Source organism: Mesoplodon bidens, assembly GCF_964165515.1.
Source record: "Mesoplodon bidens genome assembly, chromosome: 3".
Lineage (NCBI taxonomy): Eukaryota > Metazoa > Chordata > Mammalia > Artiodactyla > Ziphiidae > Mesoplodon > Mesoplodon bidens.
This window is the reverse complement of record NC_138178.1, coordinates 104454703-104515650: the sequence shown is the minus strand read 5'-3', so window position 1 is coordinate 104515650 and position 60948 is coordinate 104454703. Positions and strand designations below refer to the sequence as shown.

At 52.1% G+C, this 60948-nt stretch overlaps 2 protein-coding genes across 10 annotated transcripts in view; one reads left to right on the top strand and one right to left on the bottom strand.

The window, feature by feature from the left end:
• The first annotated feature begins 500 nt into the window (after nt 1–500).
• ZFHX2 (zinc finger homeobox 2) lies at nt 501–28672 on the top strand. Of its 9 annotated transcripts, XM_081227672.1 has the most exons (12): nt 11821–12122; nt 13260–13413; nt 14026–14151; nt 15609–17704; nt 17892–18409; nt 18964–19204; nt 20545–20619; nt 21046–21104; nt 22593–22793; nt 23200–23326; nt 23501–26989; nt 27250–28672. In XM_081227672.1, the coding sequence occupies exons 4-12, from the start codon at nt 15658–15660 to the stop codon at nt 28227–28229; spliced, it is 7737 nt and encodes a 2578-aa protein (XP_081083798.1). In that variant the 5' UTR covers nt 11821–12122; nt 13260–13413; nt 14026–14151; nt 15609–15657; the 3' UTR covers nt 28230–28672. The 9 variants fall into 9 exon arrangements, with proteins under 9 accessions (XP_081083800.1, XP_081083798.1, XP_081083799.1 ...); XM_081227673.1 differs by lacking the exon at nt 14026–14151 and having other exon boundaries at nt 13260–13587; XM_081227668.1 differs by lacking the exon at nt 13260–13413 and having other exon boundaries at nt 11821–12395.
• Nucleotides 28673–60730: 32058 nt separating this feature from the next.
• The window catches only part of NGDN (neuroguidin), a gene marked incomplete at its 3' end in the record, with an annotated part of 7836 nt that continues 7618 nt past the window's right edge, over nt 60731–60948 (bottom strand). The window contains exon 11 of the mRNA XM_081227665.1: nt 60731–60897. Coding sequence (XP_081083791.1) covers nt 60878–60897 — 20 coding nt within the window. The remainder of the gene's footprint in view (nt 60898–60948) is intronic.

Sequence of the window (60948 nt, the reverse complement as noted above, 5' to 3'; positions counted from 1 at the left end):
CAAGACTAATTGCTGTGGAAGATAAGGTTCTAGTGCCCAATTGGAAGGGACAGGAACTAATAAAGCAAGAAGAAGGGAGTGAAAAAAGAGAGATAGGCCTAGAGTGGCTCCGGGAAGCTGGCAGAAGCCAAGACTTGCTCTAGAGCTGATTTAAAACAAAATTACAAAACACGTGTGCGATTTCTGCAGGCAGAAGGAAGAGGAGGAGAAGACAGCTCCGTCTGCCCTCTTTGCAGGCACCGGCTTGGACCTGGCGCCACAGTCAAGCAGGTGGCCGGGACCGCCGTCCGCCTGTCCTCGAGCCTCGGGTCCCGCCCACAGTCCAGCCAAGCAGACGGGCCCAAGATCTAGAACCGGGGGGCCGGGGCGGGGGCGGACGGACTACAACTCCCGACATACTCCGCGGCGGGCGGGCCGCTGCACCTGCTCAGTGGGGCCGCCCCGGGCGCCTGGGTATTGATTATTCCATTGTGTGGGACGCCTCGGCTCCAGCCAGTGAATGAGGCGGAGGAGTGAGGGCGAGGAGGAGGAGGAGGAGGAGGGCGAGGAGGAGGAGGAGGAGGGCGAGGAGGAGGAGGAGGAGGCAGGGAGCGAGCGAGTGCCCAGGGTGAATCAATGGAAACCCCCTCACGAAGCCGGGAAAACACTTCAGCCGCAGCCAAATAGCATTGATTATTTTCCTTCACTTCCCTCACCGCCGTGAATTTATTTATTTATTTTTTCCATCTCCGTCCCCGACGCCCCGGAGTGAGCGCTGGAGGGAGGGAGGAGGAGGGGAAAAAAAGGAATCAACACATCGGAGAAGTCCCTTCCAAGAGCCACCCCCTCCCCTCCCCGCCTCGCGCTGCTGGGCGGCCGCGGTTCGACTCCCGTCCCTGCTTCCAGCTGAGGTGTAAGTGCATCGATTTCCGATGCTGCTGGGTTGGTTTTTTTTCTCCTCTCCCTCTCTCTTCTTCCCTTCCTTGCTCTTTGGAAGCTTGAGACGGAGGGGAGAGGAGGCGCTCGGAGACTGCCGCTGGAGGGCACGGAGAGGGACGGGAAGGGACTGGGGGAGGGGACCCGGACGGACAGACGGACACACCGAGAGCCTGAGGAGAAGGAGGGACAGGGGTATGGGAGGGAAGGAGAGGGCCTGCGAGCGGGAATGGGGCGAAGAGAGAGATGCCGGGGTGGAGGTAGAGACCGGGAAGGGAAAGGTTTCGAGGCTGGACCAGCAGCCAGCCGGACAGATGGAGGGTAACGAGAGCCTAGACGGGCCGCGCCGAGCTGTGCAGGGAGCGGGGGTCCCGGAGGGAGGGGGAGGCCGGGGGAGTGCGGGGGCTCGGAGCTGTCAGTCTGGAGGCGCCTGGGTCTCGGTGGCCCCCCGCCGGCCGCAGGATGGGGGAGGAAAGGCGGCTAGCAGGCAGGCAGATGGATGGGCAAGCGCGCTGCGGGGTGGGAGGGTGGGAGAGGACGTGGATACCCTTAATCTTCGATCTTAGGTTTTGCCAGAAGTTGAGTTGTTTGTTGGTTTGGGGGGTTGGGTTTTGTTTGTTTTGTTTTGTTTTGGAAAAGGTGTGAGTAGTAGGTGAGGGGAGGCCTCTACTCCTATTCAAGGTGAAGTGTGTCTCTCCTGGCCCCCAGCTCTCCATCTGCTCTTGTCTGTCCCTCTCTCTGAATAGCCCTATCAACGACCACGCGTTTTGCTGCTCCTGTTGCCCCGCTGATCTCTGTCCATGTGTCCCTACCTCTGGATTTTGCCATTCTACACCTCATTCATTCTCCCCATCCATCCATTTCCGAGTCTGTCTGTGTGTCACTATCTCCGGATGTGACCTCCTACCCGGGTGATCCTTTTCCCTGTGTGTCCCTGTCACTGTGTGTTACTCCTTGGCTGCCTGACTGTTCTACCCATCTAGGACTCCATGCCCTTTCCTTCAGGGTCTGAACGGATATCTCTGGCCTTTTCAGGCCGCTTTGGAGTGTTTGCTTATCAGTCATGACTGATGATTGTGGCAGTCACTGGTCAGAGGCCTGGAAGAGTGGAGGGATGGAGCAAATGTGTCTCCCCCAAGGATTCGAGTGCCCTTTCAGCATGGCCAGAATGGCCTCCTCTTCCATCTTCACCCAGGGAGCTTTGGAACTTCCTAGCATTGTTGACTGTCCCCTTTGCCATGCGCCTGTGTCCCCCATCAGGACCTCACCTCTGGTCTCCTGTGTGTCATCTGCCTCTCCAGGAGCTTCCCACCACAAACCTCTTCCTCTCTGACTTGGTTTTCCTCCCTTCCCTCACTTTACCATTATATATCATTTCATTTCCCCATTTTGTTTCACCCCCTTTCTTCCCCATCCCTACCTCCCATGATCTCCTTTGCCTCTTCTTCACCCTTGTTCCCATAATCTGCACTCTTCCTACCTTTTGTTCTTGGTCACCCTAAGTTTCTTGTATTCCTTACCTTCTCACCCAGCATTTTAACTGCAGCAGCGAATGTACCAGAGAGCAAAGGGGCTGGGAGAGTTGGGAAGTATGGTTTGTGAAAGCACATAAACAGGCCAAGAAATCAACTTACTGGACTTCCAGGGGCATATAACCCCTTCATCAGTCAGGGCCATTATGTTCATTCACTGTCAACTTTGATTTTGTAAAGGGACATTCTCTGGGATTCTAAGCTCCACCCTGCTTGGTTGCCCCTTATCTTTCAGTTCATTCTAGACATCTGTGGCTTTTTCTCTACTTTCTAATTCATCTTTTTCCTGGGTCCTCATTCTTATCATATTTGGATTCAGCATGATTCTTTACGAGGCAGTTTTCATTAGTGTGACAGAAGCTATTGGTATCTTATACAAGGGGCCAGGTTCATTCAGCCTAAAGAATGGGAAAGGTGGATAAAGAGTCTGGAGAGTTTACCTTGTTTTAAGCCCATTATTGTTTTTCCAGACTTCAGGAGCTTGAAGGGTAAAAGGAGGAGGAAGATATGGGCAGAAAATGGAAAATTTCAGAGGTGAATAGAGTGACAGAAAGGAAGGGGCGGCCGGGTGCAATAAATGCATGGGGTAGAGAAATGTATGACGTGAGGAACGCGCAAAGGAAGGGATGAAAATACATGTGGAATGGGGGGCAGGGGAGGAACCAAGGGGTGATTAATGAAAAATTGGGAGAATGAAATAAAACATGAATTAGTAGTGATACAGAAGGAGAGAGGGAGAGAAAGGATAGATTATTTCTCAAGAGGAAGGCCACCAGAAAAAGCAATATGAACGGAATAAATACAGTGGTAAAATGGGGGAAAGGAGGAATGCAAGAATAAGATGAGGTGCAAAAAGAGTATGGTACAAAGAAGGGAAATGGAAGGCAAAGGGAGGAGTGCTGAAGCAGATCAGAGCTGCACAGAGCTTGGTAGGGGGAAAGAGGAGAGATGAGATATCAAAGGAAACAAATGCCTCTGGTGTGAGAAGGACACAGCATGATGGATGCAAAGAGAGCACAGCAGGAGGGGCGATTTGGAAAAAAGGCAGAGCAGAAATACCACTGGGCGAAGCCCCAAAAGAGAGAGATGCCAAAGGAGAGGAGAGAAAGTGCAGAGATACCTGGTGAAGAGAAGGAGAGATCTGGCTCATTCCATTGGCCGCATCCCTCACTGCCCCACTGGAGGCCTTTGCTTTTCAACCCCAAGCCAGGGCAACATGAGCAAAGAGATGAAAAAGTAGAATTCCCATTTACTTTAGCTGATAGGAACTGGAATCTTTCTAGACCCCTGAGCACCAAAGACCTCCAGCCTCTGATGTCATAAACTGCTGGTGTTGCCTTGGCAACCTGACAGGGGTCCTCCCTCCATGATGTCAGAGCAGCTGGTGTTACCTTAAGACCCATAGAGGAACAACTTGCTGCTTTGCTGGGGAGCTGCACACATACGGGGCCGGGGCCAGAGTCAAATCTGTAGGATTCCTGCGTCTGGTAGCTTGACCTTGCTGCCCTGGAGCTGTTCTTAGCTCCAAATGAAGTCTTGTTTGTGAGCACCTGAGGTTCACTAGAGCCTGCAGGAGCAAGAGAAAGGGACCTCGGGAGACAGGGGCATTGAGGACGGGATAGCAGGACTGAAAAGCAGGAAAGAAGGAAGAGAGCTGGAAATGGCATTTACAGGATGTGAAAGGAGAAGGGCTCTGTGAGCAGGGAGGGGAGTCCCTGAAAATGTAAGATGAACCTTGCTTTGGGTTTAGGAATGGAGACGGAAGCTGGAAATGCAGATTAGAGGGGATAGGAGCTGTGTGAGAGCTGTGTGAAGCAGGGATACAGAATAGGGAAGGATTCTGAAATGCCAGAGGGCATGGTGTTACTTGGCTGTGGAGGGAGGGGAAAAAAAGGGGGGACTCTGAGAGAAGCTGTCGGGTGAGAGATCCAGGGTTAGTCCTGATGGCCATATGAGCAGGGGCTGCATCTGTCTAGTTTCCCATCGTTTTCCAGGACCTAGCACAATGTCTGTCACACAGAGGATGCTTAATATCTATTGACCGAGAGGTCAAATTAATAGGGAGAGGTTAAGGAAAAGACTTGCCCACCTTCCTTTCACCCCGCCCCTCAGGCCTAAGTCTGCATAAATGGGCAAGCTGGGAAAGCAGACACTGAAGGAAAAGGCTGGAGGGGAGCAACTGTGAGATCTGAGGCAGAGAGAGAGGAGAGACTGGGTTAGGGGCCCACTTGGAAGCATCCAGGGCTGACTCTAGGGGCTGATCTGGGGAGGCTTTGAAGAGATAATGGGAGGAAAACATGAATGAACAGTCTTAGGAGCCCAGAAGGAAGATACGGAGGAGGCTAGAGAAAGGAGGTGGTTTCCAGAAAAGGTTGAGAGTTGTTTCTAAAGACAGAGTCGGAGATTTTGAATTGGAAGTAACATCCTTACCCCACCCCATTCCCAATCGTGAAACCACAATTGAATCTGCCATATATAAATACATAAGTACATGTACACACACACACACACACACACACACACACGTGCGCACGCACATGCTGATCACAAAGAGTTCATAAATCAATTCCAGGCCCGTCCTAAACACCCTGTCCAAATCCAGACAATTACAAGGAAGTCAGCATTGGCCAAGTGGGCCAAAAGGCAGAAAGAGGCACAGACTTGGATGTACGAAACCCTGTGAGGGATGGCCTTGACATCTGACCACGCAATGCGTTGTTGGAGTCGAGAGACATAAAGTAAAAGAGGGAGAGGCAGGAGATGCAGAGCTCATCACAGCTCTGAGGTCTGAAGGGTGGGGAGTCTAAACATGGAAGCCATAGAGGAGAAAGATGCTCCCAATCAGGAATTATAACTTAACCTGTTCCTGTGGCAAATGGATCAAAGGAATCTAGGAAAGAAGCTCTGGATGAGAGGAAGTGAGCTGGGAGCCCTGGGGGAGAGTCTAGCTATAATAAGAAAGGCCAGGGCAGCTGGAGAAGGGGCCAGTGGGCGGGGGCCTGCAGGGAGGACAGTGGCGGCTGGATGCACTGTCAGCCGCTGCCATGGACTTGGGCAGCTCATATTTTGCAGCAGGCGACAGGCTGTCGACACGGCGGTCCTTTACCTCACTGTTAGAAACTCATTTCATTGATTTTTCCATCTTTCTTCTCTGGCTTCTCAGTCATCCCACCCCTCACTTTTCTAGAGCCCCTTGCCTCTCTGTGGAAAGCCCCAGGGGACTGCCTGCCCACCCGTCCTCCCCCCCCCCCCAGGCTGGTGAGACAGGGTGAAGGATTTAGAGGTGCCTTTCAGCACCCTGAGGTAATCCCATTGGCTGTCAGTATCCCCCTCTTATAAGCACTTGTGCAGACCAGGGCCTGTGTGTCCAGTTGTCTAGGGTGCCCAGTTAAGGGGTAACAGGGCTGAGATCCACCTGCTCTCCTGTCACCAAGCTGTACCACTGCCGTGCAGGCTGTACACACCTGGAAGAAGACACATTTTCCTAATCCCTCCCAAGACAGCTCAGCACCCCTCAAAATCTCTCTTTCAAAGTCAAATGAGAGAACAGGAGCTGCCTCTGTATTTGGGCAGGAATATGGTATTACACTGAAGCCAGGGTTCCAGCCTTGGAATCACAGCAGGGCCACCCAGTGGAACAGTGTTGGCACAGGGGCCTGTGAAATTAGAGGGCCATAAGTAGCAAGCACTCTCTGTGGAGAGAAGAGGGCATTCATATGCTGTCTGGTCCTCTGTGGCATTTTGATGTGCAGAGTAGGTGGGGCAGGGGTGGGTGAAGAAACGTTTACTTCACGTGTGGACATTTCCCCGGTGCCTCCTCCAGTTACAGCCAACTACCCTCAGCCTCTCCCTTTGGGGCTGGCAATGGGCTAAAGGTCAAGTCAATTGCCAATCATTTGGCTTCTCAGTGAAGGAGGGCAGAGGGTGGGACAGGAGTGTTAGGTTGTGTTTCCCTGAGGAACTGATGGGGTAAACGCCATTTCCATCCTCAGATTTTTCACTCCTTGTTTTGTTGGTGATGCACCCCTACCCCACCCCAGCCCTCAGTCTCAAGCCCAAGGCCCTCTGGCCCATCCTCTTTTTTCTCTGGTCTTGGCAAGTTGTTTCTCTGGGGCCCAGTGTGTCTTGAGTCTCCGGTGTCTGAGTCTAGATTCTGCTGCTTGCTTTGACTCGTGTGCCTGTCACGCCCCCCACCCCCCCATCACAGTGGTCTTCCTTTCTATCCAGCCATTTCCACGCTCTGTACCACTTTTCCTGCTTGGACCACAAACTCATTCCTCCCGTCCCCAGCTTCATCAGGCTATGTGGTTTTCAAAACCTAGAGATAAATCCCGGTGCTTTAGGGGAAGGAGTGTGCTTGAGGTTAGGAAGAGGGAAGACCAAGATACTGGTTCAGGATGGACGGGGCAGGGAGGAGTGGGAAAAGCGGAAGCAGGCTGAATAGGACGAGAAAGAGGGAGTCAAAGGTAAAAACCATGTGACTTGGAGCCGGGAGAGAGGTGGAGGGAAGGCCACGGTTTAAATGAAAAAGGAAGGAAGGCGGTAGGCTGAGGCTGCGAGGGCTAAGAAAAGGAAGAGAAAAAACCCCGGAGCCTGACCCCCTGCAGAGAAATGACGGCCGCGAGGAGGAGGGAGGCCGAGCGGTTGTGGAAGAGGCTTAAGGCGGAAAAGGCAGGCGGCCGGCCCAGCCTCCGCGTCAGTCCTGAGTTCAAGCCGTGCCGGCTTTGACCCTTGTGGGAGGAACTGAAGTGGCAAATTAACGACGATAATGAAGTCACTGCACCTTGTTTGTCTTTGCTGGTTTCCCCTTGAGATTTGTCCTTTGGCCAGACGGGGCACCGTGGGGGAGGGGAGGGCCAGCAGCAGGGAAGGGCGGGGGAGGGGCGCGGAGAAGAGGGCGCGGAGGACAGACGGACCCGGGGAAGAAAGAGGGAGGGGGATGAGGAAAGGAGAGAGGAAGCCAGGAATGGAGGAGAGGAGGCACGGGGGACGAGGGAAGAGGAGGGCAGGGGAGAGAGGCGCGGAAAGACGGGAAGGGAAGAGAACAATGGGGAACGGGAGAGGGAAGCCTGGAAGGAGGAGCAGAGGACCGGGAGGGAGAGGAGCGGTGGCACGGGGAAATGGCGAGCCGGAGGGAAAGGACGTGGCCGGGGTGCGGGAGCTGCAGCTGGCGGGGCCGGGGGCGGGGCCTCATCTCCATCTCTAATGGCTGTGAAATGAGGTTAGCTCCATTAGAGGCGGTGAGAGTGTAACGAGATCACACTCATTAGGGCTGGGCCATCCCAGTAATTACCACCACCCCAAACACGCCCGCGCCAGCCGGGCCACCGAGCACAAACAGGCACGCCAGGCACGTGGCAGCACACCTGCACAGGACACCCCGCCGCTGAACGGGAAGCCCAGGGCCCACGCGGGTGTCACCGAGAGCCTCGGGGAGACCCTTCACTAACCCCGAAGAGGTGCCGGGACAGGGCTATGCCCAGGCCCTCAGCCACACACACAATAATAAGCAATAAACATACACGTACACCCGAACTCGGGGAATAAGACACATGGATGAGTAATTATCGTTTCCATTTATTGATCACACACAAAGTGCCAGTCTCAGTAGTGATCGTCTCAACGGGCACAACTCCAGGAGGAACTATTCCCCATTCTATTTATGAAGCAACAAGCTTTAAGCAACCCACCCGAGGACATTTACATCATAGGGAATAGAGCTAGAGTATGATTCCAGGTGTCTGACCTTAAAGGCTGTTTTAAAATAATACCATACCGTTTTTTCTGAAGTTCATATGCTATTAAGAATACACATAGGTAGACTTCCAACTTTCAGAGAGGTTATCAGAAATCTGATACCCACCACACCCCCACCCCCAGCAGAGAGAGAGAGACACACACACACACACACACACACAGAATGGCCAGGGCCCGTGCATAGACTGCAAGGCGAATAGCGCCCCCTGGAGTCACACAGAGCAGTGGCCTGTTCTGGCCCATCTTACACTAACAGCTGGGAGAAGGCCATCTAACACTTTGAAGCTCAAAGGAGAGCATGACAGCACATATGCTCAAAGCAACACACGTAAGAGCAGAACAACACACTCAGACTCAGGGGTCTCATTCAGAGTGCTTGCCAGAGCTCAGAAGCTTACAAATTACCTCGAGAGCAGGGCACTGGGGTCAGGCTACCTGAGGCCAATCTCGACTCTATTTTCCAAGTGTTAGACCTTAACTACATAAGCCATCTAAGTCCGTTTCCATGTTTGTAAAATGGGAATGAGTGGCTGTATCTATTTTATCAGATTGTAGTGGAGGATTAGGTGATGTGATGCTTCCAGAGGGCTCAGCACAGGGCCTGACACAAGGTAAACGTTTAAAGATACTATTATTATTAGTTGTTGTTGTTATTGTTTTAGTAGTATTTAAACAGAGTCATTACTATCACAAGGGTTCATGCAGAATCAGAGAACCAGAAGGATTTATTTATATACGCAGCCACTTACAATGGCATCCTTCCAAGTAATTCTAGAAGAATTGCATGTAATTCTTTTCAAGTTCAGGGAGATCAAAGGTCTTCCGCAGAGGTCCCCCATGCCAGGATCAGATAGGATCCTGAATCTAAATTCAAGGGCACAGCTCCCTGTCCCCTCGCTCTGGAGTGCTCATACAGAAGAAGGGTTCAGAGCTGGCTTTGCGCGGTTATCTAAGCCTGGGTCTCTCCAGTGCACCTACAAGATCACACAGCTCCACACTGCTGTCCTAACACTTGTGGCATCACCGAGGGAGATGCACTGGCAAGAGGCTCCACTCCTGTCCACAACATCCTCTCCTCCAGCAGCAGACATGCTGCAGCACATCTCAACAAAGCCACGCAAATGTGGATGGATGTTCCTCTCTGGTTGCGGTTTTAATCCACAGCTTCCCTTTTAGCCCTGTCTACTCCCTCCCACCCCCATCTTCTTCCTCTCAGCCTCTCCTTTCTCCTCACACCCCACCCAGTTCCCTCCCGCCCACCTTAAGCATCTTGCATGCCCATTTTAAGCATCTTGCTTGCTCCATCCCTCTCACTGGGGACAGGCCACCTGCCCAATCTGCTGCCAAAACTGGGAGCCCTCAACGAGATTCAGGATTCTCCAAGATTCAAGATTCGGTATTTACATGTACAGATCGAGATCCAGCTCCCCGCTCCTTCCCTCCTCTCCCTGCCTTCTTCCTCCGTCCTCTTCTGCCTTGGCTGTCTTTCTTTACCCTCTATGATACTCCTTTTCCTGCCTGTCTCATTTCCTGCCATTCTTATTTTCTCTCTTTTGGACAAAACTTCTCTTGCACAACGTAAACACTCCCTAAGTATTCGGATGCCAGGGAGATGTCTAGGAGAGATAGGTAGAATTAAAATGGAGGAACAGGAGTACCTTTTTTTGTTTTCTTTTTAAATATAGAAGGTAAGCTTTAGAGACAGAGAAAGTGATAGTTTTAATGCAAGGAGAGGCCATAATAGTTTTGATGCAAGTGTGAGCCTGGGCAAAGCTTCCAGTCTCTGGTTTGGGATAATGGGATGTCTCTAGATGCAGCAATTGAGAGGGCCTGGTGAGAAATGAAGTCTGCTGCTAGGCAGACTAGATTTAAATCCTGCCCACCAAAGAATCTGCCCTCAGTCAAAAAGGGCAGAGATGAGAGGATGAGTCCAGGTAAAGAAGGGGCAAGACAGAAGGAAAGCGTCAGCCTAGCTGCACACACCTTGCCCCCCTCGGGGTGGCGAGGGCGGAGAGCCAGAGAGAAGGAAAGAAACTGACCTGACCTGATAGACACCAGTATGGGCACTTTTCACATGTTACCTGTACTAGTCCTCACAACAGCTGGGTAAGGACAGCGGTGGCAGCTGTGTGATCTTGTAGGTGTACTGGAGAGACCCGGGCTTAGATAACAGCACAAAGCCAGCTGTAAACCCTTCTCCTGTAAGAGCACTTGGGAGTGAGGGCCAGGGAGTTTCCAGATGAGAAAACAGAGTGGATAAGTAACTTACCAAGGCTGCACAGCTGGTGAGTGTCGGGGAGCCAGGACTGAACCTGGATCTAAGTGAATCCATAGCCCATGTTCTTCCACTGCCTTAGAAAAGGAATCTCACCTGGTTAGAGTTTATTTGCTGTTGGTACCAACTGATCCCCCTAATGTGGGCACACACACTCCATCTTTCCTGCTTCTCTTCCCCTCCCCTCTGTGGCTGCCTCTTAAAAGCAACAGGTTGAAACCAAAAGGAGAGAAAGGCAGGGCAAAGTTAGTGCGGAAGAGGGCAGGCTGGAGGCAGGGATTTCAGAGAGAAGAAAGAAAAGGTCCCTAAAATGGGCTCCAAGGAAAGAGGATAGATGGAACAATTGGAAAAGTGAAAGGCAAAAATGCCTGGAGGGCTCGGACTTGGAAATCACTGTATGCAAATTGTAAGCAAATGTGCCAGTGCCCTCTGGCCGACTTTGCTGGGGAAGACTTTGCCCTGTCGTTGGGTTTGAAGAAAAGAAAGGAGAGGGGGTTTTGTTTTTTGTTTTAAGGAGGGGAGCTGGGAGGAGAAAGCCAGTCTGTTCCTGCGGGCCTGTTCTCTCCTCGGTGATGTTCCCTCCATAACCACTAGGGGGAAGTCGTGTCACCTTTCCACTCCAGCTCTGCCAGAGGTGGGAGGGGGCTCCAGCCCAGGGGAGTCCTGGTCTTGCTGGGGCTCCAGCCCCAGAGGAAGTGCCCCTGGCCAGCTTTGCCTCTAGCTCTACAGGCCCCACGGCCTGGCGCCTCCTCGGTGAGGAGGACATACTTCCTTTCCTCAGGCCTTACTTCTTTGGTCGTTCCTTTGCCCTTGTCCCTTTGGCTCCTGTAATTCTCGGGTTCTGAAGTCTCAGAATGTTGTCTTTTGTGGTCTCAGAGCCCGCCTTTGCAGCTTTCCACTTCACATCCAAGCCTTTCTGTCCCTCTCATAACATCTTTCTTTGTAGCTCTCTGGGTCCTACTGTCTGTCCTGAAGCCTCCTGGTTCCCTGGCATCTTCCGGTTCTAAGTACGGTACATTTCAAGAAGTAGGAATTCTTGTCCAGCTACTTACAGGGTGCCTTTCTGCCCACCTCCCATGGAAGAATATCTCAGTTCAGGGACTGTGTTGATGGGGCAACAAGTCCCTAGCTGAGCTTCGAAAGAAGTAGCACTGCCATCCTTTCCTTCTCTCCTTGAGGAATAACGAGGGACCTGGGTCTGGACAGAGGAAGAGGGCAATACCCCCCACCCCCAAATCTCTTCTGTTTCCCCATAGCTTTCTCTCCATTTTCCCTTTCTCCTCACGCTGTGAGGGAAGGAAGCATTAGGGAGGGAGATGGAATGAAGGGGCAGCAAGGGAGCTCTGGAGGCTGAGGGCCATTTTGGAGCTAGATGATTCATCTTAGGGGATGACTACACCCTCAGAACTCTCCACCCTCCCCTGGCTCCAGGCCTGCCTCCTCCCATCCCCCTCGGTGGCAGCAGCCTTGTAATTTAAAGCTCTTTCTGTCGCCGCTAATGTGATCCTCTCGGTTTTATTGACTCTCTCTGCCGTCTGTGGCGCCCCTTCACATCAATCTCCGCTCTGATCACACCGCCACCACTGCCTGCTCTCTCCCCTAACCCCTCTGCTCGCGGGCCCCCGGCCCTCGCCTCTACCCAGGTCCTTCCTTTTGACTATCCCCCCACCTCCACCCTACACCCGATCCGCCCTCTTCCTCCTTCCCTCCTCCACACGCAGGAATGCCAGGGCCTTTAAGGGCTCGCCTTCTCCCTTTCCCCACGTCTAAGGTGTACCCTGAGAGAGAGGAGATGCCCTTAAGGAAAGCCTGGAACCACAGGAGGAATGACAGTGGTCTGAGGGAGAATAAGACTCTGGGCCTGGTCGTGGTGCGTGGGGACCTGTCTCCAGAAAGAGATGAAAACTGAGGTCAAGGTAGGAAGGGCAGAGAAAGGGACACAGATTCAGAGAGGGACAGAAGAAAAGACTGAGGCAGAGGAAAAGGGAAGGAGGGGGGGAAAGTGAAAAAATAATTGCTGCAGTTCAAGGTTTGTAATAAATAGTGGGTGATGGGAGAAGCACAGAGAAGAAGGGGGGAGGGGAGTTGGTGGCAGTGGGGGGAGCGGGAAGAGAGGCACTGAGGCAGAGATAAATTTGCAATTGAAATTCTTTCCTGTAGAGGGGGAGGGGGAGGGGAGAGGGAAAGAGATTTGCAATTTTAAACAGCTTCAGACCTCCCCTCCCTCCGCTGATCCAGGTCTCACCCACTAGCTAGCCCAAAGCTAAGCTCCTTTGGTTTCTAGCTAGGATTCAGCTGTCTTTTTTCCAGTCCTGGGAAGTAAAAGCTTTGGAGAGAGGATCTGAGGCTTAGGTCTTCCTAGCCCTCCTCTGCAGTTTGATCTAGAGTTGTGATTCGGGAGCCAGAGAGAAGCTGCTGACGGATGTGAGGTGGGCCAGCACGGGGAGAGCACCCACCAGGTTCAGCCCTCAGTGTCAGGGCCCAGGAGGGGCCGCTCTTGCCCGGTCTCAGTTCTTCCTACCAGGTGAGCCTCCATTATGGGGGTGACAGTGGAATGTCAGGCCCTCACACTCCAGCACGTGTTATCTCCCCACTTCCCCCGGCACCCCAAGGATTCCATAGGAAGAATACCTTTATCCCACAACTTCAGGGCTTCTGCTTTCTGATTACGTAAGATAACTGCCCCCCCACCCCCACCCCCGGTCCAATTCCTTTACTTCCCTGTTAGTTCTCCACCCGACCCCAGCCCCGGCCCAGGTGCTGATTTGCATTTTCATTAGTATGCAGAGCCAGCCCCTCGCGGAGCGCCTTAATGGCTCCTCCTTCGACTTCACGCCTGGCTGGTCCCCCAGGAGGAGGAGGGAAGTGGGAATGGGGGCCTCCAGGCTGAGTGCGGCCAGACCAAGGACCCATTCCAAATCAGGGAATCTGAAGGTGAGGGTTAGAGGCTGCCCAAGGCGGGAGAGGCCACACCACTCCCTGGCGGCACTCTGGCCTGAGCGCTAAAGGTTTAATCCTTTGATATCTGCTGATGATTGAGAACTGAAGAGGAGTCAGGCCACCTGGGACACTGGGAGAAGCATGGGATGGTGAGGCATGGGGGAATTGGTGAGTTTGAGGGGGGACCAAGGTAAAAAAGGGGGTGGGGCTCGGTAATCCTAGTCAGCTGGAGGCAGCTCAGGAATCCTGACTTCTAGACTTTGGGAGGCTCATTTTGCCAGTACTGTGTCTGCGCGGCAGCCCGGGTAGATGGAGGAGCCCAGGCCACAGCTTTGGGGTCTAGCTCTGTGCCCGCCCGTCCTTTCCTAGTCTCACCACCTTGGAGCTGTGTGACAGCAGCTTATTCAGCCTCTCTTTCTTGGGTGCCTCACCCATAAAATAAGGTTGTCGTGAGATTAAATGAGATAATTGATTAAAGCATTTAACACAGTGCCAGGACCATGCTATATGTACCTTAATATTATTACTGTTACTTTTTTTTTTAATCCCTGGGGAGGAGGAGGGGGCAGCTCATCTCATACAAGCCATTGTCTTTCAATTGGCCAGAAGCTCTCCCACCTGTGACAAGAGATGGAATGCATCTGAGAGTAGCATGGTGTCTGCAGGCCAGAGGAAAGTCACTGTAGCCTCTCTGGCAAGAGGACCTTGACTTTGGGAAACTAACTCTTCAGGGTATGGAAAATCTGAGGGTCTTTCCTGGAGCTGATTTATTCAACAGACATGTATGTGTATGTGGCAGGCATCTTTCTCGGTACCAATGATAGGGCAACCAATAAAGCAGAGTTCCTGCACTCGTGGAACTTAGTTTCTAGAAGGGAGAAATAAGGAAACCAGGAAATATCAGGTAGTGATTAATCTCTGAAGAAAATACGCCTCCCCCCATCCCCCATCCCCCCCCCCCGGCTGGTTGTGTTAGCTTCTGTAGAGAGGCGAGGCCTGTTGGAAGAGGTGTTATTTAAGCAGACACCGAATGACAAGGAGCCACTGGGCAGAAGTCTGGGGGAAGAGCACTGCAGGCAGAGTAAACAGCTCGGCTGCTAAGGTGGGAATGAAACTGTGTCTGAGGAACCAAGAAGGCCAGTGGGCTGGAGTTAGCCAGCCAGGTGGGGTGGAGAGTATTAAAGATGTGTCAGAAGTAGGCAGGTGCCAGATCAAACAGGCCTTTTTTGTAGATCAGGGAGCAGAGTTTGGATCTTATTCACAGCGCAGTGAACTCACTGATGGGGTTCTCAGCAGAATGTAGCATGGTTTACATTTTGAAAGGTGATTATGATGCCTGAAATTTGCTTTAAAACAATACAGGAAAAGGGGAAGTGGGTGAGGATATAGCTGAAACAAGATTGGCCATGAGTTAACAGCAAGGTCCTACTGTATAGTACAGGGAACTATACTCAATATCCCGTGATACACCATAATGGAAAAGAATATAAAGAAGAATGTCTCTGTGTGTGTAACTGAGTCACTTTGCTGTGAGCAGAGATTGCCACAACATGGTAAATCAACTGCACTTCAATTAAAAAAAAAAAAAGATTGGCCCTGAGTTTGGAGACTGTTGAAGCTGGGTGATGAGTACAAACAGGTTCCTTATATTGTTTGGTCTATCTTTATGTATGTTTGGCATTTCTCATAATTGAGAATTAAATAAAAGATCATTCTGAGTGGAAGGAAGGGCAGTAGTGGAAGTGGAGGCCAACGTGGAGTCTGTTGCACTAGTTCAGGAAAGCGACAGTAATGGCTTGGGCCAGGGTGGTGCTGACGGGGATGAGGATGAATGGAAGGCTGAGACGCTCGCTTGAGAGACTGCTGTCGAATTGCCTGCCTGTGGGTGAGGGCGAGAGGAAACTTTGGGTTTCTAGCCTAAGCAACCAGATAAATGGTGGTACCAATTTTTGAGATCGGGAAGATGGGAAGAAACAAGTTCAGGGCAGAAATAAGGAGTTCTGATTCTGGACATGTTCACTTTGAAGTCTGTTAGACGCTAAGGTAATGAAGCTTCAAGCTGGCAAATGGGTGCTTGAATCCGGCGCTCAGGGAGGAGGGTGGGGCCGGAGGATCCGGAGAATCAACTGCCTGACTGGGTGTCTCCGCTGCCACCTCACAGCTCCGCTCTCTCCGTGTCTCCCCCACAGGGTCCTGGCTGTCACGCTGAAATGAACCCCCAGCTGTCCTCCGTCTGCCATGGCCACCCTTAACTCGTCCTCTACCGCTGGCACCACCCCCTCCCCTGGGCACAATGCCCCGTCCCCGCCTCCGGACACCTCCTCCCCCCGCACCCCCTGTGATCCTGTCACCAAAGATCCCCCTGCGGCCCCCTCCGCCTCTGAGAGCATGAGGTCCTCAGAGCCCGGGGGGCAGCCCCTGGAGCCAGGCTGTGGCCTCGTCCCACCAAAGGAGATAGGGGAGCCCCAAGAGGAGCTTGGCTGTGGTGGCTCCCCGCCAAAGGGCCTGGGGGCGGAAGAGGACAAGAAGCAGGGGGAGGGAGGAGGAGGGCTCCCTCCTGTGGACCTGAGCGACCACTTAGTCTTCACAGCTGGCGGTGAGGCCTGCCTAGTGGCCAAGCTGTCCCTGCCAGGTGGCAGCGAACTCCCGTTACCAAAGGGCTTCCCCTGGGGTGAGGCAGGCATCAAGGAAGAGCCCAGCCTGCCCCTCCTTGCCCACCCGCCCCCTGTACGCCTCACTGCCCTTCACATCCAACATGGCTTTGACCCAATCCAAGGCTTTAGCTCTTCTGACCAAATTCTGTCCCACGATACCTCAGCGCCATCTCCGGCCACCTGTGAGGGAAGGGATGGAGCCTTCTGGAGCTACCAGCTGGCTCCAAACCCACCTGGAGATCCCAAAGATGGCCCCATGGGGAGCAGGGGAGGAGACCCCAGGGCACTCTTCTGGCTCTGCCTCCCGTGCCGCCTGGGTTTCGGCAGGCCCCAGGCCTTTGTGGGTCACACACAGTCTCACGGGGTGAAGCTAACCGCTGCTCAACACCAGGGCCTGCCAGGCAACCCAGCCGTGCTCCGGGAGGGGGACGAGGGCTGCGTGGCCCTTCTGAGCTTCCTGGAACCACAACTGCCTGCTCACGCCCCTTTAGAAATACCCCTTGACAACAGCAGCACCGTGAACATGGAGGCCCACGCAGCTCAGACCGAGGATGGCTCCGCTGCGGCCGAAGCCCAGGCCCCTGTCCTGCCCGTGGAAGAAGGCATGGCCCTCAGCCCACCCTCCCCGCTGACAACCCCGGCCGCCTGGAACCCCAGCCCAAGCCAAGCCAAAGAATCGCCGACGCTGGCAGGCGAGGCAGGGCCAGGTTGGTTCCCTGAGGGGCAAGAGGAGGAGGGAGGGCTCTGCCCCTCGCTCAACCAAAGCTCACCCACCTCCAAGGACGGGGGCGTCCTCCCTGCCCCAGTGGGCTCCCCCGAAGACCCCGGTGACCCGCCCCAGCCCTATCGTCCAGCCGACGACTACACCCCGGCCCCTGCGGCCTTCCAGGGCCTCAGCCTGTCCAGCCACATGGCTCTGCTACACTCGCGCAACTCCTGCAAGACGCTCAAGTGTCCCAAGTGCAATTGGCACTATAAGTACCAGCAGACCCTGGACGTGCACATGCGGGAGAAGCACCCTGAGAGCAACAGTCACTGCAGCTACTGCAGCGCTGGGGGCGCCCACCCCCGCCTCGCCCGGGGGGAGAGCTACAACTGTGGCTACAAGCCCTACCGCTGCGACGTCTGCAACTACTCCACCACCACCAAGGGCAACCTCAGCATCCACATGCAGTCTGACAAGCACCTGGCCAACCTGCAGGGCTTCCAGGCGGGGCCGGTGGGGCAGGGGAGTCCCACAGAGGCAGCGCTCCCTCCCCCCGCGGGGGACAAGGAGCCCAAGACCAAAGCGTCCTGGCAGTGCAAGGTGTGCAGCTACGAGACCAACATCTCCCGCAATCTGCGCATCCACATGACCTCCGAGAAGCACATGCAGAACGTCCTCATGCTGCACCAGGGGCTGCCGCTGGGGCTGCCGCCGGGGCTGGTAGGGCCAGGCCCCCCTCCCCCAGCAGGGGCTGCCCCTGCCACCTCCCCTGACCTCTTCCAGTACTTCGGATCGCAGGCCCTAGGGCAGCCTCAGGCTCCCTTGCCTGGCCCCGGGCTGAGGCCAGACAAGCCCCTGGAAGCCCAGCTGCTTCTCAATGGCTTCCACCACCTCGGAGCACCTGCCCGCAAGTTCCCCACAGCTGGTAAGCTCCCTGGGTGTTCTCTTTTCCCTTTCTTGGGGCCAAACTCGGTTCCCTGCTTTCTCCCCAGGGCCAGCCCTGCCGCTTAAATAACGCCAGCTCCCTCAGCATCCACCCCTCCCATTCCCACACAGCAAGCTGACCCTGCCCTGTTCCTTCCTGGGGCCACTAACCTGTCTCTGTCCCCTAGCCCCAGGCAGCCCCTCCCCGGATGCCCACCTGCCTCAAAGTCAGCTTCTGGGCCCCTTGTCCGACGGGCTGCCTGCCTCGCCGCCCCCAGATGACAGCCCATCCCTGAAGGTGTTCCGATGCCTCGTGTGCCAGGCCTTCAGCACAGACAGCCTGGAGCTGCTGCTCTACCACTGCAGCGTGGGCCGGAGCCTCCCAGAGGCCGAGTGGAAGGAGGTAGCTGGTGACACCCACCGCTGCAAGCTCTGCTGCTATGGCACCCAGCTCAAGGCCAACTTCCAACTCCACCTCAAGACCGACAAACATGCTCAGAAGTACCAGCTGGCGGCCCACCTGAGGGAGGGGGGTGGGGCCATGGGCACCCCCTCCCCAGTGCCCCTGGGAGATGGGGCTCCTTATGGGTCTGTCCCCACCCTGCACCTGCGCTGCAACATCTGTGACTTTGAGTCCAACAGCAAGGAGAAGATGCAGCTGCACGCCCGGGGTGCGGCCCATGAAGAGAACAGCCAGATCTATAAGGTGAGAGCGGGGCAGGAAGGGTCTGGGATTTGAAGGGCACAGCACAGAGCCTGAGGGAGAGAGGAGAAGGGGACGGGGCTGGAGCAAGGAGATGCAGAGTGGGAAAGTGATGCGAAAACCCAGGGGGGCGGGATTGGAGAAAAAAGGCCAGGGCACCAGGGGAAAAACTATTTGGAGACAGACGTGGAGAAAGACCAAAGGATGGTGGACTCTGACCAAGTGACTCCGGTACTTTATTCAACTTTTCTGGCGTTTGGGATTAGCGGGAGGGTCTGTGTCTGCTCAGTCCATCTTGTCCCCAGAAGTTCAAGAGGATGGAATCAGATTCCATTCATATACTAGGAGGGAGTCCAGGATTGGTAGTAGGAAGAGGAGACGGGGGAGAAAAGGCAGTCACACTCAGGTGGTCAAAGGAAGGAAGAGGAGGGCCCAAGAGGGAGGAAGGGGTGTCAGGGTGCTGCTGGTCAGGCCCCCCAGGGAGGCAAAGGGGCCCCCGGGACCTGGGGGCGTCCGTCTGTCCTTCTGCGCCTGAGCAGCCTCCTTCCCGTTTCCAGTTTCTGCTGGAGATGGAGGGGGCGGCAGCGGGGACGGAGCTGGGGCTGTTCCGCTGCCTGCTGTGCGCCTGGGAGACGCCCTCCCGCCTGGCTGTGCTGCAGCACCTGCGCGCCCCTGCCCACCGCGATGCCCAGGCCCAGCGGCGCCTGCAGCTGCTACAGAGTGGCCCCGCAGCCGACGAGGGGCTCTCAGCTCTTCAGAGCATCCTGAGCTTCAGCCACGGGCAGCTCCGGCCTCCGGGTGAGGAAGAGGGGACTGGAGAAGAAGAGCTGGGCGGGGAGGGCAGCCAGGGCGGGAGCTGGGGGCCCAGGAGAAAGTGGCACGGGGACGAGAAATGGGTCCATGCACAGTCCAGAGCAAGCGGAAAGGCGCTGGGAAGGCTGCTGAAACTGGCTTTTAGGAACACTGGGGCAGCCGAGGGAAGTGGGGAACAAGAGGCTGTTGGAGGAGGAGGCAGAGAAGAGCAGGGATTTTGCTGGGTGGAGAGGTAGAGCAGGAAGGGAGGTGAGAAGGAACCACCCAGTGATTCCGAGGGGTGACTGGTGTGCTGGCAAAGCTTGGGGCGGGCGGGCTGCGGATGGGGCGTGTGTGGGGTGTGGCAGCAGCTGGTCAGGAAGGAGAGGGAGAAAAACAGAGAAAGAATAGAATCAGCTTTGGGCTGAGCCAGGACTTGTCAGAAGGAGGTGGGAGCTGGGGGCATGGCCCGAAGGTAGCAGGATGGAAAGCCCTTGACGAGCTCCCCAGCCTCTTCCTGTCTCCTAGGAGGTCTTCAGTCCGAAGGCTGGGCTTAGGGTCCCCCTTAGGCAGCTGAGGTTGTACGAGAGAGACTGGGAAGAGCCCGCCAGGCACCATTGATCCAGAGGGTGCAGAAGAGCCTGGAAGGGGCTGTGAGAGCTGGGCACAGGCGTCCGGGCTTTGCAGAGGCCGGCGGTGGGCAAGGGTGAGGGCAGGGGCAGCAGGAACCAGGAACAGGCAGCGTTGACTGGTGCTAATTGAATTGCCGATACACTGGCTGGAGTTAAGTGCCGGAGGGGCCCAGATCAATAGCTAACGATCCTGGAGCAAGACTGAATGGAGTTAAGGAACTTTAACACTTTAATTAGGCCGCCACCGAAAATAAATTCCTACACATCTGTCAATTCTTGCTTGAGTGGTAATCTCCTCTCCCAGCTACACCTGCCGCCTCCTGCTCACTGCAGCTGCTTCCTTTCAACCTCACCTTCCCTCTTCGGCGCCCCTCACTCTACATTTCTGGGCTCCCTTCTTCCAGGATCAGTCAAGACAGGGAGCTGAGTTTGGTCCTGCTTCTGTCGCCCACTGCTGGACCTGTTCCCTCATCCTTTATGACGGGGCTAGACTCGCAGAGATGATTTCTTAGGCTCTACCAGTTCCAACACTGTAATTTCCCCCCTCATCCTCTGTATTTCTTTTCGGCGGCTTTTTGTCCTCTCCTGCCTATTGATTCATCTATCCATCTTCTCCCTTTATCGCCTGGCTGCTTGTCCTGCTTCTTCTGCCCTATGTCCCCCCTCCTCTGATGCCTCATCCTTTTAAATTGACTCTCCCTTCATCCTACACAGGGAAGCCTCCTGTCACCCCCTTAGCTGAGCCACCCACCCCTGAGGAAGAACCCCAGAATAAGACAGAACAATTGGGTGAGTTGCTCATCTGGTCCATTTCTTTCTCCATCCCTTGCCCTCCTCAGCCCCCAGTCCTAATATTATACATTCTGAGGTGCTCATGGGACCTTGCGGTAATCCAGACACCCAGCAAGGCCTCCTGTGCAGAAGGAGCTGAAGTGATCAAAAGAAAGGGCTCATCAGAGGGAAGGGAGGTGGAGCCACAGAATGCTGGGTCCTTTTGCCCTCTGGCCATCCCGCTAACCCGGGCTCAGCCCTGCCAAGCTCCACTCCCTGTACTGAGCGCAGTTCTGTGCTTCCCTGCCCTTTCTCCCTTTCCCCAGAGCCCACCCCTACCTTGGAAGCCCTCTGCTACAAATCAGGTCATCTTAAGGGCCGGGGGTCTGTGAAAGGAAGAAGGAGGGGCTGTCAGAGTCTCTTAATCTCTCCTTTCATCTTCAGCTTCTGAAGAGACAGAGAACAAGACTGGCCCTCCTGGAGACAGTGTCGACCAGACCACGGTCAGAACCGGGGTAACTGGGAAGATTGGGGTGGGAGGGCGTCTAATTTTACTGAGATCTGCTCACATCCTAAAGGCTGAACTTCTAATTAGTAGATCTTTACAGACAAGAGATTTCACACCAAAGGCAGATCTAATTTTGTCATGCTTGTGACTTACGTCACTCCAAATACATTTCAGAAATTGCACCTAGGTCCAGTTACCGGATGTGAGCACCAGGGCCCTGAGGGCTGGAGCACAGAGGGAGACAAAACGAAAAGAGAAAAAGGCAAAAATAAAACACTAGCTGCTGCCCAGCTCTTTATTCCTGTTGGGAGCAGAAAGATGTGAAGTTCATCTTCTACAGAGAACCCTGAGCCTGGGTGGAACTGCCCTGGCACCTCCTTCCTCAGGCTAGAGGAACTGACCCAGATGATCCACGCAGACAGCAAGCTCTGCAAGTCTCCGAGTGGCTGACCTAGGCAGGGCCCAAGAGTAGCTTAGCTCTGTGGCCTGAAAGGGTTCATTCTGAGGGGATTCCCAGCCTTTGGTTTTGAGGTGCCACCCTGTGCCTCCCAGCTCTCCAAACTGGACTGCAATATGCCGTGTGTATTACGACTGCAAACTGCTGCAGTGACGGCTTATGTCCTCAGCTCCCCTGCCTCCTAACTCCTGTTCCAGCTATCTGCTCCCAGGGCTAGGTGCGTTAAGATGAGTGTCCGGATACCTTTCCTTTAGGGCCATCCCCTCCCTGACATGCGGGCCTGGACCAGTGGCACAGGTGACAGGAGAGGAAGTGCAGGCTGACAGAAATGCAGGCTGCAGGTCAGGCAGTCAGGTGACAGGCGGAAGTAGAGGGGCCTTCACGCCCCACCCCAGGCTCCCCAGCCCCACCCTCTGGAGGTATGGGCGGGAATGCGCCAACAGCGCCAGGCCAGAATTTTCCAGGGCCACTGGGGGAGCTGTGGTGTTTGTTTACATTAAAAAGGAAAGGGGAGAAAAAGGCAGGCAAAGAAAGTGGGAGCGGAGGGAGAAAGAGCCGGCTTCTGAGCAGACAGGTAGGGAGCGCCCTGCTTAGTCCAGTGACCTTGGAGAGGCAGAGTGGCAGGGATTCAGGAGCCTCTGGGTCCAGGAAGTGCCAGAAGCAAGGGGAGCTCTTTCACGGAGGAGATACAGGCAGGGTGGGGGCAGGTAAGAAAAGAAAACTAAATCAGAGGAGGTAGGTACAGGGCCGTCCTGTCGGCTGGAGAGGCTGGAGAACGGAGTAGGGCAGCAGCAGAGACAAGGGAAGAGAGAGGCCAGGATGGAGGGAGAGGGCGGGACAGAGAAGGCGGGCCAGCCAGGGCAGCCCAGCCTAGGCCTTTGTCCCGGTCCAAGTGAAGGGAGGGAGGAGCCAGCTTTCAGGACTGGGACTCCTCCTCCAGCAGGGGTAGGACCAGGCTGTGTCCAGGTAAGTGATGGTGAGTCCCACCCCTCCCTGACACCTCCCCCTACCGCCTGTGTGCCCCAGGTGTTCTGCTGTCCATACTGCAGTTTCCTGAGCCCAAAGTCTGAGCAGGTGAGGGCGCATGCACTCTCCCAGCACGCAGTGCAGCCCAAGTACCGGTGCCCTCTGTGCCAGGAGCAGCTGGTGGGCCGGCCTGCCCTGCACTTCCACCTCAGCCACCTGCACAACGTGGTGCCCGAGTGCGTTGAGAGGCTCCTGCTCGCGGTGAGTACAGGCTGGGGGCCCAGGCAGGAGGGGAGGCAGAGGCCGCGGTGTCCGGGCAGCTGTGTGTGCTGAGGGGAGCGGCTCTGCGTGGATTTGAAGGTGGGAGTTTAGAGCTGGAGGGAACCTCAGAGCCGAACCTGTCCAGAGCCTCTACTCGCTGGGGAGGAAGCGCCCTTGGGTCCTGAGAGGAGCTGTTCCACAGCAGGCACGGCTGCCAGACAGGACAGGCAGCAGCCCAGGCCCTCCCCTCCGTGGGGAAGGCAGAAGTTAGGTGGGAGGTTTGTCCACAGAGGAGTCTGGAGCTGGGCTGGGCACAGACACAGGTGCAGAGCTGGGGGGTCTGGGGTAGTGGGACGGTGGTGGGAAGGACGGTGGTGGGAAGTCACTGGGATCTCTTCCATCGCAGGCCACAACTGTAGAGATGACCTTGACGACCAAAGTGCTGCCTGGGCCCGCTCTAAGCCCTCTGGGGGACAGCCCAGAGCCCCCCGCTCCCGGGCCAGAGCCTGTGCCCAGCAGAGACCAAGCAGCAGGTAAGGAAGGGAGGGCAGACCTCCCAAGGTGGCAGGAAAGGGAACCTGGATTCCTCGGACCAAGAAGGTCTGAAGACAACTGAGGCAAGGATGAGTTGCCCTAGATATTGAGTGGGTGGGGTCTGACTTAAGACAAGGTTCCCTTCTCACTGCGCCCCCTTCTCTCTCCCCTAGAAGGCCCTCACCTGACCCCGGAAGCCAGTCCCGATCCTCTTCCTGAGCCTCCCCTGCCCTCAGCCGAGGCCCCAGACAAGCCCATGGGAAGCCCTGACCAGCCTCCTTCTCCAGCCCCGTCTCCAGCCCCTCGGCCCGATGCCCAAGCTGATGAGGTAGCTCCTCCACCCACCACGGCTGAGGAGGAAGAGGGGGCTGGCGGGGAGCCCCGCCTGGCAGAGCCAGCTCCAGCTGACTCTCGCCACCCTCTGACCTATCGGAAGACCACCAACTTTGCCCTGGACAAGTTTCTCGACCCTGCCCGGCCCTACAAGTGCACTGTGTGTAAGGAGTCCTTCACGCAGAAGAACATCCTCCTGGTCCATTATAACTCGGTCTCCCACCTGCACAAGATGAAGAAGGCTGCCATTGACCCCTCCGGGCCTGCCCGCGGGGAAGCCGGTGCCGCGCCCACCGCTGCCACTGCCACAGACAAGCCCTTTAAGTGCACAGTCTGCCGCGTCTCGTACAACCAGAGCTCCACCCTGGAGATCCACATGCGCTCCGTCCTGCACCAGACTCGCTCGAGGGGAGCCAAGACGGACGTCAAGGCTGAGGGGCCAGAGCGTGGCCCGGAAGAGCCCAAGGAAGGCGAGACTGAGGGGGAGGTGGGCACTGAGAAGAAGGGCCCTGACCCTGGTGGCTTCGTGTCTGGTGGATTGCCCTTCCTGTCCCCTCCCCCACCTCCCCTGGACCTGCACCGATTCCCAGCCCCACTCTTCGCCCCACCAGTCCTGCCCTCCTTCCCTCTGGTGCCCGAGTCCCTGCTTAAGCTCCAGCAGCAGCAGCTGCTCCTGCCCTTCTACCTCCATGACCTCAAGATAGGGCCCAAACTGGCACTGGCTGGGCCCGCGCCCCTGCTGTCCCTGCCGGCCGCCACCCCTCCTCCCCCGCCCCCTAAGGCTGAGCTGGCTGAGCGAGAGTGGGAGCGGCCACCCGCGGCAGAAGAGGGGAATGAGATGGCGCCCAGCTCACCCCCCCAGCCAACACCCAACGAGGCAGCCCGCACTGCAGCCAAAGCCCTTCTAGAAAACTTCGGCTTTGAGCTGGTGATCCAGTACAATGAAGGGAAGCAGGCTGTGCCCCCTCCCCCAACCCCACCCCCACCCGAGGCCCTGGGGGGTGGGGACAAGCTGGCCTGCGGGGCCTGTGGGAAACTCTTCTCCAACATGCTCATCCTCAAGACACACGAGGAGCACGTGCACCGCCGCTTTCTGCCCTTTGAGGCCCTGAGCCGATATGCCGCTCAGTTTCGAAAGAGCTATGATAGCCTCTACCCACCCCCGGCAGGGTCCCCCAAACCTCCCGATGGGCCTCTGGATTCACCTGCTCCCCACCTGGGCCCACCTTTCCTGGTCCCAGAGCCTGAGGCAGGGGGGGCCCACCCCCCTGAGGAGCGAGGCCGGGCAGGAGGACGCTGGCCCCCAGAGGAGGAAGAAAGCTCCAGAGGGAATCTTCCTCCCCTAGTGCCTGCAGGCCGCCGCTTCTCCAGAACCAAGTTCACAGAGTTCCAGACCCAAGCCCTGCAGTCTTTCTTTGAGACCAGTGCCTACCCCAAGGACGGAGAGGTGGAGCGGCTCGCAAGTCTCTTGGGCCTGGCTAGCCGTGTGGTGGTGGTGTGGTTCCAGAACGCCCGCCAGAAGGCTCGCAAAAGCGCTGGCGACAGCGGGCCTGTGCCCAGCGGGGGAGGCACTGGGGGAGCCTCCGGCTGCCGGCGCTGCCGCGCCACCTTCTCCTGTGTGTTTGACTTGGTGCGGCACCTCAAGAAATGCTATGACGACCAGCATCTGGAAGAGGAGGAAGAGGCAGAGAGAGGGGAAGAGGAGGAAGAGGCAGAGGAGGAAGACGCAGAGGAGGAACAGGGCCCGGAACCCCCAGCGGGGCCTGAGGGCCCATCACCAGAACCTCCAGACAGGGAAGAGCTGGGCCAAGCAGAGGCCACAAAGCCAGGAGGCAAAGAGCCTGAAGGGAGGGGCCCTCCCCCGCCCTCCCCCGTCCACACCTGTGACCAGTGCACCATGTCTTTCCCCAGCCAGGACCTCCTGACCAGTCACCGCCGGCTCCACTTCCTGCCACCTGTGCAGCCCAGCACTGCCCCCCACCTCCTAGAGCTGCCCTTGCTGGTGTTTGGGGAGCGAAACCCTCCGGTGCCAGGCACTCCACCAGTGCCAGGGCCACCCCTCAAACGGAAGCACGAGGACGGTAGCCTGTCACCCACGGGCAGCGAAGCAGGGGTGGGTGGGGAGGGTGAGCCCCCCAGGGATAAGCGCCTGCGCACCACCATCCTGCCCGAGCAGCTGGAGATCCTGTACCGCTGGTACATGCAGGACTCCAACCCGACGCGCAAGATGCTTGACTGCATCTCCGAGGAGGTGGGGCTCAAGAAGCGAGTGGTGCAGGTCTGGTTCCAGAACACCAGGGCCCGGGAGAGGAAGGGCCAGTTCCGAAGCACCCCCGGGGCAGTGCCCAGTCCGGCAGTCAAGGTCCCCGTCACACCCAGCCCCGCACCCTTCCCCAAGTTCAACCACTTGCTGGGCAAGGTGGACGATGGGGCTGCGAGGGAGGCCCCAAAGAGGGAAACACCCGCTTTTCCCTACCCCACGGTCACCCCTGCTGCTGGGCCTCTGCCTTTCCTGCCACCTGGGAAAGAGGCCCCCACTCTGACACCAGAGCCACCTCTACCTCTCCCACCTCCCCCTCCACCCAATGAGGATGAGGGCCCAGAGGAACCGTCTAAAGCTTCTCCAGAGAGTGAGGCTTGCAGTCCATCTGCAGGGGATTTAAGTGATTCGTCAGCTTCCAGCCTGGCTGAACCAGAGTCCCCTGGGGCTGGAGGGACCAATGGGGGCCCAGGAGGTGGGGCTGGGGGCCCAGACGGAATGGGGCAGCGGCGCTACAGGACCCAGATGAGCAGTCTGCAGCTAAAGATCATGAAAGCCTGCTACGAAGCCTACCGTACCCCTACCATGCAGGAGTGCGAGGTGCTGGGGGAGGAGATTGGGCTGCCCAAGAGAGTCATCCAGGTCTGGTTCCAGAATGCTCGTGCCAAGGAGAAGAAGGCCAAGCTGCAGGGGGCAGCAGCCGGTGGGGCTGGGGGCAGCAATGAGGGCCCCTTGGGAGCCCAGCGCACCGACTGCCCCTACTGTGATGTCAAGTATGACTTCTACGTCTCCTGCCGAGGCCACCTCTTTTCCCGCCAGCACCTGGCCAAGCTCAAGGAGACAGTCCGAGCCCAGCTGAAGAGTGAAAGCAAGTGCTACGACTTGGCCCCAGCACCCGAGGCACCCCCAGCTCCCAAGGCTCCCCCAGCTCCCAAGGCTCCACCTGCCACCACACCTGCCTCTGTGCCCCTCGGGGCTGCCCCGGATCTGCCTCGCCTGGCCCCGGTCCTCTTGTCCGGCCCAGCTCTGGCCCAGCCCCCGCTGGGCAGCTTAGCTCCTTTCAGCGCAGGTGAGTGAGAGGTTGGGAGAAGCTGGACTTCAGAGGGCATCTCCCTCTACTGAGGTGCCCTTCCTTTTCCTTCTTGACTCCTCCCATCTCCAGTCTCCTCCCTGGCTTCCCTGTGTTTCCAGCTGGTCGGGTAGAGAAGGGAGGAGAGGGAGCATGGAGGCCAGGCGGTGGGGACGCATGAGTATGTGGCTGGAGGTGGCCTCCAGCAGGACGGATGGCAGCGCCAAGAGGCGGCTAACCAGCACTCTCCATCTTCCCAGGCCCTGCAGCCTCCTCAGGCCTCCTTGGCCTCGCCACCTCGGTCCTGCCTGCTACCACAGTGGTCCCGACTGCTGGCCCAGGCTGCCCCTTACCTCAGAGACCTATGCCCGACCACACCAACACCTCCACAGTAGGCACCACTGACCCCGCCCCAGGCCCGCCTACTGAACCCTCTGGGGACAAGGTCTCCGGTGAGCGAAAGCCAGCTGCAGCCCCCGCCAACTCCTCCACCGATGCCCTCAAGAACCTCAAAGCATTGAAGGCCACTGTCCCAGCCCTGTTGGGGGGCCAGTTCCTGCCCTTCCCGTTGCCCTCTGCAGCGGGGGCCACGCCGCCAGCTGTCTTTGGCCCCCAGTTACAGGGGGCCTACTTCCAACAGCTCTATGGCATGAAGAAGGGACTGTTTCCCATAAACCCCGTGATACCTCAGACCCTCATCGGACTGCTCCCCAACGCCCTCCTCCAGCCACCGCCCCAGGCCCCCGAGCCCATAGCCACAGCGCCTCCGAAGCCGCCTGAACTGCCCGCTCCAGGGGAGGGGGAGGCCGGGGAGGCCGATGAGCTGCTGACAGGCAGCACTGGCATCTCCACCGTGGACGTGACCCACCGCTACCTTTGCCGCCAGTGCAAGATGGCATTTGACGGGGAGGCCCTGGCCACTGCTCACCAGAGATCCTTCTGCTTCTTTGGGCAGGGCTCCGGGGGTTCCATGCCCCCCCCACTGCGGGTGCCCATCTGCACCTACCACTGCCTGGCATGTGAGGTGCTGCTGAGTGGGCGAGAAGCCCTGGCCTCGCACCTGCGCTCCTCGGCCCACAGGCGCAAGGCGGCCCCGCCCCCAGGGGGCCCACCTGGCGCCGCCACCAACGCTGCCACTGCCGCCACGGCTGCTGTGGCTTTTGCCAAAGAGGAAGCAAGATTACCTCACACGGACTCCAACCCAAAAACTACTACTACCTCTACACTTCTAGCTTTATAAACAGATAAACCAAGACGCGGGGGCAAGGAGGGCCTCGGGGCTCCTTCTCTTACCCCAAGGGGTGTCTGGTAATCCCTCACCCCACCCTTGGCCCTGCCCACCCCCCTGGGAATCTCTCAGTTCCCACCCTCAGTGGGCTTCACACGCCCCACCTCCAGCAGAGTCCTGCCTCCTCCTCCACTCCCAGACACACCAATCCTTCACAGATCCTTGCCCCTTGGGTCTTCATGGGCAACACATCCATCTTGCCATCTCGATTATTCATTCACATCCGCCCTGCCCACCAGACAAAATCTATCCTTGGTTTCATCTTCCTACAGCCTCTTTCCTACTGAATTCCCAGTCACCCCTCCAACTCCTATAAACACACAAATATGTTATCCCACGCTGTTCCACTGACTGAGAAAACACCAAAAAAAAAAAAAAGAAGAAAGAAAGAAGAAGAAGAAGAAAGGAAAAAGAAAACCCAAGACAAGGAAGGGGGAAGGAAAATAAACTTTGCTACTCCCCCTTCTCCTTCCTACACCCCTCGTCTAGAGCACCATACTGCTCACAAACTCTTTCCAAATACTCAGTTGGCTCCCAAGGTTGGAGCCTGGGATGGGCAGGGAGCCCACGAAACTCTAACCAAACTGGAGGTCAGCGGGGAGAAGTGCTCCCAGCTCACTCTCCACACCCCTCCCTCCTCACCTGACAGGGGAGCCCCTGTGGCCTGAACTCTAGGGGAAGCCGCGGCCAGGAACCCCTCTGCCAGCCCCGACCCTGCACCCTGGAAACTGCAGTAACTTATTCTCAAAGGCTTTAAACACAGAGATCCTCTCAGCAGCCGTAGGCCTGTCCCTTGTCCCAGCCCTGCCACGTGGCGGTCCAGCCTCCGGGACCGGCGCTGCCCACCAACGGCAAATCCAAAGTTCTTTAAAAAAAAAAAAACAAACTGAAACACACAACCAAAAAAAAAAAACAAAAACAAAAAAACACGAGTGCGACAGAGAGCACGCACACACGTGCGGGAGAGAGAGATGGAGAGACCAGAGGAATGAACTAATGAAAAACAAACTTGGAAAACACAGGAAAAAAAAAAAAGAAAAGAAAAAAGCCTGAAAACTCTCCCATCAAACAAGTGGTTTTTTTCCTGTTTGTGTCGCTCCCCACCCCACCCCATTTTAAGGGTTCAGGGGTCTTTGAACCACCTTGTCTCTGGAAAATCAAATGGCTTTAAGTCCTTGCTTGGGTTCAGTGGTCCACAAGACTAACGCGAGTGCAGCCCTGCCCTGGCTGTGCCCAGCCTCAGAAGCAGGAGCTGGTAATGGGGAGAAGAGCCTGGAGGCTGGGGAGAGAACCCCATCCTTGCCCCCTGACTTGAGTATTTATCAGGACAGGTAACAAACATCCCCTCATTCTCAGCTGTGAGTTACAAAAGTCAGTGTCACTGAAAGTAGCTTGGCCGTCTCAGGAGGAAAGGGGTGGACTAGCCCGGGCAGTCTGGTTTCTGAATCTTGGGTATGCTTCCCTTTCATGTAGCTGCCATCATCTCCTCCCATTCACTTCTTTCACAAACCTCTCCTCCCATTCCCTTCCTGGTGCCCCCTTCAGATTTCTGGCACTTCTTGAACCTTTTTGCCTTTGTGGGGACCCTTATTCCCCGTCTGTGTTCTTCCCACACCACCCCATCCTCTCCCCCTGCTTCCTCCGGCCTGGCCCATCTCCTCCAGGAAGCAGCAGCTGCTGGAGGTACCCCCCGCCCAACACACACACACAAAGGAGTCAGGGCCTCCCTATGAAGCTCATGGGGTCTCGAGCTGATGACAGCTGAGGGGATGGGTGGGCAAGGAGATGACTGAAGCACAAGGTGAACCTTTGATAGAGTGAGATCACCAAGGGAACCAACGGATGAGGAATGCGCTAGAAGAGGGTTCCCCACCTCTAACCTCATTGTCTCTGTAAGCATCAAGTAACTGTGGCAACTCCAAAGCCCAGCCACAGTGGCACTGGGTGGAGACGCAGCTGTTTTAACAAAGAAAAGCCTGCAAAAATTTCCCAGTCCTCCAGGTAGTTTCTCCTACGACCCTTGCCCCTAAGACCTCCCCTTTCTAGGTAGTCTCCTTCCAAACTCTCCCTTCAGGCTGCTTCTACTACCAGTATCCATTTCATACACGCACACACACAAATTCAGCCAGCCCTGGGATTTAGGTTTCCTGGCCTGTCACTCTGTTCCTTGAGCATGTTAAAACTGAAGCAGTGGCTTATGTGCAGAAAAGATACGAGGAGAGGGAAAACTTAGCTCAGTTCCTAATCCCCATATGCTCTGTGAATCTCACTTCTGGTCCCATTCATTTCTAAAATGAAAAGCTCCTAACCTAGCACATCAGGGGTGGGGTGGATTAGTTATTCTGATGATGCCAAAAATGCCAGTTACAAATGCAAGCAAGAAAAGTGAAACTGCCCAACCGTGGGCTTGCTGTTGCTGCTCCCACCTTTCCCCAACTTCAGCATCTCTCGTGCACCCCTCCCTCCCTCCCTCTCTATCCTTTTCTCTCTCCTGTTGAAATTCTGTGTATAAAACTATTTTCTTAGCAGCATGTGTATGAGGAAAGAAGCTTTTTCACTCTGTGCTTTCTGGGAATGTGATATGTGTATAAAGGTTGAAAACAAACAAAGAAAAATTAGAAAAAAAAAACAGGAGAAAAAGAGGAAACGTTTTAAAGAAAACTTTGGTAAACACCTTGCATGGGATGATTAGAGGTGTGGTTTCATGCATTTTAGGGATTTACAGCCAGGGTAGGTTGGCTTTAGTTTGAACTATGAATATTTTCACCAGGAGTTAATAATCTCTTATACCCAGATTCCCTGGCGTGGAGAATCCCATGTACATTCACAGTCGTGGACTGGAGCTGACTGAGTAGCTGTCCTTACCAGGAACCCTATAACCTGGGGGACAGAAGAGCCTGGCCAACTGCGGACCTAGGTCAGTCAACGTGCTTCTGGAGGGTGTGCCATTCCATGTTCCCAGTGGCCGGAGCATTCCTCCCTAACCCCTTCCTGAGACCACAATCATCAGCAGCACTTCTGCTCTGGAGGTTCAGTGAGTGGGTGGCTCCTGTGGACAGAGGCTGAGTCGGCACAGCCCCGCGCAGAATGCTAGAGGTGAATGCCAAGTCGCCCACGTTAAAATGTGTTGCTTCTGTGAAGCAGTAAACCAACTCGAGCACGTGGCACATCCATACCTATCTTGTGGTACCCTCCCCTCCCTGCCAGCTCTAAAGTGAGCCTGAATCAAGGGCTCATAAGACTGGTCTTCCATGGCCCGGGGCAAAGGCTTAGGGTTTCTGACATACCCAGGTCCTAAAGCATCCAAATTCTGGTCCACCCTACTTACTGTCAGGGTCAGTACCAGGAGAAGGAGGTGGAAATGATCTTGGCTGTCTTTGCTCTAAACCAGAGCCTGTATGGGGATGGCTTAAGGTACCCAGTTCTCAACTAGGAACAAAAATCAAAGTCTGTGGGATAAAATGAGAAAATCTGAAGCCGTAGTGGCCAAATGGGGCAGAGTCTGCAATAGGATCACAGAAAGAGACCTGTTCTTCCCCCCAACCCTCTAGCCCCTGGAGTAGACACATTTGCTCCTCTAATCATTCATCCCTGTATACATATTCACATCTGAAATACAGAGCTCTGTGTATATGACTGCACCAACGAAGCAAGCAAGCACAGTGTCAGAAACAGCAGCAGAACCATGTATAGAGAGAGCTACACGGATACACACAAATGCCAGCCCTGGAGTAGACACATTTGCTCCTCTAATCATTCATCCCTGTATACATATTCACATCTGAAATACAGAGCTCTGTGTATATGACTGCACCAACGAAGCAAGCAAGCACAGTGTCAGAAACAGCAGCAGAACCATGTATAGAGAGAGCTACACGGATACACACAAATGCCAGAAAGAATGGGCCCCACGGGCATATAGGCACAAGGGCCGTGCCCCAGAGTCATCAACTACACCCCCGTTAAATAGAAACACACTCCAATACATAGTAATTTTCTTCACACAACAGGAAGTAGGAAAAACTTATAAACAGAGAAATGTAACCAGTGTCAAGAAGGGTGACCAAATGTTGACCATTAATCCATAGGAAAGGACCTTAAATTCCTCTGGTGTGGAGACACCATGTACATTCACAGTCGTGGACTGGAGCTGACTGAGTAGCTGTCCTTACCAGGAACCCTGTAATCTGGGGGACAGAAGAGCCTGGCTAGGGAGCGGAGGGAGGTAGAAGAGAAACCAGGAAGAAACTCTGGGGAAAACTTATATGAAACCCAGGGATAAACTGTGCTGGGACCCTGTGTTACATGAAGGGCCAGGTATCGGGGAGCAACTAATGAGAAACCTGTAAGCCCTGAGGATGTCATTCCCAGTGAATTGAGTAAGGAAGAAATGTCCCAATTCCAACGAAGTTCTGGCTACAATAAGAAAGGCTACAGGCCCAGCTTCAGGGGTTTACAGCATTACAGCGTGGATACAATTGTGAAAAGAAGAGATGAAAAAAAAGCCAGAGAGGATGTTCGTAGAAGACCTAGGCCAGGACTCGTTAAATCTGGGGAAAGACGGGAAGTGACCGATCCCCAGGGAAAGCCTCCCGGGGAAAGACATAAACTCCCAGAAGAACATAAAATTCAGCAAGGACCCACCCCATCATTCTCCTTCATATAGAGAATCCCCACAGCCTTCAGACAAAGGAGAGACAAGAGGTCAATGGCATTATTCCCTGCCAGTAGTCTGAGCCTCATGTTTCTTGCAGCTCCCAGTCATGGAGAGGTGTCTGGCTAGAGGCTAGTGGGGAAGCAGGTTGATTACAGGTGGACCAGAAAGACAGTGATGGGGGAAAGGTGACCAGGATTGACTCATACTCCTCCACAGCCATACACACACTCTTAAACAAATAGTGGCTAAAAGGCTGGAACAAGTCATCAGCAGGAGCTCAGCACTGCCCCACCCACATCCATAGTCCCTCCCTGATATCCCAACCTGCAGCATGTCTTCTCAACAGGCCTGGCCTCCGCTGTGCTGGCTCCTGGAGAGCCCCGCCAAGTGCTCAAACAGCAGCACCAGCAGCAACTCGCTAAGCATCAGCAGCGGGCCAGGCCCTGGACTCTGCCGACCCCTGCTTCCACTCCCCAGGACCCTGACCTGCCTCCAGAGAGAAATGTAACTAGGACCCATCCCGTACCGAGCCGCAGAATCCACACCCATCTGACTGGACCGCAGAGAGCAATCTCCCGACAATGCTCCTAACCTAGGGGTTCTCAGTGGTCTGGTTTCAGAAACAGGGCAGCCATCCATCAGAACCTGGTGGCCGAAAGTGTCCCATAAGGGATTCTTCTGTGATAACTCCTGCCAGTGAGAAGCATAGTTCTAACAAGTTAAATCTGCCTGATTTGACCTCACAATCTCTCCTTTTCCTCCTGCTGCCCCCACCTAAAAACACACATCCCCACACCGCCCCCCAACACATATATCCCATGCATGACCGCATAAAGACATGAATATGCTTGGGGAGGATGAAGAAAGATGTAAAAGGCGTGGGAAATCCAGACCTGATTAACTGTCCTACAAGGTGACTGCCATCTCTTCGAACAGTGTTTCTCAAAGTTTTGTCCACCTGCATCAATGGTCACCTGAGAACTTGTTCAAAATGCACATTCCTGGACCACACCTCAGACCAATAGAATCAGAAACTCTTGAAGTGATTCAGTGCTTTCTGGAGTCTGAGAAGCACTTATTTAGATTGCTCAGCCCTGTCTACATCTGTGACCTGCCTCCAACTCTCCAGCACCCAAGGCCTAACCCTGCTACGGCTGGGGCTGCCACAGGGGACTAGCATCACCCCCAGATTATACTCTTCATTATCCTGACATTTGGAAATCTGACTATGTCTTCTGCTTATGGTGCCTATTCTTCAACAGGAGAAAAGTTACAAGCAGCACCCTTGACTGAGTGCCTCCCTGTTTTCTCCTCTGCTGTGGAAACCACCTTGCTTCTTCTGAAGCTGCATCCACTTCCAGAGGAGCTGAAGTCAGAGAGCCCCCAGGCCGGGCAATGGCTTTACTCCCCTCTGAGCAGGTCCTACCCCCATCTGAGCCGCTCAGCCTCCCCTGACATCACCCAGAGCCGCCAATTCTTCTACCCGAATATCTTCCTAGTCACTGACCCACAGCCTCTGGCCACCCAGGAAGCAAGGAAAGCCCAACCTGCTAGAAGTTCTTCCACATGGAGGGCCAAGGTCCAGTTTAGCAGGACTGCTGATGGCACTGCGTCTGGAGGTGTAGGGCTGGTCTGTGTCACCACAGATGCTGGGGTTCCGCTCCTAGGGGCCTTCCTCTCTACCAGGGAGGGCTCATTGCTGATCCGTGGTCACTCTTCCAGAGGTGGATTTCAAAGACAGGGAAATCTGTCCACCTCAAATTGGGAAGCCATAGAGAAATTCCTAAACACAAAACCTCCTTGAGTGGTCTTTCTGGAAGGACAAGTCCAAGTTGCCTTTGTCTTTCTAACACCTGCCCACCTCTCTAGGCCTAGAGCACATCTCCATCTTTCTAGGACCGTTATTGAATATGGGCCTTTTCACAAGGGAGAAAGAACCAGTTCAACTCAACGACACAGCTCAGCCAATCACAAGGCACAGGGCAGAACGAAATACACACAGGCACCAACTAACCCACTACCCAGCAGCAAGGCCTGAGGGCCTCTCCTTCTTCCTACTCTTTCCCTTCCAATCTCTTCTGGCACCGTCTTTGTGGCAGCGTAGCTGGCTGGCCTCTCTCTAGGATCTCATTTTGCCCTCTTAGGATTTTTTTTTTTTTCTGTCCTTGCTCCCCAGAGAGGAATAGAGTCCACCAGCCTGGAGCCTTGGGTGTGACTCTTATATGTGCCCTTGTCCCTCTGTGCTCCAGCTTCCCTTGGAATTCTGCTCAAACACAGAGTGGCACCATCTAAATCCCTTTCTTGGGCGTGGTGGGGGGGTAGGAGGAGGGAGGTGGTGTCTGGTTGGAAGGAAGGCGGACTTGGGGTTAGCTAGAGAGCAAGGATTCAGCCCCTCTATTGAGGGTGTCCTCGGCTCCTCCCCAGCAGGGCTCCACCCGGTGCATGGCACGCCTGTGTGCGCCACTCTCACTGCCACCAAGTGGCGGTCATGAGCATGTTTGGTGGCTTTGGGTTTGCCGCAGTGCCAGGATCTGAGACGGCATTCATGTGCCAGTGCAGTGCTGCCAAGCGGGGCGGCATCTAGTTGGTTGGGTGCCAAGCGGTAGGAGCCAGGCGGTGATAGAGATGAAAGAGGGCTGGGGTAGAGGGAGGGGGAGGGGAGAAGGGCACCAGGGAGAAAACCAGACACTTCACTTGTTAGAGTGGAGAGTCCAAATGGGATCCGCAGAAAGGTGCCCTTCGCATTCTAGATCCCAGCTCACAAGCAAGCCCTTCCCTCCCCCGCAGACGCCCGCAGAGTAACATATACAGACCAGGCAAGGGGATCTGGCCATCTTTAGCAGGAAACTGGCTGGGGGCCAGGCAGGACTGCCAGCCTCTCCATCCTCCTTCCTTGGGGTCTTGGCAATGGCGTGTTTCCTCCTTTGTGTCCTCACGCCTCTCTCCGTCTGTCGCTCCACTCCCCACACCTAAGAGGGAATGGGAAGGAGGTCCCGGCAGAAAAAAGTCTGTTCTCCCAAACAACTCTCTCTCTCTCTCTCTCTCTCTCTCTCTCTCTTCTCTCTCTCTCTCTCTCTCTCTCTCTCTCACACACACACACACACACACACACACACACACCCCACCCTCTCCTCCTCCCTTCTCACTCCTGGCACAACAAGCCTCTCAAGCAGATTGGCAAGAGACACCGCCACCCTCCCCACTTCACACAACACCACAGCCTGTGCCAGGCTGCCTGGGCAGTGCCAGCACCCGCCCACCTCCTGCCGGGTCCCCTTGCTTCTTCAGTGCTCTGACAAAGGGCCGGCCTGCCAGGTCTGCCAGCCCAACGAGCTCTCCCTGGGGAGCGGTGGGCACACCTCTCCTCTTGGCTCTTAGATGCTCTTGGCACTTCCCTGGCTACTCTCTCCACCACTTCACTTTCCCAGACTGGAAGAGGACCAATCACCTCAGAGCCCAACCATTTCCCAGAGCTGAGCTCTAGAGGGACAGCGACACCAGGAACACATCCCTGCCCCTCCTCTCTGCCCCCTGGGGCCCGTTCCCACGGACCCCGCTTCGGGCGCCAGCCTGACGGATGTGATGCCAATGGCTCCCGGGTCCCGAGCCTTCCTCCCAGAGCACCAGGACTCCTGCCGCTGCCCCCTCCCCATTCGCCTCCTTCCATCTCCGCGGGCACGAGGGTGGCAGCCACAGTACCCATGCCTGCAAGCAGGCAGCATGAAGCTACTCAGGCACCCTCCTTCTGTCCTCCCAGGCCCCAAACCTCTCCCCTCCTTCTTCCACTCCATCCCTCTGTCCTTCTGGTTGGACACTAGGTTGGCAACCGCAGTGCCAACCCCCACCCATGCCCAGGAGGCTCACATACAGCACGCACTTAGGCGTACATGTACACGCGCACACACACATACACACACACGGCCCCTTGAGTGCCAGGCAGCGGTGGCAGACACACAGCAATGCATAGTGACTGGTATACCCGAGAGGCAGCCAGATTCGGCACCTGATCCAGCACCCATTTGGGATTGGGTGGGGAGGCGGGCGGGCAGGCGGGCGGAAGGAAGGGTGATGGAGGCAGGCGATGGCCCTAGGTTGGCAGCCGATGGAGCTGGGAGAATGGAGGGAACAGATGCTCTTTGCCCAGCCTCCCTCCCTCTCTCTCTGAGATCAGTGCCAAGCTGGGGGGATGGGGAGAGGGAGGATGGGGGAAGGGTGGCATTTGGAAGCTGGCAGGCGGGGGGAGCTGGGTCCGCCCAGGCTGGGCAGTGCCGGCACTGGCTGCCGCCTCTCCACTCTGCCATCTGTCTCGCTTCTCTCCCCACCCCCTTTCTCTCTCTTTCTCTCTCTCTCCTTCATCCGCAGCAAAAGGAAAAGAGGAAAACAGGGTCCTCATCCGCCCACGCCCAACCTCTGCCGGACCCCTCTGCTGCTCCCACAACTCACCACACTACACCACCACCAAGCCATCTGTGCTCTCTCCTCCTGGCTCAGCCACCTTCTTTCCTTCGCCTCGCCCTCACACCAGAACGGGTGCAATGTTTTTAAAAAATAGATACATATGTATTTTACAAAGCAACTTAAAAGGAAAACCATTTTCTTTGGGAATGTCGTGTCCTTCTGAGTCTGGGTCCTCGGTGCCAATGTTTATGGCAGGCAGAGGGAGGGGACCCTGTCCTCAGCTGGTGCCCATGAATCCCATGCCAGGGAGGAGGGGTGGCTGGGGTGGGGTGGGGGCGGGGTGGGGTATCGGGAGAGCTCTCTTCTCGCTGCGCCTGTGGTGGTTTCTTTTTTTTTTTTTCCCTCTTCCACTTCCGGAGCAGCTTCAAATAGATCTAGAGCCTTCCCCACCCCCAGTTCCCAGGGCCCCTGTGCCCTTCTCTCCCTGATTTTGATTTTATTTCTCGATCACCCTTTCCTTTTGTGTGTGTGTGTGTGTGTACGTGTGCGTGCGCGAGTGTTGCATCCACGGCAGTGGGCACCGTGCCAGCCACCGCACAGCCATCTGCGATGCCTTCTGCAGCCTCCGCTGTTCCTCCCTGCCACCTCCAGCCCCCAACTCCCCTGCACCCCAGCTCCCCACCCCCAGTCCCCAATCATTAATTAGCTACTGAATTAATTAAATCGGGAATGCTAATTAACATTCCTAAAGGGCAGGCTGCCAGGCTGGGGGGGCAGAGGGAGTGTGAAGAGGAGACTGGGATGGGGAAGGAGGAAGGAGAGCTTGTCTGCTTAGCAGAGCAGCGGGGAGACAGAAAGAATCCAAAAGAAGGATGAAGGAGAAAGAGGGCAGAGTGACAAGACAGGGGCATGGAAAAGGGCGTGTAAAAACTGAGTCCAAGTGAGAGTGACCCAGCCTTTCCTGCCCAAATGAGACACAGCTGACTCCTCATCCCCGCCCAGCCTGGACAAGTATATATTCCTAGGGGGCGGACTCTGGCAGCTTTCTTCTCTCTCTCTTACAGAAAACCAACCCCAAACCAGAGTCAACAGCTACTACCTGGTCCATCCAGCCCCAGTAACCCTCAGACCAGGTCACCAAGACCAGACTCTGGGCTCAGAGGAGCCCTCTTGACTTGATCTTCGCTACCCCTTGTCAAAGTGGGGGGCACCCTGTGAGTGAGTGCTGCTGGGAAAATGGGGCAGCGTATGGGGAACCGTGAGGGGTGTCGATTCAACAGCAGTTTACTGAGGATCACGGGCACTGCCTGCAAGGCCGCCCTAGGAAGACCATGACACAAGACAGTCTGTCTTTAGGATTCCAGAGTAGGAAAAGTGGGCACCCCTACCACCTTGAAGATCAAGGATTTGGGAAAAAGCGAGTAACAGCATCTAACTTTGAGTTGTTGTTGTTTTTAAAGAAAAAGAGATGTCAGTATAGTGAAACTTCATTCTCGGGGTGCTCTATGACATGTGAATCTGATGAGATGCTCCTTAGAAAAATGGATCTCGGGACTTCCCTGGTGGCGCAGTGGTTAAGAATCCGCCTGCCAGTACAGGGCACACGGGTTCGATTCCTGGTCCGGGAAGATCCCACATGCCGTGGAGCAACTAAGCCCGCGCACCACAACTACTGAGCCTGCGATCTAGAGTCCACAAGCCACAACTATAGAGCCTGTGGGCCCCAACTACTGAAGCCTGCACGTCCCAGAGCCCGTGCACTGCAACTACCGAGCCCACACGCCGCAACTGCTGAAGCCCACGCGCCCGGAGTCCATACTCTGCAACAAGAGAAGCCACCGCAGTGGGAAGCCCGCGCACCACAACGAAGAGCAGCCCCTGCTCGACACAACTAGAGAAAGCCCGCACGCAGCAACGAAGACCCAATGCAGCCATAAATAAATAAGTAAATAAATAATAAATAAATAAAAGAAAAACGGATCTCACAATCAAATTATTTGGTAAATACTACATATCCTCCCTCTTAAGAGATTCAAGATGCATACTGGTGTGTTAAAGGCTCTGAGAAATCGTGTAAAAAAAAAATAGAAACTGTTGAATGCATTTAATCCTGATTGTCAAACTCATTGGGCCCTGGAACCCTCATTTTAAAATTTTCTAATTTAATGAATTTTATTCCCACAGAAGCAGTGTCCCACTTATAGGGAAAGCTCTGTCAAGTGATCAGGGGTGGTCCTGCCCTGGAAGCTGGCAGATGGATGAGCTGGTCCCAGGTATCACATTCCATAAACAAAGCGCAGCGCCCAAGCTCTCGTCTTCCAAATGTAATACAACAAGGTACCAAACCACCCTGTGGCAGAGAAACTAAATCACTCTTAGAATCACAGACCTGTATTTTCAGAGCTGGAAAGACACCTTAGCAACCATTAAGCCTAATCGCTTAATTTTAGAGTAAAAGGAACTGAGACTCAGAGAGGTGAAGTGATTTGTCCAAGGTCACAAAGCCACTAAACAGTAGCATTGATGTTAGGACCGAGATTTCTTGACCTCTAGCCTAGCTCTGTTCCTCTATTTTCTGTTGTTAAAACTTCAGGACATGGATTTCCCTGGTGGCGCAGTGGTTAGGAATCTGCCTGCCAATGCAGGGGACACGGGTTCAATCCCTGAGCCGGGAAGATCCCACATGCCACGGAGCAACTAAGCCTGCGAGCCACAACTACTGAGCCTGTGCTCTAGAGCCTGGGAGCCACAACTACTGAAGCCCACATGCCTAGAGCCTGTGCTCCACAAGAGAAGCCACTGCAATGAGAAGCCCGCACACCACAACGAAGAGTAGCCCCCGCTCGCCGCAAGTAGAGAAAGCCCGCACGCAGCAATGAAGACCCAACACAGCCAAAAATAAATAAATTTTTTTAAAAAAGTCAAGATAATATTTAAAAAAAACCAAAAAACCTTCAGGACAAGGCCAGCACGAGGTTTATCACAAACATATACTATTTAAAAGCTTCACCCAGACCCCCTTTTTCCTCTGGGACTAAGGCCTGGGCCTGTCTTTTCCACCCTGCCTTGGCCCTCACCCCCCCTCCCTTTGGAACCCTGCAGCATCTACCTGCCTCTGGAGAGTCTATTCCCAAAGGAGTGGGGATGGGGGCAGGAGTTCGTGCTTTACAGACTCTCCCCAAGTGTTCCTGATATCCTGGGTTCAGAACATCAGCACTAAGCCATCTCTGCCCTCCCTTCCAGGATACCCCCGACTCCACTATGTATCACTGGTATCGACACAAGGCTTCTACTCCCATCCCAGCCTCAATCCCAATCTGGTCAGGAAACCCCAAGTGTCTCCTGGAACACCTCCTGCTGTATTCCTAGCAACTTTCCCTTTTCCTGTCCTTCTCACTTTGGCATCGGGAGTCCCTGAGGTTGCTTAGCCTGTCCATAAGAGTCCTCAAGAGGAGAGGTTGTCTTCGACCTGCAGGGACACATATCTCATGAGAGTGAGGAGACCCTCGGAGACCTCAGGAACCATGGCTCCCCCGAGCTTCTGAACATCCACCGTCCCACCACAGCGTGGGCCCATCTTTTCCAGCACAGCCCTTTGGGGAGCTGGCAGGCAACGGAGATGGATGGAGTCTAGCTCATTTCAAAGGTTGAGAATGCTATTAAATTGGTTTTTTTTGGCCATGCCACGCAGCTTGTGGGGTCCTAGTTCCCGGACCAGGGATCGAACCCGGGCCCTCCGCAGTGGAAGTGCGGAGTCCTGACCACTGGACCGCCAGGGAAGTCCCCCTGTTAAATTGGTTTTGCTCTCTGGGTCCTCCTGTGTGAATGCTGCCCAGTTCACGGCCACCCACCCGGTACAGAAACACACCCACAACTTCACAAGAGTGATGACTCTCTTCACAAGATAGCTCGCCACACCATCGGAAAGACAGAAGAGCTCTGAAATACAATTCTGATTTGTGGAAGAGGTCTACGTCCAAATTTGCAGGAATCACAAGGTCCCTTGGAGCTCCAGCCTAAGAGTCTGTAAGAGAACTGGCTGACCCCTCTCCTCCTTCCCTCCCATGTACCTGACAGGATGGCCTTTTGTCATTGGGCTCACAGAGCCCCTTCAGAGTGTACCCCACCGTCCACCTGCTGACTACTCCCGTGGCTGAAGAATGATCTGATAAAGGGGGGGACAAAGTGGAGTCCACTACCCAACCAGGGAGGGCAAGAGGTATGACCTAGATGTGCTCACAGGTCACATTTTTTAAAGAAAGCATTTTAGGGCTGCTTTTATCCCTGGGGAACATTTTTGCTAAATTGTCCCCTCTCAGAGGTCAGTGAGAGAGGCCAAAGTCCAGCCTTCCAGGGTCATGGATTCCAAGCCAGTTCACTTTCCCTTCTAGAGTCGGTTTTATCTCCCCAACACCCAGGCACTGAGCCGTTATCAGTAGCAGAGGCACTCCGAGCTGCAATATAAATGATGATTATTCTATTATCAAACAACGTTGCCAAGCCTGGCCGCTCCCTCCAACGGTGGTGGCAGAGGCGAGCTACAAAATTCAACATTGATAAACCGTATATTGTCTTCTAGAACCATCACTCTGCTTGACGGCCACGCTCTAAGGTTCCCACCATTAGCAGCAAAGAAGGGGGAGAGACTGGTTAGCAATGGCCTCTGGGGGGTGGGACCCTCGGGAAAGATGAAAAGTCCTCCAAGCCCACCACTTCCACAGCCCAACGTGAACCTCCCTACCCTTCAGGAGGGTTAACCTCAAACAAAACTCCCCAGAAAAATCTAACACTAGTGAGCACGAAGGGGGACCACAGTGTGATCCCATCTCTGCCACTCCTTCAGTGTTGGCACTGGACTTCCTGTATTCCATTAAGAAGATTCCTTCCGGTGCTGACCTTTTCCAATTCTGCAGCTCGGCTCATGTCTTCTAAGGCTACTGTCAGATTTCTTTTTGGTCCTGAGCACTAAAAGAATTAGGGTCATGGTAGTAACTTTTCTAGGGAAATGGCTTAAGACCTTGAGCCCCAGACTGAAGGGCACAGCAGATAGGCTCCCCACTGCAGGGCCTTTGCACTGTCTGTTCTCTAAGCCGGGTGCATTTCCCTAGACAATGGCACACCCAGCCATCCCGCCCTCCCTCCTGCCCTTTGCTCAGGAGGTCTACCTGACCTCACATTTAATACGGACTCCTGACCCCACCCAGCCCCTTTACCCGGCTCTGCTTTTTCTTTTTTCCATTGCATTGATTACCTTCTATCTGACTTGTTTTATTGTTTATTTTCTACCCTCACCTCTGGCAGGTAGGGATCTTGGCTTTGTTTAAGAATGTATTCCACCTATAATAATGGCTGACACATAGGAGGAGCTCAACAAGTACTGGAATGAATGAAGCTAAGGTTAAAAGGGTACATGTTTCGGTCGGCCCCATCTGACTAATTCCATCACCTGGGGCTGGCTTTCTACCTTCTGGCAAGAGGGCTGGTGAATACCCCACATTCTCCTCTGTCTCCATCACTGCCTGCAGAACATGCCACTCAGGAAAACCTGGATGTTTAAGTGGGATGTTTCCTGCTGAACCCTGAGCACTTTCCTGACCAGTGCTCAAGGAGGCTGCTGAGCCCTCCTCCACAGACTTCAGTCCCCTACTCCAGGCCACCCCATACTAAAACACCAATCTCTACAGCCCTGATTCTCCAACTGCAGTAAGCACAAGAGTCACCTGATACGCTTCTTTACAATGCTTATTCCCAGGTCACCTTTCCAGAGACTCTGATTCAATAGGACAGGGGAAGGAACCAGAAATATGCATTTAACAACTCTCCCCATTCCCCAAGGTGACTGTAATAACAGGTATTGTTTGGGCCACACGTTGAGGAACTCTGGTGCAGACCACTGCTAGGTGACTTACTAAGTCACCATTTTTCTGTCTCTTCTCTAAATCTACCTAACTCTAGTATGTGGCTCTGCCTAGGATTAGGACCAGAAGAAGCGGACATGTGAGGTGGGCGTGCCACTTTCTTTCCCACCAGAAGTGCAACAAATTAAAACTGCACTTGGAGAAACATGGAGAGAAACTGAGGACGTGGAGGAAGGCAGCAGCGTGGAGCTAAGGTGAAGCACACCCACAGGTAAGGGCACACCCCAGAGTGTCTTTGACTCTGTACCTTACTTTTTTTTATATATAAATTTATTTATTTATTTATTTTTGGCTGCGTTGGGTCTTCATTGCTGCACGCAGGCTTTCTCTAGTTGTGGCGAGCAGGGGCTACTCCTTATTGCAGTGTGTGAGCTTCTCTTTGTGGTGGCTCTTCTTGTTGCGGAGCATGGGCTCTAGGCGCGCAGGCTTCAGTAGTTGTGGCGCGTGGGCTCAGTAGTTGTGGCGTGTAGGCTCAGTAGTTGTGGCACGTGGGCTCAGTAGTTGTGGCGCGCGTGCTTCAGTAGTTGTGGCTCGTGGGCTCTAGAGTGCAGGCTCAGGAGTTGTGGCACACGGGCTTAGCTGCTCCGCAGCATGTGGGATCTTCCCGGACCAGGGCTCGAACCTGTGTCCCCTGCATTGGCAGGCGGATTCTTAACCACTGCGCCACTAGGGAAGCCCTGTACCTTACATTTTGACAGCCTCTTTAGCAGTTAGGTGTGAAGTTTAAATATCTCACCTTGGAAAGTAAGCAGATAAAAATGAGCATGTCTTCTAGAGCCCGTGCTCCGCAACAAGAGAAACCACCGCAATGAGAAGCCCGCACACCGCAACGAAGAGTAGCCCCCTCTCACCGCAACTAGAGAAAGCCCACATGCAGCAACGAAGACCCAACGCAGCCAAAAATAAATAAATAAATTTTTTTAAAAAAATGGTCTTTTGGGAAGGGGGGGTATGAAAAAATAAAATATGATCCAGAAAGGCAGATAAAGGTCTAGAGCACAGGGTGCCTCAGTGAAGAGGGATCTGGCAGCCATGCTAGTCAGCACAAGATACAACAGTTCCCGACAGAAGGTCGGGAAGGAGAGGGGGTGAGTGTGGCCAATTTCCTCCATCCCGGGCAATCTCTGCACAGAATTTAGCCATAAGGGAGCCAAGGATTCCCAGGCATTTGCATCTCTTTGCTGAGGCCAGAGCCTCGGCCTTGTACCTTCCAGTTTTACCCCCTCCTCCCTTTTTCCCTCTGCAGATTGCAGAAAAATCCCAGAGGCCAACCAGACATTTTCCTCCCAGCAGCTCCTGGTTAGGAGGAAACAGAGTTGGCCAATAGGATGCTGGCTCAAATCAGCCTCATCCATTTGGGAGTCCTGGCCAGCCAGAGTTGGCAAGCACAGTAGGAAATAAGGGAGGAACTCGAAGTACATTCCTCCCTGCTCACAGCCAGAACTAGATCCAGGATCACCAGTTTGCTGCCAGTTTTGATAAGCTGGTCAATTAAGCCTCTCCAACTGAATACTGCCTCCTATCCTGTACCTCTGTAGGGTTTCTGTCCCAATTATCACTCTACACACAAAGAAGAACAAAGAAGAATGTGTATGGAGGGGAGGGAAGTAGGGGGTGGTGGCATGTTTTTTCTTTTCCTTTTTAAAATAAAGAATGAATGAAAAAAAGACTGCATTGTGTGGTGGTAGAAAGGCAACTGGGCTAAAAGTCAAGAAATCTAAATCGGGGTCTGGCTCCACTACTCACAACTCATGAACTTGTGCTGTCCATGTCACTCCCTGAACCAGTCTCTTCATGCAAATGAGGGTGCTGGCCCATGTGATAACCACATGTACAAAGTACCTTCTATATGCCAGGTACTACGAGAAATGCTTTATACTTATTTCCATTCCTCATAAAATCCTATGAAGTAGTTATTATCTTCATTTTGCAAACGCAGCAACTGAGGCTCAGAGAAGATAGGTGACTTGCCAAAAGCTATGCAACTAGGGAGTTGAGTTTCAAGGTCAGGTTTTTTCAGATCCCAAAACCCATTAAGCCATATGCTATTGTTAAACGACCTCTAAACTTCCTTTCAGCTCTAATGCTCTGGAATTTCTTGAATGATTCCTCACTGTCACTTTTTTCTTCATTCATTAGTTCATGCCATCAAGATCTGGAAGCTAGGGACTTCCCTGGTGGCGCAATGGTTAAGAATCCACCTGCCAATGCAGGGGACACAGATTCGAGCCCTGGTCCGGGAAGATCCCACATGCCATGGAGCAACTAAGCCCATGAGCCACAACTACTGAGCCCGCATGCCACAATTACTGAAGCCCAGAGCCCATGTTCCGCAACAAGAGAAGCCACTGCACTGAGAAGCCTGCACACTACAACGAAGAGTAGCCCCTGCTCACCGCAACTAGAGAAAGCTCAGGCACAGCAACAAAGACCCAACGCGGCCAAAAATAAATAAATAAATTTATTAAATTAAATTTATTATCTTCCAGATAAATTACCCAATAAAGATAAATTTATTTATCTTTAAATAAAGAAGATAAATTACCCAATTGTACTTTCTATGGCCACAGAGGCAAACACTCCAAATTATTCAAGGACCCCGAGATCCCCAGGGCTTCAAGAGGTTCTTAACCCTCCACGTATTTATTCTTCCATTACTTACAAAGGAGAAAAATCAAGCCTTAAGGAATAGAAGGCTTCTTGAATTCATCTGTCTTCTTTCTTTTTCCTCTGATAATTATTAAAGCAACTGAACTTTTTTTAATTTTTATTTTTGGCTGCATTGGGTCTGTTGCTGCACGTGGTCTTTCTCTAGTTGCACTGAGCGGGGTCTACTCTTGGTTGCGGTGCACGGGCTTCTCACTGCGTGGCTTCTCTTGTTGCGGAGCACAGGCTCTAGGCATGCGGGCTTCAGTAGTTGTGGCTCGCGGGCTTAGTTGCTCCGCGGCACGTGGGATCTTCCCGGACCAGGGCTCAAACCTGCGTCCCCTGCATTGGCAGGTGGATTCTTAACCACTGCGCCACCAGGGAAGCCCGAGGCAACTGAACTTTTTAATGTATCAAACAATGTTTATTTCTTCTCATTTAATTTTAGAATTGTTTGTTTCTCATTGCTGTTTACTTATTCCTGTGTATGTGATCCAAAAGACGGCAGGGCAGGCCCATTTTCAGTCTGGGTGCCAGCCAAAGCTGCCCTATAATCAAGAGGCCTCTTGATGAACTGATGATGATCCCGCCCTTTAGTGGCTTCCACTCAAGGTAGCCTGACCCACACATTCTAAACAGATCACAAAAATGTGGAATAAGAACAGCTAGTAAAGAAAGTGTTAAAGCAGAAAATAAGCAGTTCGTTAAAACAAAGTGTTATGTAATTCTTCAACTTGCCTCTCCCTGTGCCAACAGGTAACTGAGAGAAGTCATTCTGGCTGTAAGCAGGGTTATGCCTGAACCACTGCAGACCTATCACTGATTGCAGGAAGGAGATGCAGACAGGCATGAGGATGTTCCAGAAGAGACACAAGATTTAGACTCTTAAAAAAAAAAAAAAAAGTCCATGTATGTCAGAGAACAGGCCCAGGACAGAGGTCAAAAATAATAGGGGAAAAGTTACCCTAGAGTTTAATCAAAAGAGATCTGTCAATATTTGGCTTGTTCTGCAAGAGACTATCCAGAAGAAGCAATTAACATAAAGCAAATTCAGGGGAAGAGCTACAGTGTGTCCTGTGCTGGCAAGGGAAATGGCACTCTCACAGGCTGCCGGTGGAAGTATAAACTGGCTTATTAGCCTTTTCGGAGGGCAACTTCAGTCTCTGTTAACATTTCAAACTTCTATCCAGCAATTCTACTTCTAGACATTTATGAGAAAAATAATTTAATACTCTTTACAACAACAGTGTTTAGAATAATTCCCATCATTAGGGAAATAGTTACATAAAGTATAGACATTATGTAGCAGTGAAAAAATTGAGAAAGCTCTTTAGGCAGAGACATGGAAAGATTTAAGATATATTATTAAGATAAAAAAGCAAGTTAGGGCTTCCCTGGTGGCGCAGTGGTTGAGAGTCTGCCTGCCGATGCAGGGGACGCGGGTTCGTGCCCCGGTCCGGGAGGATCCCACATGCCGCGGAGCAGCTGGGCCCGTGATCCATGGCCGCTGAGCCTGCGCGTCCGGAGCCTGTGCTCCGCAACGGGAGAGGCCACAACAGTGAGAGGCCCGAATATCGCAAAAAAAAAAAAAAAAAGCAAGTTATAAAACCCTATGTATAGTGTGCTCCCATTTATGTAAAAATAAAGTAACTATAAAACACTCACAAAACCATATATTTCTGTACATACATAAATACATGGAAAAGAATCCATAAGATATACATGAATTTGATAATAGTGGTTTTAAGAATTGGAGTGAAAATCAAAGGGGTTTCCCTTATCTGTATTGTTTGAAATCTGCTTTAGAAATGTATTCATGTGTAGTAAATAATGACCAACAAAAACACCCTCTAAAAATGAACTAAATTACGTATATATAGATATATACATCTTTATATATGAAATGAAAGATGTTCAAGGTATGTTTTTAGTGAAAAAAGCAAGTTACCAAACACCAGGCATAGTATAATCTAATGATGAGGGTGGAGGGTAGAGGGTAATGAACATCAGCCTGGAGTAACAGGCCTGAGTTCAAATCTTCACTCTGCCGCTTAACGGTCCCTTGATCGTGGGTAAGCTGCTTAATCTTTCCAAAGCCTTGGTTTAAGAATTACTTAGTACATGGAATGCTATGGGGTTTAAGTGAGAATGTATAAAAAGTACTTTCCACAGAGCCTGGCACAGGTAAGCACTCAATAAATGGTGACCATTATTTGTATTAATAATAATACATTCAGTATCAAAAATTGGATCTCTGAGATCATTCCAAAGAGAATCTATGATACTTGATGATTTAGTCCTAACATTAATCATTATTTTTTTTTAATTACTAATTCTGTGAGCTTTAGTCATTAAATTTTAGACTGAAAAGAATCCCAAGAATTCATCTAAACTGATGGTCCCAAATCTGGCTGCATAGTAGAATTAGCTAGAACGCATTAGGGGAGGAAAAGAGACAATCCAAGGTTCCACTTCAGACTAGATTAGAATTTCCGGGAGGTGGGATCAAATGATCTCTTTATTTACAAACGTTCTTTATCTATACATGTGCTTACACATGCATAGAACACCTCTGGGGAGGGAAATGAGGGACAAAGGTACAAAGGAAATTTCATTGTACTCCCTCTTGTAGCGTTTACATTTTTTACCTACTCAAAAAATAAATTCTTTTAAGAAATATAGGGACTTCCCTGGTGGCGCAGTGGTTAAGAATACGCCTGCCAACGCAGGGGACATGGGTTTGAGCCCTAGTCTGGAAAGATCCCACATGCCACGGAGCAACTAAGCCCGTGCGCTACTACTAAGCCTGAGCTCTAGAGCCCGTGTGCCACAACTACTGAGCCCACGAGCCACAACTACGGAAGCCTGTGTGCCCTAGAGCTCTTCTCCACAACAAGAGAAGTCACCGCAATGAGAAGCCGCGCACCTCAACGAAGAGTAGCTCCCACTAGCTGCACCTAGAGGAAGCCCACGTGCAGCAACAAAGACCCAACACAGCCAAAAATAAATAATTTTTTTTAAAAATTAAAAAAGAAAAAAGAAAAATAATCATAACCTCCTTCAGGTGAATCTAATGCAGTCACTCCACAGACCAGAATGGTGGTGTTTATCCTTTGCCTCAGAAATTCCACTTCAGAAAATTGCAAAGACTTCTGTATGAAGATGTGGGTAGCTGTCACAGAAGGAAAATACAACGACAAACCTGCAAACATCATAAATGTCTAACAAAAAGAAATGATCTTATAAATTATGGTATATCCATGATGAGATATTACATGTTAAGTATTTTTTAATCTGATTTTTTAATAGCATAAGAAAATACACCACTACGCTAAGTGAACAAAACAGGGTACAAATGTGTACAAATGGCCTAACCATAATTTTGGAGTAGGAAGATGGTGAGAAATGTCTATAAAAAAGTAAAAGGGAAAAAAAAAGTAAAAGGAAATACAGTACATATAAAAATAAGCCTATGTCCTTTTCTCTGCACTCCACTGCCACTCCTCAGCCCTGGCCCCTCTTTAGGAACTGGCTTAGAATCCTACTGAGGAGCCTAAGCACTATTATACTGTGTAGTGACCTCCCTTGGTCATCACATAATTATCTTACTTATCATCATACTTATTGTAACTTTTTGTGTCCTCCCTCCAGAGGACAAATATTTACCACAACTAGGAATGTCAGACTCTGAAGCAACTATTATACCTTGATATATGGCTCTATGCCAATTCAACACATTTGCCGAATAGCCGGGAATGTGTAAGGCTTTAGGCTAGTGCTACGTGTACCTCACTTTAAAGACCTGGATTTCTGCCCTCAAGGAGCTAGCATCCCATCTCTGTGGACAGCTAAGACACATATATAAGAAAAAGTAACAATATAAGAGGACACAAAAGCAGCACAGGGATTAGGTGCTACAAGGAGTTCACACCCATTTGCACAGACACACAAAGTGAGTTACTGCCCTTTATTGTATATTCTTTATTTCCCCTTTGAACCAATATATAAACCCCTTAGATGTAGCAGTTCTATCTCATCCCTTATTTTTATATCTAAACTTAATGCCTAGTGTGTCTGGCAGATAGTAGGTGCTTAATAAATGTTTCTTAAATTAATGATACTCTTTACCCTGCACAGTTTAACATGCAAACTTTTGAGTAAATTAATTACTGCGGTATGAATAACTGTGGGGAATGCCGTCTAAGTGAACGGTGGTTAGGAGAGTAGACATGATAGAACTTGCTCCTGATGTATTTCAGACTGAAAACGGTTGGGAAACACTGGGGTAGCTGCCGTCAGGAGGCTCTGCTAACCCAAGGGACTCCTCCCAGACTTCAGTTCTTTGGTGAAGGGCTAGGCAGGGGGGAGTCTAAATCTGCATTGAATATAGTCTCCTTTACTTTTCAGAGGAGAAAAACGATGACAAGCAAGTTGTGCCTCTTTTTCTCAGGTCGGACCACAGTAGTGACCTTAACAGAATCTTCAGTGCCAATCACACCCTTGTCAATGCACACCCCAACCTCCCTTCTTCTGCTCCATATACATCTGCAGCTCTTCTCGTCTCTCCAGCCCTCGGTCAAGGACAGAAGCCATGCTAGCCATCACACAGTCATCTCTTTGAAATCCTAGCTAGGAATCAGTGCACTAAACCCCCCAGGGAAGTAATTATCTGATTTGAAGAGAAGGCTCATCCGTAAAATGTTGACTGGACCACAGAAATCAAACTCAAAGTTCACCCTGAATGCAAGGAGGAAAGGGAACTGAGAATGAATCCTGAATTTTCCTATCCTGGATGTTCTTGGTTCTCCAGGACACAGTACACATTTAAGGATTAATACGTCTATCTAGAAAAAACCTTCAAAGTTCATCTGGCTTTGGGCAAACTTTAACCATTCTAGGCAGACAAGAATTTATCTCCCAAAGAGTTCCTTCACTAGAGCATGTCACTGACTTGCGAGGAGGAAGTTCTCTTTCATTTCTAACCTAAAGCACTCTTATTAAAATTGAGATTTATTTCTTTAGAAGACGTTCAAGGCAGCAAATCAGCATCCTCTATATCATTATTTCTCAGGTTATTCATGCATGCTGATGTCTGAGACTCACAGCTCTACCTCTAACCTTTAGAAGCTTCAAGACACTCTCATTTCTCCAATGTTACTAATTCTAATTATTCTCCTCTTCAATAGGCTCCACTCTCCATGATTTCCCTTCTCTGTCTCTTCACACCTCCCTCAGATTTCTTTCCACTCTTAGATTGTTCTTTCCTCTTCAACCCTTCAGCCCCCTTTCCATCCCTAAGTCTCCTATCTTAAATGGACAGAAGCCTTGCTTTACCACGTCCTACTTTTTGACCTAGCATTCTTCCCTGTAGGAATGTTAATTAGCATGCGGGATTTAATTAATTCAGCAGCTAATTAAAAATGGGAGAGGAAGAGTGGGAGAGGAGGCGGGCGGGAGAGACAGAGCCCGCCTCAGTGCAGAAGGCACCGCAGATGGTTCTGGGTTGGTTGGCACCATGCCACCGCCCTCCAACCCTCCCCCCCAACAGCACGCACGGTGACGGGGGAGGGGCAAAAGTGAGGGGCACAGCCTGGCAGAGCCTCTAGACAGACACATGTAGTCCTGCCGCCGCTTTGTGCTGGGGAGAGACAGAAAGAGGGAGAAGACGAGAGAAAGGGTGGGAGAAACAAGGACAGACCACACTCAGGAAGAGCCAAACAAGGGGGCGCCGGAGCCGAACGACAGGGAGAAGCGAAGGGGAGAGCTGTTTATCCCCAAAGACAGCCAGCGTCTTGGGGTTCCCTGGCTCCTGAGGACAAGATGGGGAAAGACAGCCACTGATCCTCTGGAGAAAAAGGGACCGCCTACCAGGGACCCACTCTGCAGCCTGCTTCTTCAGCATGGGCAGGTGATGAGGACGACGGCTACTGAAAATGAAAGACGTGTGTGTGTGTGTGTGTGTGTGTGTGTGTGTGTGTGTGTGTGTGTGTGTGTGTGTGTGTGTGTGTGTGTGTGTGTGTGTGTGTGTGTGTGTGTGTGTGTGTGTGTGTGTGTGTGTGTGTGTGTGTGTGTGTGTGTGTGTGTGTGTGTGTGTGTGTAGCGTGTGTGTGTGTGTAGCGCGCGTGTGTGTGTGTGTGTGTGTGTGTGTAGCGCGGGTGCAGATGGGCGACGGTGAGCAAGTGGACAAGAAGGAGATTTAAAGGAAGAGGAATGAAGGGTATCCATGAATGGAAGGGAGAAGTGGGACAAGGTGAAGGAGAAGAAATAATGGAGAAGAAAGAGGAGGAAGTCAGGGGCAGAGCCATGCTTTGTTTGCCAAGAAGGATAAAGAGGGCTGGAGTGTCTGTGCAGAGGACTTCCACATTTGATCCCGCCCAGCCTAGGTCAGGCAGGGGGGTACGGAGGCACTGCAGGGAGGGGGCAGGAGCAGATCCCTCTGAGGGTCAACAAAGGTGCCGGAGACAGGGGACTCATCCCATAGGATCTTCCTAAATTCTGGATACTTCTGCCACACCAGGAATTTACCAAAAGCAATGGAGAAAAGCTTCCAAATGAACACAAAAGGAGGCTAGGATGACAGGAGGCTGCAGAATCCAATTCCAGGAGCTCCAGCGGGGAGATGGGTGAGGAATGGGATTTTTAGCAGCACCCAGCAGGCTCTTTAAGGGTGTCACCTGACACTCTGAGGGAAATACAGCCATTAGGGGATCGATTTGAAGATTTGAGGAATGAGAAAGAGAGGGAAGGCTGGGTTTCAGAAAGCACCCTTTTGGTGGGAGGCATCTAGGAAGCTTTGGAGCTTAAAGCCTTGGGAGGAAATAAAAGGGCAAGAGACGCCTGCCATCAGCAATAGATTACTTAAGACTTGACTGAAAGAAACTGAGAAGGAGGGTATGGAGCCAGATGAATCTTCTCTGGTGTTAACTGCCACAGAACTGAACGCAATGGCAGACAAGGGTCATTGTAGCTAAGAGACAGGGTTTTCCTGGCTAGGAATTCTGATTTGATCTCTTTACCACCTAGGGCTTTCTGCAAGAGCTAGCGGTGAGTGAATCGAAATTGGGGAAGAGGAAGTAGACACTCAAGGGCTTTTTATTCTCCAGATCTCACCCGTGGGGCTAAACCCAAGGCTGGCAGATGAGACAAAGCAGTTCTCATAGTAAGCTGCTACAGGCTCAGTCCTAGTGGAAATACACGAATGCTTTCTGAGCTTATTTTCTAGTTTAGGCTTTAATTAACAGCAAAAATTGTAAGAACATTTATTAAGTCACAATGATGCCTTTACAGTAGAGGTAAATTCTTTAAGATTTAGGATTATTTAAAAAAAACAAAAAGAAATTTAGGATTATTAGCACTAATAGGAGGAAGTGGGTGGCCCACAGAGCCTTTTGTTATTTTCTTGGTCCCCGGACCCAACAGTTAGTTGCAGATGAGCTGCAAGGCAAAAAACGGAGACTCCAGAGTTTCTGGCATCCACCACCAACCATGTGCTATCCAGCCCTGAAATATTTTTAAGGGGGGAGAAGGCTTAGGGCAAGGGGTATATTAGTTAGCAGTAAGGTCAAATTAAATCTGGAATGGGCAATAGCAGCCAAGACTTTGGAAATTCTCTACCTTGCTACTGTCAAGGCCCCCTCCAAGAGGCTGGACTATGTAACACCTGAGGGGACTGCTAGCCCTTCCCAGGGAGTCAGGTACCTTCTCTGCCCGCACACCCCAGCTCTCGCACTGCTGATGCTCGCCCTCAGCAGGCCAGCCAAGGGTGGCTTAGCTACAAAACCTGACTGTGCTGCTGGCTTCAAAGCTGTCAGTGACTGCGGGGATGAAATGGGAACACTGGCTTCCATCGGGGTAGTCAACAAAAAGTCAGACCTAGGTGTCCGAGAGAATGTGGGTTCTAACGCCAGCTCTGCTAATGACATATCTGTACAGTTTTGGACAAACCACTTTCCCCTATAGCACCGAGTGGAAGAAAACAAAAATTTTAACCAGTACAATTTTAGCTACAGTACCGTAAGCACCTAGAGAAGAAATAGTTTAAAATTTATAACTCTTGTAAAAGGTACTAAAGCTGAAAAGTCCCTACCATTCAGGCAACAAATATTTACTAAGCCTTGCTTGGGAATTCCCTGACAGTCCAGTGGTTAGGACTCAGCGCTTTCACTGCTGGGAGCCCGGGTTCAATCCCTGGTCAGGGAACAAAGATCCAATCCCACAAGCTGTGCAGCGTGGACAAAAAAAAAAAGAGACCTTAACAGGTTTCTAAGTTACATGAGTCCACGACCCTAACTAGAGTCCCCTGAAGAGGATGAGAGGTCTCTGAAAAGGACAGCAGGAAAATCAGCTGAGGAAATAAAGCAGCCACTGGCCCATTTGTCTCCACCAATATACACACCTTAAGACGGCAGGAGAGGCAGGCAAAAGAGGTTTCCATAGGTACCTCCAAGGCTCAGGTAATAACGTGAAGGGTGTGGTGTTTTGCACTGTGGCTCTTTCCAGGGCTCTGCCTCTCTCCATCGTCTAGGAGTCAGCCTTGACTCACACAAGCAAGGAAAATGGAAGCCAGTCATTCTGAGGCTGCCGTTTATGCTAAGGAAGATCTCCTCCCACCAGGGAATGAAGGAAAGAGGCCACACCATCCATCTTGTGGGCAATTCCTAGGCCATACACAAGGCAAAGACTCAGCACTATTATCCAGGGAGTTACCAGGATGCTATTAATCCACAAAACTAATTCAATAAGAGGAAAGTTAGCCATCCTAGAAACTGGGTAACTTTACAACCAACAACACCGCTGAGTTAGCTGAGGGGTTGTAGTAATCAACACAATGAATGGACAGTCTCCAGATAAAGTTAAGAAGCAAGGCGGGGCAAGAGCAAGGGTACTCTCTGGTGAATTTGGGTTATATTCTGGAAGGACTAAACAAATAAAGGGAGCTATGGCTGAGTGGGGAACCCCATGAACTTGGCTGAGATAAAGGAGAGACATGGAATGATAGGAGGAGGAAGTAGTCCCAAGAGAAAAATGAGGTGCTACAGCCAGAATTGTGCTCAGTAGTGACCAGGGGGCCAGGGTACCCACCAAGTAGGCGTCACAGCTGCCCTGGCAAGGACCATTTGAGGACTCAAAAGATCAAAATCAGGACATTTCCTAAGGGACCACAGGACAGGTTTTAGAGCATGGTTTTCCTCCAGATTCTACAAAATACAGGATAACAAAAGCACAGCTATCCTTAGCAATCTAAACCAAAAGTTTTTGGATGAAGCCCTTATTATCTGAATTCTTGTGACTCCCCATCTTCCATTTCCCAGCAAGTGGAACCAAATTCTACAGATTCAGGTAACACCAGGTCCTTTGTCAGCTGAACTCTATCTAAAATCCAGGCGCTGAATAGACTTGGGCAGCAAAGGATATGTGTACTTTCCCTTCTCCACTCATTCTCCCCAGAGCCTCGGCCTTCTCTTCACCTAGCCCTTAACACTGACCCCTGAGTTCCCCAACCCTGTCCTCTTCTAACTCACTCTCACCCATGGCCCCTTTTAATTACGAGTCATCTGAAAGATGCCAACGGCAGAAGAGATAAAGAAAAAAAAAGGGAGTAAGGAAGAGTGTAGATTTTAGATAGGGGAGTGAGATGGAAATCCTACAGACAGAGAGAAATAGAGACAGAGAAAGCAAGGGAGCTGGAGCAAGGGGGAGGGGAAGAAGATGGCACTGCGGAAAAAAGAGCGCCACAAAATTAATTTGAGAAAGGGAACAGTAGAGGAGACGTTGGTGGAATAACAATCAGGCAGTAGAGGGCTGGAGAAAGGGGGAGGGCGCCAGGGGAGGGGAGGACCGGTGCTGGGGAGGACCCTACATGCAGAGCAACAGCAGCACCACCTATGGGCATGGCGGAGGGTTACAGACGGCAACAAAAGAGGCCCCCGCCTGGGCATGGGAGCCTGGGGTGCAGGTGGGGAGGGAGAAGTCATGGCTTCTGCCCTTGAAGCCGCTCAGCAACACAACATGCGGGCTAGAAGACTAAATTCTATATGGCTCTCCTGGGAAGACAGTGATTTAACAAGGTAAGGGAGGGGGACAGAGAACTCCTGGCTTTTTCCATTCCAAGGGGGTTTCCCTCTCAGAATTCAGGTAGTAGAAAAGAGAAGGGTAAGGAAGGGGAGGAATGCCAGGTACTGAAAGGCACGTGTGCTGCCTGCTTCTTCTTTCATTAGCTGGAGAAAGGATTTTCTCTTTATTTCCAAGTGATTTCCTTTCCCCCACGGGATGCTGGAGTATAGCTCCCTCCCTGGGGCAATGGATGCCCCTCACTCAGCTGCTTCCTCCCAGCATTGCCTTGAAATTCCCAACCATCATTAGAAACCCCCAGGGAGCCACCAAGCTCTGAGAAGGGAAGGGAAGGGTCCCCCCCCCCCACCAAACAGACCTGGGGGGGTGGGCACGGGGGTAGGGTGGGAAGGAGAGAGAGAGAATGCAAAAGCTCTGCAGATGGAGGGGAGAGAGAAGTGTGATCAGTGGTATTTGTTGTGCTTCCTGGGAGGCAGGATCCTTCACATTTTTAATAATAATAAATACATGAAGACAGATTTGCCAGCATTGCTCGGGCTCCTTGGGAAGTGTGGGGGAGGGGAGCCAATGCAGCTCAGCACAGACCAATATCTCCCTGGCCCCTTCCCCCATTAGATAGGCTCAGTATTGCAGCAGCCTACCCCTCCCCCTCTAACTGCAGTCCTCCCCATCAGAGCCCACCCTTTCCGTGGTCCCTTCACACAGCCCTGCCCCTCCCTCCTCCACCTCTCTCCCTCTCTCTACTCCCCCAACCCTAGACTCTATCCTTTCAGCACAGGTCCTCATTTAACACAGTCTCACTCCAGCTCTCAGAAGCCCTGGTACCCACCTGGTCCTCGCCCAATCTGAGGCCCCGCTCTTTCCTGCCAGTGCCCTTTACAGCCAACATACAACACCTCCACGGAAGTAACCCAGCACAGCTCAGCATTTCCCGGATCCCACCAAAAGGGACTGCTTTTCCCCCACTTTTATTTCAATGTGACCTCCTTTCTCACCACCTTAAATATAACGGCCATTAAATGTGCTTGTACTCGGGGTGTCGGGGCCTCGGGACTAGGTGACTACTGCCACCTATTGACCCAAATTTGTTTGAGACAGACCTTTAATACACTTCTTACACAGCGACGCTCTGTTATTTCAAAAGCATCAATAGCTTAAACATGCAAAGGCATGGCTCTTGGGGCTTCTCTGAGACCCTCTGAACAATGAGATCAAAGAAATACAAAAGCAAGACTGGGCAGAGAGCCAGATCAATGATGCCTTTCTCCATGCAGAGGCAGAAAAAGAGGCCAAGCCCAAGGAATGAAAAAGCAACTTTCAGTCTCCTCAAGGGTCTGAAGGCAAAGAAGAGTGGGGGACAGACAGAGTTTTTCTCCTGGGCTGTTAAAAACCTCGGGTATCACAATATGAATGATGTTACCAATAGAGCAGAAGGCAGTATTTCATTCATATGCCTCTGTCCAATTAGCCATATCCTTGGATAAGTCTCAACATGAATCTGAGGTTTACACACCTAATAGATCCCAGGGAGGATGGGGATGCTCAGGACTGCTGCTGACTCACACTCAATCCGTACCAATCAGAAATGGAGATGGAACAGATAAACTGCGCTATGCATAAGGACAGGTCTACACCAGGCAGCTCTATGGATTGGTTTAGCTCTGTACCTTCCACCAACCCAAGGCAAGGAACAAGATGAGAAGGCTTGAACTCTCCATGGTGCTGAAAATGGACATAATTGAGTCATCCTTCCCTCATAAACATGTTTTTCTAATACGGTAGCCATGAAGACTGCTGTGAACTCCTGGCAGACAGTTGCCCAAGCCTTCATAAAATCATAACAAAACAAACCTTCAGAGACAAAAAAGGCCTTGATCAAACCCTCTTCCCACCCCCTCAGATGACAATACTAAGGCTTATCAGTACTGGAGAAAAGATTTTCTCTTTATTTCCAAGTGATTTCCTTTCCCCACTGGATGCTGGAGTATAGCTCCCTCCCTGGGGCAATGGATGCCCCTTACTCAGCTGCTTCCTCGTAGCATTGCTGTGAAACTCCCAACCATCATTAGAAACCCCCAGGGAGCCACCAAGCTCTGAGAAGGAAAGGGAAGGGATCCCCCCACCAGTCAAACAGACCTAGGGGGTGGGGGGATGGGGTAGAAAGAATGACGGAGAGAATGCAAAAGCTCTGCAGACGGAGGGGAGAGAGAAATGTGACCAGTGGTATTTGTTGTACTTCCAGGGAGGAAGGATCCTTCACATTTTTATTAATGACAGATTAAATAAATTAAAACAGGGCTTCCCTGGTGGCGCAGTGGTTAAGAATCCGCCTGCCAATGCAGGGGACACGGGTTCGAGCCCTGGTCCGGGAAGATCCCACATTGCTGCAGAGCAACTAAGCCTGTGCTCCACAACTACTGAGCCTGCCCTCTAGAGCCCGTGAGCCACAACTACTGAAGCCCAGGCACCTAGACCCAGTGTTACACAAGAAGAGAAGCCACCGCAATGAGAAGCTCACCCACCGCAACGAAGAGTAATCCCAGCTCACCACAACTAAAGAAAGCCCGAGCACAGCAACGAAGACCCAACACAGCCAAAAATAATTAATTAATTCAAATTAATTAATTAATTAAAACAAGTAATAATAAATCCTAAGACTCTCCTTACCATCACATGATAAAACTGAACAAGTGCCCACGAGCACTAACGATATACATTCCTTAGTGAACGTTGGAAGTGATCTGCTGTTAGCAGTGCACTGATGAAATCTGACATGCATGTGGTCTGAACAACCAGAGAACTAAATCTGAGTAGGAATAAAAGAATAGCAAATGACAGCCATAAAGAAACCCTGAAATCTTCTCAGTTGCCCTGCCCTACTACTGTAAAAGTGATTTTTAAAGTACATTCTATGGAGTTCTAAAGGTTCCTAGGAGCTCCTCAGAAATCGTGGGGAAAGTGGGCCATGAGAACTCGAAGCTCCAGGACCCCTCATCCTCGCTTCAACCACAGTAACCTAGCTCTTGCCTGTTTTACAGGTTGAGAATCCACGCAAAACTTTGTCAACAATGGACTCTAAACGTTGTTTGATGACTCTGGTGCAAATATTCTCAAAATTACTCAATTTTTTTGTTGGAAACCTCTTTCAAATATCGCCTGTCATCTAGAAGGCCAGGGATAACAAGATTTCCTAAGATTAAAGACTGGATTCAATTAATATAAGGTCCACAAAGGCAGGGATTTTTGTCTGTTCAGTTCACTCCTATAATGCAAAAAGGCCAGAATAGTGTCTGGAACTTGTGGTTTCTTTGAAGGCAAGGGCTTGAACAGAAATGGTGCAGTAAAGAGGGGAGAGCTACAGGTCATAAACTACCTACCAATATATTTTTAAAGAAAAAAAAAAAAAGGAAAAACAAAATCCTGAAGACGTTCATGAACCCCAGGACACTTGGCAGTCCTCCATCCTCTGTGTTCCCCAAGCACTGGTTCTCTAACTCATTAGTCGTGTAACCTTGGGCAAATAAATAACCTAAGTTTCTCAGTTTCCTCATTAGTAAAATAGAGATAACATATATTTTGCAAGGATTAAGTATAAAGCACTTAGCTCAGTATGCAACACAAAGTTAAGATCTTTTTTAAAAATAGAGCATCTCCTTTTCCTTGGCAGTTCCCACAATCCAAAAATCCTTAGTAAATTAGATGCAAATGCAATAGCTAGTCCTAAAAAGAGAATGTAGTAGTCCTAACCTCTTGTCCAGTTAGTTCAGCCAGAAAGGAAAAAGAATCTCTAAATATGTTCTTGAGGCTCTTTGCTTAGATTCACTCAAGGAGATGGAAGTATGAGGGCTCTGGGCACATCAGGGTCACTCAGATCTGCCAGGGACTAAGTCAGAAGCCCCAGAAGTAAGCGCATCTTGGTTATCATCCATGAGAAACAGCTCTAGGCTCTCTGGTTTGGAGGAAATCTCAGAGATTCAGTCTAATACATTTATGTTTCAGCTGAGGAAAATTAAAGGCCAGAGATGTCACATGATTTGCCCAGGATCACAGAGTTAACAGAAGACAGTACTGGGTTGTCTCTCTTAACTACTTTCTACCAAGATACAGCTGACTGAAAACAGACCCCCCACCCCAACTGGGCAGACCAGTATAAGTCCAAATTCATAGGACTTATAATCAACTAGGTCTTGCTGATGTAATGATCCAAATTATATCCCTCTCCATGACACATCATTAACTCCAATGAATTACTTCTAGACTCAGATAAACTCTAACTCTCAATAACTGACCTAAGATCAGCCCTATATCCATGCTATTTTAGAAAGAAAGGAAAAACTTTCAGAAAAGTGGAGACAAGAATAACTCTTGGTAATGAGAAAAGGTTCTATCTAGCCTTTGCTTAGAGTCAAGCACCAAAGGAGGTTTCCTGAGCCACTAGTGCCACCTGGTGGCCAGCAAGATATATTAATAAATCTTAAAATCCATATATTTCAGATGATCTGTATTATAACAAATTATACAGGAACTTGGGGCAACGTGGGGTTGAAAGAGTGGATTATACTACTCTAATCTCTCAATATTTTTTGATTAAATAACCAACTTCTAGTTTCTGGTGAAAATGTATTATCAAAGAAAACCATATAAAGCCAAACTTTCTTATTCCCCCCAAAACCTCATCCTTCCCTTTTCCATCACCCTCTCATCAAAAGTACCCCATACCCAGTGATTCCAGTCATATAATACATGTGCAAAAGGGGCTTCAATTCGTAAGTAAAATCAATTTTATTAATAAAGACCTTTCCACATGTCCAGTGCAAATAATTAATGAATTCCGAGGAAAAAACCTACATACAGTGAAATTAGAAGTATCCCAGGATGACAAAAAATAAATTAAATATGTACACCCATAATCACCGCCGCCTCCGAAAACCTGAAAGGAAGGGAAACCAAGAATGAGGCAAAGGACAGTTGGGAAAAGCCA

Excerpts from the sequence above, each read along its gene's own strand:
- ZFHX2 (XM_081227674.1), top strand. The coding sequence starts at position 15,658 with ATGGCCACCCTTAACTCGTCCTCTACCGCTGGCACCACCCCCTCCCCT. Across the intron at positions 18,410-18,963 it reads AGAACAGCCAGATCTATAAG|TTTCTGCTGGAGATGGAGGG; the intron begins GTGAGAGCGGGG and ends TCCCGTTTCCAG. Across the intron at positions 21,105-22,592 it reads ACAGTGTCGACCAGACCACG|GTGTTCTGCTGTCCATACTG; the intron begins GTCAGAACCGGG and ends TGTGTGCCCCAG.